A 72,089-nucleotide genomic window follows, 5' to 3' on the forward strand; every position below is an offset into this window, starting at 1 on the left:
GAAAAGTTGCATTAAAAAAACAGAATTCCCACCGTGTCCCAGATTTTCCAAATAATCCTGCCATTCGGAAGCCTGTTCATAGCCCCAAAGTACTGAAAGGCCTTGCAAAATGCTCATAGGTGGAACAGCAGGAAGCATCTAGAGCCATCTCAGAGGGAGCCTTCTGCTTCCAGAAATAAATTCACACATTCACAGGTGCTTCCTGTTTTTTCAAACACCTTGCCCACCTTCTGCACACCAAGCGTGGATTCTGCAAAACGTGAGCCCAACAGGAAGCTGCCTGCAATTTCAGGTAGCTTTTCTGACTCTTAAAGAGATCTCAAGTATACCTTCAGAGAAATGCCAGCAAAAACTGTAGTCATTTGGGAAGGAATAAGCCTGGAAGAAAAAGATACAACGAACTAGCACAACGAGGGTGAGAACATTTTTCATGAAAATGCTGTTTGTAAATTACATTTTTAAACAAATAAATGTGTTTTCTTTAGGTTTTTAGCTCCTGTGGGTGGAATTAGGAGAACCAACTGTAAGTGGGTGGTGTTTGTCATATCTCTGCTGTGAGGGAGGAAGAAGAAGGAGGAAGGCTGGGGTGGAGAGGAGGAAGGAGACCCGCATGGCTGGAATGTCTCCACTGAGCTCAGGGGGATGAATTCCTCTGAGACTTCTTCTATTTCAGGAAGCTCACAAACCCTTCCTGAGATCTCAGAATAACCTTGAAATGAACATGTAGAACATTGATTAAGTTGTGAGAGTGTTCACAGTAAGCTTTGATTGAACTATTCTAGGGAATTTCTTCTTAACATGGTCACAGGTGGATGAGTTGGGAAGAAAATGCCATGGGCGCCGTACTCAGTTTTAAAATGAATTCAGAGAAGTTGTTCAAGGTGGTGAGTGCCATGTCACATATCATAGGTCTTGGATAATTTAGGGTGATTTTTTAATTGTAATTAAAACTACTAATTGCATAATTACTGCTAACACTACTGGTTCAGTTCCAAGTATGTATTCTTACATTTGCTTTTGTTTTGTTCTGTATTTTCCCAGCCATATTGCCAAATTAAGTTAAATCACGTAAATAATTTTGCTTATTAAATTGACTTCTTAATGTTCTTTTTTTCTGAAATGAAACTAAAAACAATATCTACAAAGTCAAGCTTATTCAACTTAACTGGTAAAAGGGCTGCATGGGAGAATGTTTCTCAGCTGAAATTCAAAGAAATGTCTTTAACCTACAATGGTCAGAACTGGTCCATATAAATCCTCTCTGAGCTCACCTTTGGCAGTGAATTAAGGGAACAAAGTTAAGAGCGATTAGCTTTGTTTTGCTTGTAGTAACAAAAATAGAAACATCTGAACATCTTATATGACCAATAGAAGCTTTCTAATCCTTTTTTAAAGGAAACTTTATACACCTAAGGGTTTGAAATACATTAATACTTTTTTTTTTTTTGAGATGGAGTCTCGCACTGTCGACCGGGCTGGAGTGCAGTGGCGCGATCTCAGCTCACTGCAACCTCCGCCTCCTGACTTCAAGTGATTCTCCTGCCTCAGCCTCCCAATGGCTGGGATTACAGGTGCCTGTCACCATGCCCAGCTAATTTTTTGTATTTTTAGTAGAGATGGGGTTTCCCTATGTTGGCCAAGCTGGTCTCAAACTCCTGACCTCGTGATCCGCCCGCCTCGGCCTCTCAAAGTGCTGGGATTACAGGCATGAGCCACCGCTACATAAATAATTTTTTTTTAACTTTAAACTCTGTTCTACACAAGAAATTATTTATCTTCCACCTGCCCTATGTGGTTTGGTGAAGCACCATGTCACCATGTGCATATGGCTATTAAAGATCCAATATGAACATGCTATAGTTTCAAACAAGTTGCTGTCCAGAAAGAACCTGACATCCTCTCGGGACACACACATATCACAGTAAAATGATACCAGATAATGGCAAAGGAGGGATGGAGTCTAGACTTGGTCCTATTATTTACCAAGTATCTCTAGGTTTCCATTTTCTCATTAGCAAAAAGAGGAAATTGGATTATGTGTTCTGTAAAACTGCTCCTAGCTTTAAAGTGTATTGATTATTAGGTTTTAAGAAGATCTGAAATAAAAGACGGCACATGCTAAGTGGCAGATGAGCTGCTATAATGGTTCTGAAAAGGAAGTGACTGCATAGGGTTGGAGCATCTGGGAAAGCCCCCGTGGGGTTGAGAGGTGTGGCTGGCTCTAGAAAATGGGCAGAACCTAAGAAGGTAGAGATGAGGGGGAGCAGTTCACAGGGCACACTCAGGAGACCAGGGGATGCTCGACTGTGGCTAGATCCAGACAGACCCCCGATGCACATGTGAGTGCTAGAGAAAATCTTGTTTCTTGCCACCTTAATGAATGAGGATAATAAGATCACTTGTGGGAAAGTTTTAGTAGCTAAGACTGCTGATCCAATGGGCAAAGCATCTTCAAAGGAAAGCCCGCAAGATGGGCCATGTTAAACCCAGAACTTTTGCCAAGGCTCTTTGGCTTCTCCGCACCAGGGAGGTCTCAGTCAGTACTTCGTACTGCAACTATGCCCTCACATGACTCCTCTCTTTTAAATAGCTGGAAGTCTCTTAAACAGGTTCAAAAAACAAGACTTCCTAATACAAAACCAAACAAATTCTGCCATCTCTTAGCTCTGTGACCTTGAAAAGTTTGTTTTAAATGAAATAGCTCAAGGATAGAGAAAATTATCTAGAATGAAATAATAAGTGTCCATATGCTTGTCATCCAGCTTTGTTACATGTTATTGCTCTTAGTTATTTTCTCATAGTTATTTCAGATTTTTCACAAGGAAAGAAAGGTTAAAGTTGACTCTAATTATGTACTACCTTTCAAGCCAATTCTCTTCCTCTCTCTCTCTTTCTCTTTCTCTCTGTCTCTGTATCCAGGAGTAAACACATTTTGAATTTGATGTTTATCTTCCCGTGATGTTTCTGTATTTATGCTCCATAGACACCTACAAATAATATTGAGTATTGTTTTGTGTCCCTAGATGTTATATGAATGGTATCATACTTTGCATTTCTTTTAATATCTGGCTTTGGTAATTCACCATTAAATTGTTGAGGTTTATCCATGTTGATACACATTATTTTCACTGCTACATAGTATTCCACTGAATCATTATTCCAAAATTTATCAATCTATTTTCTTGTTAGTGGAATCTTGGGTTGTTTAAAAGATCTTTCTATCTCGAATAATGTTGCAACATAGCCCTCTCACGTGTTTCCTCCACATAGGTCAAAGCTTACCTAGGAGCCATTGGAGGACACATATACTGTTAGTTTTGGAAGGTATTATATAACTGCTCTGTCCTTTTCTAACAGTGACAGCTTCCAATTCTCTACATCCTTGCCCACGTGCAACATTTTAATCCTTTTCAATTTGATAGGTATACTATTTTAATGTATGTTTACATGCTATAAAAGCCTTTTATGCTCCATTGTACAGAATACTGAAGTAAAATCTCTATTTCTCTTGCTGCATAGCCCAGTCTAGTTCCTTTTAGGACTAATCTAATTCCTTTCAGTTTATGGTATTTTGGTTACCAAATTAGACACTGTTTTTCTTTGAGTAAATATATCTCAAAGCAAGTGTTGACTTTGCACAGTAACAATGAAAGGTAAATTGTTTGCAAAAGTAGAGATAATATCACTGTGCCAACTTTAAGGTTCAGAAAACATCCCTTGATTTCGTATCCCATTTTCTTTCCCTTTGGTCCTCCCACCAGTTGATAACCACCATGAACAGCCAAAATACTGCATGCAAAATTATATTTGTGATATTTGCAGCTTGACTTAAGAAAATGAAGTAGCCGAAAATCTGAGAAATATGTCCTCTTGTCACTTTCCTGTCCTTGTGCAGTGCTGAGGGATTTCAGACACAAACAGGTCCCCATTAGGCTCGAATCACTTTGATAAATCTCTGATAAGCATCAAGGTTCTGGGGCTTTTTACAGAAAAGAATTTCTTTTTCTTTATTTTTTAATTTCTGAATTTCATTGGGCAGATGAAAGTTCCTCTGTTTCTTTAGAAAATCACCCTCTGTTTTTTACGCAGTTCATGATGTACTTTCTTCTTTCACTCGGACAGGATTTAGAAGAGCAATCTGGCATTCATCTCAGTGAAAGCATCAAAATATCTAACTCTGTCAGATCATTAAATAGAACACTATATAGTTATAAAATACACATCTTAAACCATTTATAAAAGGTCATTGAGGAATCTTAAGTGATCTGAAAAATGTTCATGAGATAAAGCTCAGGCAGTGGAAATAAACTATATGTATATGTGCATATCAAAAACAGTTCCATCTCTATCTTTCAATCTATTTCTCATCAATCTATCTAGATAAAAGAAATATACCAAAATGCTAACAATGAATATCTTCCAGTGAAGAGATCATGAATTATTAAACACTTAAAAATATATTTCTGATTTTCCAATAGTTCTACCATGAACATATATTATTTTTATGACCTAAAATGATTAGAACAAAAGGCACTTATTAATAAAAAAGATAATGTAACAAAGTTCTAAGAAGACATAGTCTTATAGTATGGAGGCTTGATAAAGAAATTTAATATATTCAGTTACTTTTCTTTTGACTTTCCTTTTATTTTTCTTTTTGCAAACTCTTTCTGAGTTGAACATAGGTTTGGGAAAATAACAGAATTGTAACTTTCCACATATATTTCTTAAACATACGTTTAGTAAATTTAGACATGTACAAGTATGTCTAAATGGTAGCCTGCTGTGGTTTATTTGCATAAAGGGCAGAGGGTCTCAGTAATAACAAGTTATTATTTTCTTAAGGTTGATGGTTAGTACCATCATGTTCCCCCCAAAACCCCACTCATTGTGGCATGGGGAATAATTTAACCTTCCAAGCATTGGGAGGCATGTCAGTAGAGGAAGGCAGTCATCATCACAGGAGAGTTGTTGTACACAGGTTGAATTGGGGTTGTCCTTTGGCTAAAGAACTCAGTTGCACCTTCATACAGTGACAACAAGCTTCCTGCCCCTCCTTCAGAGAAGAGCCATGGCCCTCAGTAGAGGGAGCTATAACAGAGAATGAGTTAAATGAATGCTTTATTAACCAGTGTTGGTTCAAATCAATAAGTCACAGAATGCCCAGTTTCATTCATATCCGTCAACGCATCGTTACATCCATATGGAGGTACAGAAAGGAAGGACAGTAGGTGGATGATGTTGTGGGGATCTCCTACCCCTCCTGAGTTCCTATTACATCTATTATAATCACAATCCTACACTTATTTCTTGAGTAAACAAATACGGAGATTTTTTAAATATGCTGCTTTATCCTAACTTGGTAAAACCCCTATATACAATTACCTAAAACTAGGGGGAGAATTTAAATACAGCTTTCAAAGCAATTTAGCAATTGTGTATGAAATGGACACACAACATGTCTGCCGCTATTCTAAACATTGTAAGGCTGAAGAAATAAGACACTCCTCCAAAAAGAACATCTAGGGATCTTATCTGGATGATGAAATAGATGTACGTGAAGCACACAAACAACATTACATGTTCTAGGAGGTGCAGTAAGATGAAGCATCATAAGTGATGAAAGTGATCCACCGCAGATTTAAAGTATGGACCCTGGAATTGGCTTCCCTGAATTCCAATCTCAGTTCATTTTATTATTGGCTGTGTTTAAAGAAACTTAGGCAAGTTACCTAACCTCTTTATGCCTCAGTTTCCTCATCCAGAAAGTGGTGAAACTAATATGTTTCATAAATTGTATATAATATGCTTACAAGAGTGTCTTAATACACAGATGAAGCTCAATAAACAATTACTTTTATTACTATCAAATGTCAAGAAAACTAGTTTAGAGACTACATGTGATACTTAGAAAATCTTTATTGCCAGGGTTGGACCAGGCTTTTGAGAGAAAGTGCCTTTTAGAAATGGCAGGGTGGGCTGAGAGTGGTGGCTCACGTCTGTAATCCCAGCACTTTGGGAGGCCAAGGTGGGAGATCATGAGGTCAAGAGATCGAGACCATCCTGGCCAACATGGTGAAACCCTGTCTCTACAAAAAATACAAAAACTAGCTGGGCATGGTGGCGCGTGCCTATAGTCCCAGCTACTCAGGAGGCTGAGGCAGGAGAATCGCTTGAACCCAGGAAGCGGAGGCTGCAGTGAGCTGAGATTGTGCCACTGCACTCCAGCCTGGTGACAGAGTGAGACTCCATTTCAAAAAAAAAAAAAAAAAAAAGGGCCGCGCACTGTGGCTCACGCCTGTAATCTTAGAACTTTGGGAGGCCGAGGCGGGCAGATTACGAGGTCAGGAGATCGAGACCATCCTGAATAACATGGTGAAACCCTGTCTCTCCTAAAAATACAAAAAATTAGCCAGGCATGGTGTCATGTGCCTGTATTCCCAGCTATTCGGAAGGCTGAGTCAGGAGAATCACTTGAACCTGGGAGGCAGAGGTTGCAGTGAGCCAAGATTGCGCCACTGCACTCCAGCCTGGGTGACAGAGTGAGACTCGGTCTCCAAAAAAAAAAAAAAAGAAAAGAAAAGAAATGGCAGGGTGAGATATTCAAATAAAACTTTCAGTTTGCCTTTTACAAAAGACTGAGGATTATTTATCCCAACAAATGCAAAATCATTTCCATAAAGAGTAGAAAATATAAGTGGTAGGAAGAAATATATCAGCTGATTATTTTCTTTAAAACAAGAATCTCAGATCACTCATTTGACATTTCTCTTCAGAGTTTGAAAAGTTCATGACAGCTCACAGCTGATGATGGTGGCAATCTTAAGGATACAGAAAGCTCATTCCTCATGCAGGGAAGAAGAAAATATTCTAAAGAAGAGATAAGCATATTCCATGAAATCAAAAAAGGTAGGAAAACAATATTTATTCATTAACTCCTTCACTCACTCAACGAACATATATTTAGTGCCTACTATGTGTTAGGCATGGTACCAGAATCTGGAATCCAAAATTTAAAAAGTCTCTGTCCTGAAGAGTTTACAAGACAGGGCAGTAAGTAAGTGATCAAAATACCGTATGATAGCAATTAGTACAAGGCATGGAGCTGAGCCTGGATAGTAAAGCAGAGGCCATGTGAATGAGTTTTGTCTTTATTCTGATACAAATGTGAATCCATTGAAAGATTTAAACAAAGAGAATGCCATCTAACTAGTTTCATTCTTAAAAGATCATACTTGTTGTATAGTGAGAACAAATTGAATGGTGAATCAGAGCTGAGATTTTGTTATTTTTATAACTACAAAATCTTGTATAGTTTTCTACACCTATAAAGTACAATGAGTTCACACCCTCTTAAATCTATGTAGCTGTGTGTCCCTCCATGCTATTATTCATCTAGCAGTCTGCCTTCTGCTCCCACTCATTTCCCTACAATGAGTAACAGAACTGCAAGTAGACAAAGAAGGATGGAGAATGAACTTGGCTTCTCTCTTTCAAATGGAAGCTAGCAGAAAAGCTCAGGAACTCACACCTTGAGGAGAGGGTAATATGCAGTGGTTAATAACATAGGATATTGATTTAAAAACCAGTGTTGTCCATTGCTCATTCTATGACCTTAGGCAAACTTGTCAATATTTCTGCTCTTAATATCTTTACTTTATGATGGTAATAAAGTTATTTCTATCTTTTATTTGTCAGACTCAGCTAACTACTATAAGAAATAAATCAAATCTCAGAGGCTTAACACAATAAAAATGTATTTCTGGTTCAAGTTAAGAAAAGGCATTAACTAAAACAATAAGATAAGTTATTATAATATAAAATAGCAGGATAAAAACATTACATAGATAACTTACTATTTTATATACATAAACAATGATTATTTAGGAGATGTAATAACAGAAAAACCCTCATTTATAATAACAACAAAGAACATGAAACACTTAAATAAACTTAAAAGGAAATGTGCAAAAACTGTATGAGGAAAGCATTTCTGAAAGACATAAAACACTGAAGAAGAGCCAAGAAAACACTTAAAAAGAAAAACTAGAAGGAAGAACTAGCCCTATCACACATTAAAACATACTATAAAGTCTTCATAATTAAGAGTGTAGGATGCAGGTGCATGACTAGGCAAACGAACTGATAGAATAAATTAGAAAGCCCAGAAATTGACTCAAGTACATATGGAAATTTAGTATATGATAAGTGACATCACAAAATTGCTGGGGCAAGAAAATTTTAATAGATGGTTCTGGGACAACTGGATAGGTATTGGGAATGAAATAAGTTTAGATCCATATCTCACACCATATACAAGCATAAAGACCCAATGAAAAAGAGATATAATATAAATGTAAAAAAAAATTTTTTTTTAAATAGCAGAAGAAAACATGGGTGAATTTCTATTTAACGTTGGTATAGGGAAAGATTTTCTAACCATGACTCAAAATCCAGAGGCAATTAAAAAAAAAAGATTGACGAGTGGCCACATAAAAATAAAAATTTTAATGCATGGCAAAAACACCATAAACAAAGTCAAACAACAAACAAACTTTAAAAAAATGCTTGCAACATTAATCTTTCTATAATAAAGTATATATTCTGCTAATATATTAAAAACTCCTAAAATTGAAAGAGAAGGGATTTTAAAAAAATATTGAACTAGATAAAGAAACAAGAGTAGATAATTCACAAAAAGATATATAAAAAACCTTGTAAGATAGCAAAAAATGTTTAATATCATTCATAACTAGTGAAATACAAATTAAAACTTTATAGGAATATTATTTTTCACTTATCAGATTGGCAAAAAAATTAAAAATATGGCAGTCATCTGTAGGGAAAGAGATACCCTCACACATTGCTGGTGACAATGTCAAGTGGTACAAGCTTTATAGAGGGAAATTTGGTAATGCCTAAGAAACTACACATACACTTATTTTTTAATTCAGCAATTCCACTTCTAGGAATTTACCCAGAAGATACACCTCCGATAAGGCAAAAATATATTTGCACAGGGTTATTAATTGTGACATTGTTGTTATTGCAAAATATTGGAAACAATGTAAATATCTGAACACAAGAGAGTAGTTAAACAAATTGTGTACCTCTACAGGCTCTAAGAGAAAATAAAATAGAAAAGGATTCCTGTGAACCTATTTGGATTGTTTTTCAGAACACAATCCAAATAGGTTTTTCTTAAGTGAAAAAGAAAAAAGACAAAGTGCAAAAGAATATCTATTATGTGTCAACTTCTATGAAAGAGAGACCAAAAAAAAAAGAAAAAGAAAAAGAAAGAAAACCACAAAAAGGTTAACCCAGGAACTAAGATTGCTTATATACAGGGATAACAGGAAGGAGTTGGGGTGCAGGGGATGATGGGGGTGGGAAAGGAACACTTCTCTGAGTATAACTCTTTCTACAGTTCTGACTTTTAGAAACCATGGTAATGTTTCATTACCAAAAATATAAATAAATGACTAAAATCAAGCAGGGTGAAGGGAGAACCCAAAATTCAATACAAACAATAACAAATGAGCCTAACTCAATTACAAACCACACTGAAGGGGATGAGGAAGAAAAGAATGAACTGAAGACAACTTTGAAATCCAATGTATTATTATATACATGTATTATTAATACAATGTACATATTATATACTCTAAGACCAAAGACCAACAGGAATGTACACAAACATTTTACATTAGTTTGCAAGCTCCCCAGCCCCAAAGAGGCATTGGTTAGTAATTATAAACCCAGTTAATGTTTATTTTAGGATTGTGCAAATAAGTAAATAATATTTGGATAACAAGAGGGAGATTTCTTACTTTTAGAGAAATGAGTTACTAGTAAGGAAAGGAGGAAGGCTAGAATTAACACTGTAATACTGGACTGAAATCAAATGTATTGGTATGAACTGATGGTGATAGATAGATGATAGATAATAGATAATAGATAAGATAGATAGATAGATATAAATAGGAATCAAATGTATGAACTCGTGGTGATAGATAAATGATAGATAGATAATAGATGATACAGAGATAGAGACTTAGATTATGTGTATGTACACATGTTTATTATAAACAGATTTTTATCTAGCTTTGTCTGATGAGAGGGCCTAAAAGTAATGACACCAGTAGCAATGAACACAAAGAGCACCTAGATCTTGCTTTCTAGATGACATTATTTAATAAAAGAAACCAAGGATCCTTGAGAAATGACTGAGCTCATGGCTGGGGCAGGGAAAGTACTGTGTAAGATTATCCTGGAACATCTTGTGCCAGAAAGAAAAGAAGCAGTAAGAACAAAATGGTGGACACATGTTGAAAGGACACAGAAGCCAACTTGAAGGGGCCCCCAGTGGTCAATTGTGAGCCAATTTGAAGAACAAAGTAAATTATGGTAATAATGGAGTATAGCATATAGAATAAAATAAGTATTCATGACTGCATACTGATATACTTCAATAATGAAATAACTAGCAAATGGGAGAGAAGGGAAAGCTCTTCTTTACAGTAGAATTATAATTAACGAGTGTCAAATAAATTATTAAAGTAAAAAAAATCACTAGTTGGCGATGAGTGGGGCAATATATAAGAAACAGGATATTTACATAGTCCTAAAGTCTCTCTCTACGAAGTCCTTATTAAATACAAAAGTAAAAACAGTTCCTTTACAGTGGAGCAGTCTGGCAGACACTACCTTAACCAAGTGTTGAAGGCTAACATCACCAATAATAAGAAGTATTCAACAAAAAGGACCCATGATATATGTACTGAGAAGCCCACAATATCGCTTCTGTGGTAGTCTTACTAAATATGTATAAGCTGAATTTAATCATTATTACCTTAATCATAATCTGGATCTTGGCTATAAAATAGGCATTAATGTGATAATTGGCAAATGTTGAATAAGGTCTGGGGTTAGTTAATAGCATAATATCAATGTTAGTTTCTTGATTTTGAAAATTATACTGTGGTAAAGTAAAATATTAACACTGGGAGAAGTTTGGTAAAAGGTATATGGGAGTTCTGTGTACTGGCAACTTTTTTTAGTCTGAAATTATTTCAAAATAAAAAGGTAATAAAAATATTAAAAAGAAAGAAAAGGTATTTAAAAACATTTCTACCTATGATTACAAAACTTCATTTTAAAAGAGATGACTTAACACCCTCTCAAAATATATTTTCTTCTCAAAATAAAAATGTTGGCCACATGCAGTGACTCATGCCTGTAATCTCAGCATTTTGGGAGGCTAAGGTCAGAGGATGGAGAATAGCTTGAGGCCAGGAGTTCAAGACCAGCCTGGACAACATAGTGAGACCCTATCTCTATAGAAATAAAAATAAAAAACTAACCAGGCATCGTGGTGCACACCTGTAAGTCCCAGATTTGAGAAGGCTGAGATGGGTGGATTGCTTGAGCCCAGGAGTTTCAGACTGCAGTGAGCTGTGATTGCACTAACGCACTCCAGACTAGGCCACGGAACAAGGCCTTGTCTCTTAAAAAAAAAAGTTAAATACTTTCTTAAAAAATACACATGGAAAAACATATTTATTCCATAAATTCTCCCCCAGATCAATATGTTCCTTTGCTCTGACCCATTGTTTTATTTTTTTCTGCTATTGTTCATATTTTCAGAGGATATGACCTGGGTAATGAAGTAATTTTTTTATAAATTAATCCTAGTTATAATTTTACCTCAGTGAATTTGAGCATCTTAGAGTCGAATTTTATGTACAGATATATGTTTTTCTAGGCAACAGATTTAGAGAACTTCATTTCTATTCAAAAAGCCTAGGTATAAAGGCCTGGCATCCTTACTCTATAAAGGATAGGCCTATTTTATAGACCACAAGACTCATCACTACTCAATAGTTACCTCACACTCCTAGTGTCAAACCAGAGCACACACATACACACACATATATACTTGCACATACATACAAACACACATATAATGTATACATATGTGTGTGTATATATACATTTTCAATAACTTGCTAATCATGATGAATGCTGTCTTAACTTTTTTTTCAAACAAAAGTCCTCACATACTTGTTACTGAACCAACCTAGTGCAGGGCACAGAAACAAAGATAAAACATTTTTTCATTAAAACATGTCCCACAGTACAGATAGTGGCAACGTTTCCAAGTTGATATGGTAAGATGCCAGTGACCCCAGTACAGCATGAATCTGAGTGCCATCTCATGTGCAAGTCCTTACAGACCCAGCTGAGTCTTCTCCAATGTCTCCTCTTGGAGTCGTAGGTGCTCTTATTACCAGTTTTCATCTGATTCCACTAGGGAATGGGATGATTTTGCTTTTGTTTCTTGGCCAGAAATCGCTTGATACTGAAAACCTTGCGAGCAGACATAGTGAGGAATGGAGTCAACCGCATACACCACAATGGCAGAGAAAGGGAGAGACCCGTCTTGTTTTATTTTAATGAAATATTTTGCTTTGGAGAATTCAAAGAAAAATATAGGAGGTCACCTGATTTTACCACCAGAGGGCATAAGACATTAAGAAGTAGGGCAAACAATGTCCACTTGCTCGTGAGATTCTCTGATTTCATGGTTTGAAATCTCTAGGTGGCTATTTCAAAAAATGAACTCAAACCCTAACCTGAACCAGAACACAGACCTAAAAACAAAGGTTTAATATTCTGCTACTGAAACATACCAGGAGGGAAAGCAGTTCACAGCATGCACTGAGGGCCACAGACAAATAAGCTACCTGCAAATGAGGATAGGAAAAGGTTAGGATGGAAAAGCTATCTTTTAAAAATCCTCAACCATGTTCTCAAAAATGTAATTTATTTACATGTGTTAATTATATTATTGATTTAGGTTAAACATTGAAATAAGTTGGCAGTGTTAAATTTGATGTTTCCTCTCCCGGTAATGTTTGAGAAAAATATTACCTGGTTAATGCAATCTTTATCTAGCAAAACAGGGGTGAGCTGGTCTAGAATCAATGAGACCAAGGTCTTGAGTTCAAATTGTGCGTGAGTCAGTGAACCTCTCTCTAAAACAGGGCCAAGCCCTCCTCCTAAACCGGCAAATGCACATGGTAGGTCATGGGGGGAGTGGCGAGAGAGCACACACGTGCATAGCACACACCCAGCACTGCCCTGGAGAACTCGAAATCAAACTGCACATTCTGTTGATGTTGTGTCAATGGACTCTCCCCATAAATAGTATTTGGCTCTCAGAGTCAGATAATTTAAATTTCTCCTATTCCTCTCACCACCCTCCCCTCAACTCCCACCTTTTACATTTCTATGTTCTTCCCCACGTAAGCCCCTTACCCTTTTAAAAATCTTTGATAGGGTGCATACATGGAAAAGGGGGTGGATTACTTATTTTAATGATTTAAAAATTATTTTAATTCTGCCAACAGTTTTCCAAAGTAGAAGCAACTTGGATGGGCAGGAGATTTTAATCTTAGACATAGACCCAACTGGTCTATCTCTATTCTCTGCATGAGATGGCACCTTACCCATTACAAGGATATCATTTCCCGCCTGCTCCCTTGCTTAAAAGTCTCTGGAGCTCATTTCATAGATGAGGACTTTTGAGGGAAACTGCATCTTTTTTGGAATTAACATGATATTACTATATCCAAAGGAGCCTTCCTGGGTTTGAGGATAATCAGGACTGATGCTGCATTTGTGCAGCAGAAAGTATCAGTGAGCCACATGCTGTCATGTGCTGCGTTCAAGTCTCTCTAAGTAGGTAAAAGTAAACTGGAGAACTGAGATAATCATCTTGACAATTTAGTCAAAATACTCTATATTTATTCTAGATATAAGGACTAAGAGCGTGTGTTATTTAGTATGTTGCTTTACACTTCTAAAATACTTGAGATAATTGCAATGTTTCTTTTACTTTTTAATAATAGTACTAGATATAATTGCATTACATAAATGTTCTGTTATCTTAAAATTGCTAGAGTCCATTTCTGACTAAAATATCTCATTATTTCATTTCTACTTCCTCACCTCTAGCTTTTTAATCAGTCTTTTATTGTCAGATTTCATTTTCCTCTTTAGAAATGGGTGAGGTGGAGCCCCAGTTGTGTTTAACGGGTATATGAAAACCATCTTTTGAATCTTCCTATCCAGGCTGTTCTTATTGTTGTGATACCTTTGGGAACACAAATGGAGTTGAGTGAGTCCCAGAGGAAAAGCCTACCTAGAACCTACTCAACCTGAGTTCATAGTTCATAGAAGCTAATCATATTCCCCCCTTTTTTTTTTTTTTTGCATTGAGCACCTGATTAACCTCCATGAGTCCACACTAGAAGTGACACTGAGAAAGAGCACATCTTCTCATCTCCCATGTGTCCCTCAAGGGTCCCTCATCACCTTCCCTTCCTGAACTCAGGTCAGATGGATTTCCTCCTTTCCCAAGCTTCAATGCCTCCCTTGCGCTAAAGCTTACAGAATCCGTATTAGGCCGGGCGTGGTGGCTCACGCCTGTAATCCCAGCACTTTGGGAGGCCAAGGCGGGTGGATCACGAGGTCAGGAGATCGAGACCATCTTGGCTAACACGGCAAAACCCCGTCTCTACTAAAAAAATTAGCCGGGCATGGTAGCGGGTGTCTGTAGTCCTAGCTACCCGGGAGGCTGAGGCAGGAGAATGACGTGAACCTGGGAGGCGGAGCTTGCAGTGAACCGAGATCGCCCCACTGCACTCCAGCCTGGGTGAGAGTGAGACTCCGTCTCCAAAAAAAAAAAAAAAAGAATCCGTATTAATTTGGCCACTATCCGAGGCTATGTTGGTTTGTATGTGGCAACAGTTTGTAAGCTTTGCTGACATTCAAAAACAGGACACTTGGGTATACTGGATAAAGCCCTGCCCTAGGGATCTGGATTGCAGTTGAAGCCATGCCCCCTCACACCTGAGTGGGCTTGGGTATGCACCTGGGGTAGTAGGGATAAAAACTTCAAATACTACTTCAAATATTTGAAGAAAATGCAGCTTCTCTGTTTTCTGTCATAGATCTACTCTTCCTCATAAACATCTACCTCACTGGGTACCAATGCATGGACAGCACTCTTTTATACTTGTCAATATTCAGTACTAAAGTCTCTTGTCTTTTAAATGGGCTCCCCCATGATGCATTTACTTTTGCATCTTCCCAGCTTCCTCTCTCTCCCCAGAGGATCTTCCAAGCTTCCTCAGGATCTTCCAAGCTTCCTCTGGATCTTCCCAGATTCCTCTCTTCCCAATGCTGGATCTTCCCAGCTTGCTCTCTCTCCCCAGAGGCTGGGGCTGATATAATCGTGTGGTAGCAAGGGAAAGGCATGTCAGAGCCCTCTGGATCCTCCGTGCATGGCCTGGTCCCCTCCCAGCTGATGTGTCACTCAGTCCACATGGGTCTTTGGAACATTTTTCTGGCACACCCTCTGGTTCTGACCATTTGCCCCTGGTTGTGCCTTCCTTCTCTACAGCCTCTGTGCATCTTCAGGCCTCTGCCAATTCCCTGGGCTTCTTAACACCAATACGTCTGCTTGTCAAGGCTCAAAGAACTTTTCAGAACCCATAGGATCAAGACTGTCACTACTATCTCACCTCACACATTAACAAAGAGTCTTCCAATACGGTCTTTTTTCCCCAAGTGCTCCAAACAGTGATGGGGAAAAATTGGACTCTTCTCTGGACTTTTCTTAGCGGGATGCATATACTAAAAACCTGCCTCTCCAATTCTCTTTTCTGTCTCCTTTTTTGCAGTCCACTGGCACAGAAGGATAAACATCCCACTTCTTTCTAACACCTGTAAGGGACCTCTTTTTTATATCCTCTACATATCCTCTTTTCATATCCTTTCTGAGGTGACATTTATAGTCTCCTAAAGCAATCATGGTGGACAAGGTGCAAAGACAGAAATCTAGTTCACCCACAAAGCAAGATGTATCTGGAGAAATTCCAAAAATATTATCCCTCTTGCACCTAATTTTTCTAATTCTCAGTTTCCTCAGAAAAATTAAAGGGGGAGCGGGTAATAATGCCTGCACCTACTCTCCAGAGGGAAGATCTCTGTGTCCCTCTTGAAACCAATTTGAGTTAAAACTGCAGGAAGTAGAATTTCTCCAGATGCATTTATTCCTTAGAGGGTTTACACCCTCAGAAGGCCTATACTGACAGACAATCCTGTCTGCTGACTTAGCCACGATACAGCATGTAGAAATGCGCACACACATGCATGCACACGTGCATACACATGCACACACACAGAGCCATTCTCCCCTTACACCCACCTCTTTGGAAATGTCCTCCAATCTGTGTTAGGCTCAAACAGCAAAAAAACCCAAAAACGAAACCAAATCAAAACAATGATCCTTAAAGTCTCAATATAATTACAAATCCAATATGTTAACTTTTCTTAAATGATTCAAAAATCCTAAGAACAGACCACAATTATTTATGTATTTATTCAATAACTTGTCCTGGATGCTTGAATACCTCAGTAATCAAAATAGATCATGACCCTTGCCCTTATACTTGACAGGATGGGAAAGAGTGGGAAGAAGGGAGGCAGATACTAAGCAATATGCTAAATAAATAAGTAAATAATAATGTACATTAGAAGCAGAGGATGGAATAACAGAAATAGTAGAATACACAGGTTGAAAGCATTTATTATTATACCTTTGTTTCTCATATTTAAAGTAATTCATTTATTCATGTTTCTCTAGTTATTATACCTTCCCAGGGTTAAAATAACCTTTAACCTCCAAGAAATGGAATATTATCTCAGACCAGCTAAGACTGCAGATTACGGGTTACTGATCAATGAATTCTTAGGGCCTGGGGCCTGCTTGAAACTTCCGGAGGGATTCAAACTTAATCCAGTAACCATCTCTCTGCCTTTTTCCCTTCCTTCCCTTCTTCCTTTCCACTTTTTAGCGTAAAACGCTGGAGGAGAAGTCAGTAGCAAGCAGCTAAGACAACATGGTACATGTGGTGAGTACATAAGAGATTTGGTTTGTCACACACTAAGGAATTTGATTTTTACCCAACAGGTGATCAAAGGACAAAAGTGACAAGGTGGTTTTAAGAAATGTCTCAGGAAACTAATCAGCAGAGTAAATTTACAAGATAATTTTCAAAAAAATTCCGAATTTATTTATGCTATCAACCTTGTATAAAGAATTCTAGAAAAAAGTTAAAGAAGGAAATTTTTATGTATAAAACATTGAAAAACAAATTCCAGATTTTTTTATAAGCTGAGATTAATGAGTCAAATTCTAATGAAACCATCAGTATTTAGCCATCTCCCTCACTCATGAAGGAAGGGATCAGACATACCCATTGCGCTATTGTCTGGGAAGAATTCTAAGACAGCCCCATGATCTCTGCCCGGGTGTTTCATCCATAATTAGGTTACATTATAGGTGAAAGTGAAGGGATTTGGCAAATATAATTAAGGCCTCAAATCAGTTGAAAAGTTCATCAAAAAGGAAGATTATACTTGCTGGATCTGACTTAATTAGCTGGAAGCCTTTTTAAAGAGGGTTTGGATTTCACTGAGTCAGAAAGAGATTCTCCTGCTGGCACTGAAAGAACAGGCTGCCATTGGTTCTGCAGCTGCAAGGAAATGAATTTTGCCATTAAGCATGTGTGCTTGGAAGAAGACTTTGAAACTCACATGAGACCCTAGTCCCAGCTGATCCCTTGACGGCAGCTTTGTGAGACCATGACCTGAGGACCCAGTTAGGCCAAGCCTAGACTCCTGACCCATGGAAACTGTGAAATAATAAAAGCATGTTGTTTCAAGATTCTAAAATAGTGATAACTTGTTACAAAGCAATAGAAAAGGAATATACCCTTAGAATGATTTTTTAAAATCACATGGAAGAGTGCTTATCTATAAAAACAGTCAGTGTGTGTAGTAAAGGCACAGAGCCTAAAGCCAGACTACATGGGTTCATGTCCCAACACCACCCCTCCTTGTTGTGTGACCTTGGGCATGTTCCCCTGTGCTTCCATGCCTCCATTTCCACATTATGAAACGAAGATAAACACAGGACTCCATTCATAGGATTATTTTGAGAATTAAAGGACTTCAGTTATGCAAAGTCCCTAGAAGGGCAACTGGCACACAGTAAGCACTCTATGAATCATTAACTATCCTTATATGATGCAGCTCTACTAATTGTCAGTGGAGCTAGATATATCAAAGACTTTCTTCATATACCCCCTTGACAATTAAGAATGTCATCCTAATATAAACACTCAAGGCATTTGAAGAGATCAAATTTATCACTGTGTTGAGTTTCAATAATCTATTTTAGTCAGAAAAAATAAATAATGGATGAAATGATGCAAGAAATACAATCTCAATTTTAAACTGAAAAAATAGCTGGTGGAGACCTAATCATTCCTGAGAGTTTCTTAATGCCCTCTCTCCCCTAAGATTCAAATATCAGTCACAGTTTCAAAGTAATCACTATAATACATGAACAGCTGATGAAATCTCATGTTGTAATTGCCACATGTTATTTTCAAGGAATTGCACAATGCAAAACCTCTATATTTACACAATAAAATAGAAGGAAAATACTTTTGGGAAGGCTACTTAGCCATGACAGATAGATAGAAAGACAGAAGAATAGGAGGCAGAGATAGAGAAAGACAGAGGAAGGGAGAGATGGAAGAAAGAAGGAAATAGATGACTTGGTGCCCTCACGATGAGATGATACATCTTGAATCCCCTGGGTCAAATGGAATCTTAAATAAATAAGTGAAGCTTCTTCTGAAGCAATATAAATTGTTGAGCTATAGCTTCTTTAAAAAATCAGGCAAACTAAAAATGGAAAACCATTGTCTTAAGATATCCAACTAGAATTTAGCTAGGAAAAGGAAAAAGTCAATTGTGATATGAAGTTCAATACTGCTAAAGACTAGCTACCTCAGAATTGCAAGGGGGATCTTTTAAAAATTAGAGATACAGCCAGGCGCAGTGGCTCATGCCTGTAATCCCAGCACTTTGAGAGGCCGAGGCAGGCGGATCATGAGGTCAGGAGATCGAGACCATCCTGGCTAACACGGTGAAACCCCATCTCCACTAAAAATGCAAAAAATTAACCAGGCATGGTGGTGGGCGCCTGTAGTCCCAGCTACTCGGGAGGCTGAGGCAGGAGAATGGCGTGAACCCAGGAGGCAGAGGTTGCAGTGAGCCAAGACCACGCCACTGCACTCCAGCCTGGGCGACAGCACGAGACACCATCTCAAAAAAAAAAAAAATATGTAGAGATACATAGTCTTTATCCCAGAGATTCTAATCTAGGAGTTCTGGAGTTCACAGCAGGAAACTGAATTTTTAAAAAGCTCTTTATTAGTTAAGGTAAGTTTTAGAAAGAATCAAATTCCAAGGTGTCAGTAGATTAGCACAATAGAAATTAATTTCTTGTTCGTAGGATGGCTCATGGTGAGGTTGGTAGGAGGCTTCTCCACATGCAGTCATTCAGTGACCCAGACTATTTCCATCAGTGGCTCTCCCATATGCTAGGGTTTCATAGTCATCCGCATCCACCAAGTAGAAGGGGAAACAGCATGGAGGAGCACTATGGGAACTTGTAATGGACCAGACTGAAAGTAGCATGAATTTTCTTTTTTCCTCTCATTCTGTTAAGGAGATCTCAGTCACAGGGTGACAGCTACCTACAAGGGAGGAAGGGAAATACCATCCAGCTGGTGTTCCAATAAGAAGAGGCAGTAGATTTCAGTGAACAGGATGAGTGTCTGCTACAAGCACTCCATGTGATTTTATGTACAACTGGTGCATGATTGAAAGTTCACAGTTGAAAATACAACTTTTGAGTCCAAATAATCTAAATTCCAAACTTGGCCATTTGACAGCTATGTGATCTTAGGCAAAATATCTCCCCTCCTTGTGCCTTGGTTTCTTCAGTTATTCATCTTTTAAGTAAAGATTAAAAACATCCTACATTGTAAGGTTCTTGTGAGACTGAAATAAGACAATATGTTTAAAATAATTAGAACCATAACTGGCACTTAATAGTAACACATATTTTACTTAAACTGTATTGTCTAGGAATCAAGGTGTTCTGCTATTTGAGATAAGAACTCAGATGCATCAGTATCAGAATATATATTTTGTCCCAGCTGAATTATTACATTGGAACAGTTTTTTGTTTTTGTTTTGTTTTGTTTTTTGAGACAGTCTCGCTCTGTTGCCCAGGCTGGAGTGCAGTGACACAATCTTGGCTCACTGCAACTTCTGCATCCCAGTTCAAGCAATTCTCCTGCCTCAGCCTCCTGAGTAGCTGGGACTACAGGCGCCCGCCACCACGCCCAGCTAATTTTTTGTATTTTTAGTAGAGACGGGATTTCACTGTGTTAGCCAGGGTGGTCTCGATCTCTTGGCCTCGTGATCCACCCACCTCAGTCTCCCAAAGTGCTGGCATTATAGGCGTGAGTCATTGTGCCTGGCCTGGAACAGTTTTTAAAGGTAGAATTTTAACACACCAGAAGTTGGTTTCTTGCTCTCATAAAAGTTCCTGGGCAACTGGGCAGCTCTCCTCCATGCAGTCATTCCGAGATCTTGTCTTTTTCCATCTGGTGGCTCCCCAATCCCTAGGCTTTATCATCATCTCATCCAGTGTGTAGAGATACACCAGGGAAGCAGTACTCACTGTGGTCAGAGCTAAGAATTCAGTGCTGCAGTATTAAAATATTTGAAGCCCACTGAAAGAATAATTGATGAGTTTTAAAAATAAAATAAAAGCAACTTCCAAAATTAAGAAATTGAAAGTGTTGATAGTTGATATCTCAAGCTGATATTTACAATAATCTGATGATTTTAATTCAGAGTGTTTCAGATATTTTTAGATTTAACTTTTGCCACATATGAATGTTTACCACTACACCCAAGGGACTCCATGAACACTTCTGGAATAGGACCTAAGCTTTATGGTGCTAATCATTTGAAGCAAGTGAAACCATCATTGATAAGCTTGATGCTGTATCATTGAAAGGATTAATTTACAGAGTGGTTCTGAAGTCTGGACCACTATTAAGGCACTGTCCAATCAGTGAAGTTATCTATTTGAAGTAGAGATGACCTTTGTTCAGCATTTTTCAAAGCTGAGTAATGTATAGGCCTCTTTAAAGAAAAAAAATTCTCACTAAGCCACATGAATATATCCATGGTTTTCTGGTCTTCAGACGCCAGTTTGCGGAGTACATCCCTAGTCAAAATAATTCAGAGCAAAATACGTCTCTGCATGCCTCATCTTCTTGCTTTCTCCATCATTTTCCCAGTTTCAAACCTTACTTCCCCTACCCCTTGCCACAATCACACACTTTCTGTGCTGTCCTCCCCGGTAAGCATCTCATAACATGCTGCCTTCCATCTGACTTTCCTGATTCCATTCCAAGTTTACCTTTTAGGTCTTGTTCTTGTTTAATGAACTCTTGCTGACCATAAAGTTGATTAGAGCCTGGCTCCCCATGTGCTCAATTTACAAAGTGGTAGTCAATGTTCTGAACACAAGAATACAACCTCCTTCTGTGTTCTTGCCTTGGGCCGAACCACATATTAGGGAAGTGAGAGAAAAAAAATGTTTGGGATACCCTTCATGTGCCAGGCCTCATACAATCATTTCACTTTTTTACCCTCGTGCCCTTGGGAAATCACTCCAGCATTTCAGCTTCCTTTTACTCCTATGCAAAAGGAGGATGGTGACAATTTCCTAGGTTCAAATAATAGTTACTCTTTCTTTAGTTCCTTACTGTGTTCCTAGTTCTCTGTCAGGGGTTAGATGTATTATCTCGTTGAATCTTCAGACACTACTATGAGGTAGGTTTTTAGATGAGAAAACAGGCCAGAAAAGGTTTTGTAAATGGATCAGTCCATTTGGGCACAGTCCTCAGAGCTTTGGAGTTTTTCAGGTGATATTGGCTCAGCTGATAATATTTGCTTCCTAAGGCACAGTAACAACAGGAAACTGTACGACCAGAGGCATATATAAAATAAATAACCATCTCATCGTGCTCTCTGTTTAGCAGCACTTGTTTGGTGGTTCTTTGCCACATCAGCCCACTTTACAAGTAATCGAGTAAGGTAAACTTAAATTTGACCTAGTTTAATCAAACTGTGGGTTGTGGTTCAATCATTCAACAATTTATTACTAAGAATTTAAACAGTTTTAACAACCACTGTAAGTGCAGTCTTTCTTTTGTGGTCTCTCTCAGAAGCTAATGTTGCTATTTCTGACCACCCTGTATATACTGTAACTCCTCCAAAATAACCTGAAAATGCAAAAAGCGTTACATTTTCACAGACATCATACTTCAAAGAGCATGAATAGAAAGAAGGACCATGGAACTGATCTTGAGATGATGTTCCAGCAAATTCGAGCTCCCAATATCATCCTTGATTTTGCTCAATAATAACCTATATTGTTTACTTCCCACTTAATGAGAAAACTCAAATGCAGACTGAACTTGGGAGTGCTGGTGTCAACAGAACCATCAGACCGCAGCATGCTGAGACCAATTGGTCTCCACTACTAGTACCAGGCAGCCAAAGTGAGAGGATCAGCAAGGGCCAAAATCAATGGTGTTGGGGCCTCACCGAGGCAGCCCAACCTTACGGGAGCCAAAAGTCACCCCTGCTCAGCCTACAAGGCAAGAGGCACTTCTAATAGGGAAAGATTAGAGAGAATAGAGAAGCTTCTCCAGCAGATTCCAATGCTGTTGCCTTTCAGTTTCCTGTTTGGGTTTTGCAAGCCTCCTTCAGTTACCCTGGAATGTCAGAACAAGCAATCTGCTTTGAGTTGGGGAAGGTTTGATGTTTTTTTCATGTGGGGGTGTTAATTTCATCAGAAAGAAAAATGAAAAAAGCCCGCCTCCTGAGCTCAGTAGTGTGGCATGGAAATGTAGCACATCCTACTCTGATGTTTCTTTCCTGCCTCCCTTAGCCCTAGTTACTAGATTGCGGTTTACAGGTTGTTTTGTTTTTTCTTTCCTTTTAATTGGTTTTACTCTTCATGCCAAGTTGCTTTAAGGATCTAAATTTTTTTAAGTACTAGGGAAAGCTTTTATCTGCCACCGGCCAGGACTGGAGAGATGAGTTTGCAAATGTTCCACCTTCATGCTTTGCCCCATATGAGGCTCTCTTCTATCCCATTTGCATTCAGGGGAGTTACTCTGAGTTTGGTCCATGACAGCCACTGGTCAGGAAAGGAAACAAGGTCATGCAGCTGTGTTAGCCTCAACAAAGAAGGCAGGAATACACTATGCTCAACCAGGGGAATGCTGCCTTCACTTCTCCCTAAAATGAGGAGAGGAAAGGAGAGTAAAGGAATGAGAGGAGCACGTGCAACCAGCTTCCTTCTCCCAAACACTTTTCATAAGAATTCATGTCAAAGCCACAGACACAATCTGGGCCAGTGGTTTGAGGGGGTGAAGAATCTGGATTCCCTCAGTTGGTTTGACTTGTATGAACTCAATTCAATTCAACAAGCTTAAGTTTATATATCACTAATTATATCTATTACCATCACTGTATATCTATTATCATCACCTCACAGGCATACCATAGTTCCAGCCTGTGGGCATTTTAATTAAGGAAAGACGACTAGCGATGCATAGAGTTCAGGATGAGGAGGCCTTTGCTATCAAGTGCAGAAAGAGAACAGCATGCATTCTATAAAAACAACAACAGCTTTGCTCTTTCTGTGGTATACTTCCTTTTGCTTTTGTTTAGAGCTCCCTTGGGGATAGAGAGGAAGCATGAAGTGGCAAAAGAGAGAGGTTAAATAGCATGAAGCTGATAAATGAAGACAAAAGGGGAAAGAACTATCAAGAGAGCAAAGTGATAGAGCTGGAAAGACCAAGCCTTGTCCAGGGCATCTTAGCTCACTGCAATACAGAAGCTTTAACCATTTTGCCTGGGATTGATTCAAAAACCCGTGAACCACTGAATATATCATTATCCAATTTTATTGAATTAGTTTGCAGCACATATTTTTAGCACTTAGGCAAACATTTCTGTGCAATTTAGATCTGAAAGTCAGGGTTTAGGATTTGGGATTTATAGGGAAACAACCCTAGCCCCACTTCCTCTCAATGCATTGGTGGAGGTTGGGGCTGCAAGGTGAAGGACCACGTAATACAAGCTGCCCTGCCTTCCTCTGGCAGCAGTTACACAAAGCCAAGCAGTTGTCTTGACCTCAGAAATTCTCAAAGTCTTTAACAGATGAATGTGCAATATGGCACTCCAAGAGGGAGGTACAGTAGGTTACATGTCACAAATATATTTAATCTTTGAATTCCTCCCCTTTAATTTCACCTACTGATCTATTAATACCTTCTACAGGGTCCAATGTGAAAAACACTAAGTGGGATGGTTAATTGTATGTGTTCCCTTGGCTGGACCATGATGACAGATATTTGGTCAAACATTATTCTGGATGTTTCTGTAAAGGAGTTTTTGGGTAAGATTTGCATTTAAATTGGTGGACTTTGAGTAAAGTAGATAGCCCTCCATTTCATAGGTAGGCCTCATTCAATCGGTTGATGCCTTGATCAGAACCAAAGGTTGACTGTCCCCAAGTAAGAAGGAATTCTGCCAGCACATGGCTTTCTTTTTCCCATAGGATATTGGGGTACAGGTGGTGTTTGGTTACATGAGTAAGTTATTTAGTGGTGATTTGTGAGATTTTGGTGCACCCATCACCCGAGCAGTGTACACTGCACCCTATTTGTAGTCTTTTACCCCTCGCTCCCCTCCCACTCTTCCTCTCAAGTCCCCAAAGTCCATTGTATCATTCTTATGCCTTTGCACCCTCATAGCTTAGCTCCCACATATCAGGGAGAACATATGATGTTTAGTATTCCATTCCTCAGTTACCTCACTTAGAATAATAGTCTCCAGTCTCATCCAGGTCTCTGAGAATGTCATTAATTCATTCCTTTTTATGGCTAAGTAGTTTTCCATCATAATGTATACCACAGTTTCTTTATCCATTTGTTAATGGATGGGCATTTGGGTTGGTTCCATGATTTTTGCAATTGCAAGTTGTGCTGCTATAAACGTGTGTGCAAGTATGTTTTTGCATAATGACATCTTGTCCTCTGGGTAGATACCCACTAGTGGGATTGCTGGATCAAATGGTAGTTTTACTTTTAGTTCTTCAAGGAACCTCCACACTGTTTTCCACAGTGGCTGTACAAGTTTACATTCCCACCAGCAGTGTGGAAGTGTTCCCTGATCACTGCATCCATGCCAACATCTACTGGTTTTGTTTTGTTTTTTATTATTATGGCTATTCTTGCAGGGGTAAGATGGTATCATATTGTGGTTTTGATATTGCATTTCCCTGATCATTAGTGATGTTGAGCATTTTTTCATATGTTTGTTGGCCATTTGTATATCTTCTTTTGAGAATTGAGCAGACAGCTTTTGAACTTCATTTACAACATTAGCTCTTCCTGGTTTGCCAGCAGACTGCTTTTGGACTTGAACTGCGTCTCTTTCCTGAGTCTTCAGTCTGCCAACCTTCTCCATCAGATTTTGAACTGGCCAAGCCTCCACAATCACATACACCAGTTCCTTAAAAGAAATGTCTTACACACACACAGACACACACACACACACACACAGACACCCTATTGGTTCTATTTCTTTGGAGAACCCTAATACATTAAGTTAATGTAAATTTGGAAAATAGAATGGCGTCTATTTTCAGATGGTCAGATTAATTGTAATTCTTGGTGAAAAGAGCAATGCACATTTCTAATGTACTATACAAACAGATTTTGAGATAAAGGGCAACTAAAAAACCCAGGCACCAAGATCAAATATAAAACATGTCAGAACAAACACAATTTTTGAGAAAAGCATTTTCCTAGCCCAGGGCATGGCCCAGGGCAGAGAAAAAGCACCTGGAGAAGAAGGAAGAGCTCAAAACACCAATCAAAAACACCGTAAGACCTCATACTGAGGTCTTATCTAAAGCAAGCCAGATGGACACAAAGCTTTTAGCTGACAATGCAGGCAGGGGCTTCAACTCGGGGCTGGATTATGTGTTCACATTCTAAAAGTAAGGCCACAGAAGGAGGGATGTGGGGTCACATGCTTCTCCATAATAAAGACATAGCCAGAGGAAAGCTGCAAACAAGCCACCCCTAAAGGGTAGAGTCCACGTAAGGTTTGGAAGGGAAGGGCCGAGACAAGATCCCAGGACACTTGCTGATCTTTTCACCTGAGGTGAGGTAAGGTGTCAGGAGCAAGCAATCCCACCCCTCTGGCAGAGGCTTCACCTTCTCATCTCCTCATATGTGCTACTTTGAAGCCTCTAAAGTTCTTGAAGCTTCTACTAGAGATTTCCCATTTCCAAGCATCCCAAACAGTGCAATTTTTCCTTAACCGTTCTTATGATCTACCCACTACCTCACATATTGACTACATTTATTTGATTTTAGTACTATATAGTCTCCTAAAAGACTTGATGTTTATAGTAAAAATAAAAGGACATATAGTAAAGAGGAGTCAAAGACCAAAGTCAACAAATAAAGGGGGAAGGAAAGGTCATAAGAACAAAGCAATAGAAAGATCAGCCAAGTTTGAAATTCAATTCAACAAGTGTTGACTACAGATATCTTTCCAAATGTAACTTACCCACCAGTATAGCGTGGAGGTTAAGAGGGTTGCCACTTACTAGCTGTAACCTGAGGCCAAGTTACTTCACGGTTTAGTGCCTCCATTTTCCTATCTGAAAACTAGAGACGGGGGGGGGAAAAAAAACCTTTCCCAGAAATTGACACAACTTCAAATTATTGTCTATCTCTCTCATTCCTAATCTAGTAAAAGTTCTTGAAAGAGAAGTCTAGGAGAGGGGAAAGAAACCAACATTTATTATGTACCTACTGTAGATTAACTCTATAAATTATGCATTTAGTCATCATAAACTTGTGAGAAAACATTTTTATCAATTATATAGACAAAATGGAGTCATGGAGGCTCCAAGGCTTAGATCAGAAGTTACAGGTGACCTCAGATCTCCTCTCTTGCGATGCATACCGTGGAGTCATGCTCCACATAGTGGAACTCCTAGGCTCCCTGCCTCAGAATCACTCAAAACCAGTCACTTGTTAAAACCAATGATTCCCAGGCCCTCACCCAGACCTATTTAATTACAATTGCTTGATGGTAGTGGTTTTAATAAGTCACCCACCACCATGATTCCCCTGTACACTCAAGAGCCATTGACTCAGTGGTTAGGAGAATGGACTCTGAAGTTGGGCCTGGTCCTGGTGTCGCTATGTTCGAGGTGTGTGACATTGGGCACATTACTCAACTTCTCTGAGACTCTTTACTTCATTCCAAACATGGAGATTACAGAACATCCTTCATATGGTTGCTGCAGTGATGAAATAATGAATGTCAGGTGCCAGGTTCAGAGTCTGGCACTTAGTAAGTATGATCATTTCCTTCACATGAGAATAACTTAATTTCCTCTTTGCTTTCTCATTCAACTTCACAATTCACTGTATTTGCTTTTAAGTGGAATCACTTAAATGATTCCACCATTTAAGTGAAATCAGCTGAGCAAATATGACCTCCTTGCTAAATCCAATCGCTTCTTTTCTGTTCTCATGTAGTTTTCTATCCACTCTGTCTATCACTTGTTCATCAGAAATGTATTGTGGCTCTGCCCTGGGCCATGCCCTGGGCTAGGCATAAGGAATGCCATGGTGAATGCAGCAGGCATAATCCCTATCCTCATGGAACTTTCAAGCTTGTGTTGGGGACATGGATCTCTATAAGTAACCACATATAAGTGTAACAAGTTTTGATATGAAAGAAAAGAACAGAGTGCCCTACAAGCGAATGACAGAAGGGACCTTTTGTCATAGAGGATCAGGGAAGGTCTGAGACCTGAGAAAGAGCCAAGTATGGAAACAGTCTTTCACACAGAAGGAACAGCAGCAGGTAGGAAGACCCCTGAGGTGGAAAAGAGCTTGTCACATTGGAGGAAGCAAAAGAACATCCATATGGCAGGACAAGAGGAACGGTGGTATGAAATAAACCTGTAAATAAGCATGGGCTTAACCGTGCAGAGCCTCGTAAACCATGGTGAAGGTTTGGGTTGAATTCCAAGGGCAACTGGAGGCCATGGGAAGACTTTGGGCTGGAGTATGATCCCATCACTGTAGCAGTGATTTGGAGAAAAATTAGAAGGGGATTAGAAGGGAAGCTGAAAGATCATTGGGTTTGCAGAGGCTTGGATTTGAGTACTGGAAGCTGAGATGGGAACAAGTGAAAGGATTGGGGATGAATTTTTGGTGGAGAATTGAGAAAATTTGGAGATAAACTGGATGTGGAAGATAAAGAAGGAAGAGGTGCCAGGAATTACTCTCAGGGCTGTTTTGAACAATGAGCCATTTACCATTTTTGGTGGAGCCATTTACCAAGGGGAGGCACTAAATCCCTCTCTGGGGAATATAATATAATCTTTACATTTCTAAAATCTTCCAAATGACTCTGATGGCTGACCCTATTTAAGAAGGCTCAATCTAGAGAGGTGGCATAGAGAATAATGGTTACATTTAATGGCTAGTCATTATATCTTTCTTTGGAGGTAGCTTGTCTTGTTCAAACCTAGTCATGAACTGGCCATATCACTGGGAAAGTTAGTTTAATCATCTATAAAATGGAAATAACTGGTTCATATGGGTATTGTAAGATATTAATCTTATAAAACATTTGGAGTACTTCCCAGCTACTATTTTTAGATTATTCACTTGAATAAGCCAGGTGTTTTCACATCTGTAAGCTTTAGCTCATTCCCTGCCTTTTGCTTGATGTGTTCATCTCCCCTTGTGAAAATTTTCTATTTGTTATTCAGAGATAGCTTTCCTCTGACTGGTACCTCAAACCACCACCCATCCAAGCCAGTCATCTGGACCATTTCTCCTGCTTGCATGGGCTCACTGTTCTGTATGGATTCTTCCACCATAGAATTTACCACATGGGTTAGAGTTATTTATTTATTTATTTTTGGTCTTCTGAACAAGACTTAGAACTTTTGGAGGTTGCTGATCTTGTCTTATACAAATTTATATCCACAGAACCTAGTCTGTTGTTGTAGCTTGAGGCACAGAATGAATTTGATGGATTTAATTGAATTTAACTAAATTAAAAGCATAATACTCTCAGGGAACTCATCTCACAATCTAAGCCTCTTGCTTAATTAAAGTAGCCTGTGAATGCAGTCATAGCAAGCTACAGCCAATGTATAGAAAACATTCACCCTACATGGCTATTTAGGCCCAAACTTAAGCCTAAACCAGTCATGCCAGGCATAACACCTTTCTTATCTGTCTCTCACCTCTGCTTTGCTCTTCCTGAGCAATGTGGGGCCCATGCCTTTCTGAGGAACAGAGGAAGGAGGAAGGTGGGGTGGGGAGGAAGAAATACTCCTACAACTTTACAAAACCTTCCTTCACCCCTCAATGCAGGAAGGAAGGTAGAGAGAGTGGCTGTATGTGCTGTATTAACAGGCATGCTCAGGCTTGTTTGAGTCCTTACTTTTTTTTTATTTTGTTTTGTTTTGTTTTTATATATATATTTTTTTTTATTATACTTTAAGTTCTAAGTCCTTTCTAACCACCTGACTTTGTGCGGAAGGTCCAAACACCATTAGGCAAACCCCAGTAATGTTACAAGCACAGTGACCTATCCCAGAGCAACTTTTTTAAGAGGATCCGTGGTTTTTACCACGCCTTTGAGTGGAAGCAGAATTTGAACTCTCTCATACTAATTCTTGTGGAGCCTTCAACCTCCATAAAGTGTGCAGGAGGTACTCATCATACATTTTAAACTAAAATAATTTGATTAAGCGTTTGGGTCTCTGAGGGAAAAGTTAAAGAGGACTCTTCACTCTATTCTTTAATTTCGAGGCAAATGGACACAACAGGAGGTAGTCTGACATGTAAAAATAGAAACCTTTACAGCCAAGCAGATCTGGGTCTAAATCCTGACTCATTTACTCTTTAGTTCCGTGCTCATTAAAGTTAATAATGATGACAATGATGATAATCACTAGCACTTACATGTGCTTACTACATGCCAGGCTCTGTTCTAAGTGCCTCGCATGTATCAACTTATTGAAGATACCACCACCATATTTTATAGTGAAGGAATCTGAGGCACAGAAAGGTTTTGTAATGGATACAAGTTACTAAAGAGCCGAGCCAGAATTCAAACCCAGGCAGCTGGGCTGCAGATATCCATGCTAATATACACTGTGCTTCCCTGACTCCCACGTACCTCTGGAGCACAGCGTCTGGCTTTCAGAATCTGAGTTTCCTTCCCTGTAAAGTGCATATGATGAGGCCAACCTTGGTGAGGCCTGAAGGAGATAGTGTACATTGAACCCTAGACACCAGAGGGGCACCCACACTAGAGTAGGTGCCTCTAATGTCAACTTGTACACTCACAATGTCCTATCAGATTTCTAAGTAAACTCTAATAAAATTCTGAGATGTCTAGAGTGCCCAAGAACAGCAAATGTGTGGGTGGACTGAACAAATTGGGGTTTTGAAATTTACTGTTTAGAACCTTCCACTGATCCAGAAGGCAGTCATAGTCTGTGATGCCCACTATCTCAATATTTCTAAATTAACTATGTCTTTTGTTACAGGCTAGAAGCCCACCAACTGCTAACAACCAGCTGGAGGGTAAGTCAAAAGCTATGAGAGCCCAGAAGGAGAACAATTATTTAGACCTGGAGGGGCCAGTTGGGAAAGTCTTTGAAGGGTCTTCAGAAAATGGACCAAAAGAAAAGAGGAAAAGTCATTCTACTGAGAGGTGTTTGTGTAATCAAAGCAACCGAGGCCTAAGAACTCACAAAAGATTAGAAAAGGGTAAAGGATGCCTGGAAAGCCGGACTAGGAAAAGGCTGTGAAGGGCCCTGAAGGTCACATGTCACATGTTGCCTGCAGCATGCAGAATCAAAACATGATAAATCATGTCTTGAATCATGACATATGAAGCATGACACACGAATCATGACATGTGACATGTTGAATGTCACATGTCACATGCCGTAGGCAGCCATCAAGAGTATTTGAAAGGAAAGTGTATAATCAGGCCTGTGCTTTAGTAAGACAATTTGTATAGTGTTCAGTGTGGATTAAAATGGAGAACACAGGTATCAGTTTGACATCGACAGTACAGGAAACCATTTGGGTTTCTTGTACACCAAAATATTAAAACATACACGCAAACACACCAACACATTAAAATCTTGAGAGAGAGGGCCAAAAGTTCTTTGTCGCTGGACTAAAAGTGGAAATAAATGTTTACAACCTCTAAGGTGGATTAAGCTAAGAATTTGGAGTTGTTGGCAAAACTGCCACATAAAATTTCAGACATGCAAAGAAATGCAATCGTAGACTTATGCACATACTTCCACCAGAGAAGGGAATCTGGGCAGAGTGTTCAAAGCTTAAGAAATTCCTTTGCTCTTCACCAAGAAGAGCCAACAGAGTTTTCGTTGAATCAACTCTTATATTCCCTTAAAAAGAAGTTGATAGTGTTGTGGAAAACTCACCCATTGAAGTGACAACAAAAACAGCAACCCAGTATGAGTTAACTGGTATTATGTTAAAGGGACAAGTAACTGCACTTTTGACACACATCCTCTAAAAGGTAGGGTGGGAGTGTTTCAAAGAACCAAGTCTGAGTAATAGAAAAGCATATACCACTTCCCCATATACACGTTCGAGCATGGGGGAGCAGGAAGCTGGGTAATTGAATGCAGTTGTGCACACTGGCAATTTTCCCGCCACATACCATTTCTTCGGTGTCTCTCCCAAAATTCTCCTCCTAAGTGGCACATCCCTTTATTGATCATCTTTCCCCATACTGATCATCCTCAGCAATCATGTGAGTTATTAGTCTAAGTATTTGTTTTTCTCAAATATGGTCTTTTAACTACTCCCTAAATATTTTATATATACATAGTTTGTTTTCCCAATTTAACTACAAGCATTTAAAAAATGGGAATATTTGTCTATATTTCTGTAATTTTTCATCATGCCTTATATGGTATATAAAGATCAACAGCAATAAAACAACAACAGTAATAATAGCTAAGACCTTTTGAATACTAACTGTATGTTCAGCATTATTTCAACAGCTTTACAGGTATTAACTGATTTAATTATTACAACAACGGCATGAAGTAGATACTACTGTTGTCATCAGTTTATACTTGAGGAAACTGAGTTATGGGATGGTTAATTATCTTTTCCATGGTCACAGAGCCATTAAATGTATGATCTCAGACAGTCTGACACCTGAGCTGTGCTTCAATGTACCTGTTAAGATATTCTTTTTCTTGAATTCAAATTCTGAAAGGAAAACAGAGTTGAAAAATCAGAGGCCCTAGCTAATCAAGTAAAGTTTTGCTTTAAAAACAGCAAAAAACAATCTTCCTAAGGTCTCTGCAACATTTTGTGGCCCATCACAGAACAGGGTCATCTTTGACTTCTACACCAAGGAAAATGTGGCTTTTGGATTCTTGGACAGAATCTACTGCATGGCCTCTATCTTCATATGCCCTTGCTGGGATCCGAAGATAATATGAATAAAGTAGATATAGTGGAAGTGAGTAGAAGAAACATCCTGAACAAAAAACACTTGTTCCACTTGGCCAGCTACCTATATTCTCATCAAGGGAGAGTTGGCCACAGGTAATACCACATCAAAGTGCAAACTCTGGATCAACTTGCACTTTTACTTATTCCTACCTTTGACACACACATAGCATAACATGTATAATTCTTATTCTGGGCATAGTTGGTGGTAGGAAGGTTTTTATACATTTGAGATTCTATTTGGTGAGCATATGGTAACAACACAAGAAATGTGCCATCAGACTACTGTTCATCAGCTTACGAAGATGGCTACAACAATTCTTATGATTCTTGTGCACATGTTTCTTTGCCATGCAACTTTGTCACCCCTTCCCATCAAGACATAGAGTCCATTTCTTTTTCCCTTTAATTTGGCCCTGTGACTTGCCTAAAACCAACAGAAGGCTGCAGAAGGGACATCATATGACTTCAGGGTCTCAGCACCAAAAGGCCTTTCAGCTTCTGCTTTCAGGCTGTCATTGCTGTGAGATAGGAAGCCTGGGCCAGCCTCCATGAGAATGAGAGACCACACCTGGTCAACAAGGAGAGCCAACCTTCAGCCATGTGAGTGAGACCATCCAGCCTCAGTTAAGCTGCCAGATGACTGAAGCCAGATAAGTGGCCCCAGGCAAGACCAGCAAAACAGCCAACTGGCTGAGCCCAGCCCAAATTGCTAAGGCATAGCAATTTAGGACAAGATAAATTCTTGTGTTTTAAATCAGGATTTGTTATGGAGAAATGGATAACTGATAAAGCTCCAAATCCTAACTGAGACAAGAAATTCAACACCTTTTATATTACCATGATACAAACATTATTTTCTTAATAGTCATCATTAAAGCTTTGTATGTTTAACTGCCCTTCCACTACTACAACAGCTACTGTGCTGGTGCATTCACATTCATGCATACACATAAAGACACATTCTCCAGTTTCCCAACTAGTTACTCATATACTCTTTTGGGCTTTCATTTCTCAATATTGCTATATTTCCAGCTCAGTCCGTTTAACTAGCTTCATTCCCATATATCCAGCTCTTCCTGTCTATGAAGAGTAGCTTACCATTACTTACTATGTGCCAGGAACTGTTTCTCACTATCACTTTATCAGGCAGATAGTTCTCTATCAATAACTACTGAACAGATGACTTCATCTAGTCAACCATGACATTAGAATCAATCGCAAGATAGAGATAGGAATCAAAGAGAAGAGATAAATATGTTACCCTTATTACTTATTTTTAAAATATTTATATTGGAAAATACGATTGCGACACCTACTAACCCACACAAACACAAGAACATTTGGGCAACCACAGGCCTCCTCCAATGCAGATTGGTGTGTGAAAAACTTACAGCATGGAGGATTAAAAAATGTATATTCTCTGAAGGCAGATATGCCCTTCCAGATACAAGAAAATGAATGAACCATTAATGCTGAGTTCTTTCTCCCAAGCTGACCAATCAGTTGTGACGATTCCTCTCCCCTAGGAATAGTCACTCTTGAGAAGTCACAATTGTAACATCGATGGAGGTTTCCTATAGAAACATAAAGACTGGGGATTATGTGTTTCCCCTATAACAAATTTTGTCCTTATCTTGTGACTTTCCATTATGTTTCCAGCCTCAACATCTTCCCTAAGCCTCAGAATTATATGTACACCTGTCTATTCAGTCTCTGCTTGGAAGCCTAATGGGTATTTCGAACTCAATATGTCGAAGAGGATACTCCTCATTTTTTTTTTTAACTATCTCTTCACTCCTCTTTAGTTTGCTAGGGTTGCCATAACAAAATAAGGCTGGGAAACTTAAACAGCAGAATTTTATCCTCTCACAGTTCTAGAGGCTGGAAGTCCAAGATCAAGGAGCCAGCAGTGGTTTCTCCTGGTATCTCTCTCCTTGGATAACTTCTCACTATGTCCTCACATGGCCTTTTCTTTGCACACACATATCTCTGGTGTCTCTTCCTTCTTATAAGGAATCAACCATATTGAATTAGAGACCCACTCTTATGATCTCATTTAACCTTAATTACCTCCTTAAAGGCCCTATCTCCAAATATAGTCACATTAGAGGTTAGGGCTTCAGTACAGGAATTTTAGGGGTAGGGCACAATTCAGTTCCTAACAACCCCTCTCACAATCTTTCCTATTTTAGGAAATGGCACCACCACTGATTAATTGCTTAGGCTAAATTTTAGGAATCATCTAAGATTCCTCTTCCCCTCATACCCCACATCCAATCCATTAGGAAGTTATGTGTGTTTTACCAATTTCATATCCCACCACCTCCACTATGGACTCCAGGTTTTGCCATCTTGTTCTGCCTGCTCTACTGTAATAGTCTCCTAAATGGTTATACTGGTTCCTTTCCTGCCCTGCTACAGTCCATTTCTCACACATCCACCAGAGTCAATCAGATACCATTGAAAGTAAATCAGATACCATTGCTTCCCTAATTTGCAATCTCTAGTGACTTCTCATTATGCTTAGAATAAAACTCAACTCCATTTTACAACCCACATTCATCTACCCTTGCCCACCTCACCATCCTTACTACATATCACTCTTCCCCATCATTCACTCAACTCCAGTCACTTTGGCTGCCTTGACTTTCTTCAAGCATCCAAAGCTCACTTTGGTGTCACAACCATTGCATGTGTTCGTCCTTGTCCATCCACCTGGAACTCTCTGGATGTGTCTCCCCCCTTTTCATTTCACTGATATCTCTGCTCAAATGTAACTTTCTTAATAGAGCTTTCCTAACTCTATTTTAAACACACCTCATGACTTTCAACTCCTTTACCTTCCTTTATTTACTTTCAAAATATTTACAACTGCTTGAAATTACATTGCATTTTTATTTGTTTATTGTCTAGTCTTCTCCACTAGGTTGTAAACTTCCTGAGACTTTTTGTTTCTTGCTGTACCTGTAGCACTGAGAAGGGTCCTTGAAACAAAACAGACCCTCAACACATATGCATTGAATGAAAATAATTTATGCAATCTAAATCATTCTGATTTGGAAATTTGATCATGCCACTTCCCATCTTAAGCTCTCCAATGGCTTCTCATTCCTCTGTGGATAGACTTGAAGCATCCAATATGGTGTACGAGACCTTCCTAATTTTCAGTTTTACCTCTAGCAACTCCCACCATGCAGCTTGAGCTCCAGTCCTCCCTAACCTTTATGAAGACTAGAACTGTGCTGCTTCATCTTGTAATCCCTGGAGTCTAGCACAATACCTGACACAAAATGGTTACAAAGCAGCTGGCATTAAGTGGCAGGAATTATGCTATAAAACAGAGAGTGTATAGAGTCTTGATTTTACATTTCACTAGCTGGTTACTTTATTGACAAAATGGTGATAATAAAATCAGCCCTAGCTATTTCTCACAGGTGATTTAAAAATCAAATTTATATAAAAATATTTAGAGAGCACCTACTATGTGCTGGGCACTGTCCTATGTGTTGAGGGTACATTAATGAGTGAAATAGACAATGATTTCTGCCTTCATGGAATTTATGTTCTAGTAGGTAAAAGACTACACACACACACACACACACACACACACACACACACAGGTAATAAGTGCAATAGAACTAATTCAGGGAAGGAGAATGAGGAGGGCCTGGTGCAGTGCTTATGCACATTTTGTACTTGGTGGTCAGGAAAGGCCTCATAGAGATGATGACATTTGAACAGAGACCCAAAGGGGTTGAGGGAATAAACCATGTAGACATTTGGGGAAAGAATATTCCAGTCAGAGGGAACAATAAATGCAAAAACCCTGAGGCAAGAACATGTCTATAGTGTTCAAGACCATATATTCTGGGCCATAAAATAAATCTCAATAAATTTAAAAGAATTCACACAATATAAAGTGTGCCCTCAGATCACAACAGAATTAAATGAAGCTCAATTTAATAAATAAAAATAAATAACAGAAAGCATCTCTGGATAATCCTCAAATATTTGGAAACTAAATAACACACCTCTGAATACCTCATGAATCACAGAATAAATCAAAAGAGAATGAATGGAATGAAATTGAAAACAGAAATTATTGAAATTTGTAAGATACATCTAAATTTATGAAACTCAAACACCCATATCAGAAAAGAAGAAAGGTTTGAAATTAACAACCTCAGCTTCTGCTTTAAGAAATTAGAAAAAGAAGAGAAAATAAAACCCGACCTAAGGAGTAGAAGGAAAATGATAAAGATCAGAGTGGGAAACAATGAAATAGAAAATAGAAAATGATAGAGAAAATTAATAAAATTAAAAACTTGTCCTTGAGAAAATCAAAACTGATAAACCTTTCATAAAACAGATCAGAAAAAGAGAAAGAGAAAACACAAGCTACCCATATTAGGAATGTGAGAAGTGACAGTCCGGATTTGACCAATAATAAAAGGAAAATAAAGAAATATTATGAACAACTTTATGCCAATAAACTTGACAACTTTGATGAAAATGTACACATATCTTGAGTAGTATAAGCTATCGATACAGTTTTGACCCACGTTCCCATCCAAATCTCAAGTTCAACTGTAATCTCCAATGTTGGAGGGAGGGCCTGGTGGGAGGTGACTGGATCATGGAGGTGGGTCCTTCATGAGTGGTTTAGCACCATCCTTTTAGTGCTGTTCTTGTGACAGTGAGTGAGTTTTCATGAGATCTCGTTGTTTAAAAGTGTGTAGCACCTCCCATTTCATCCTTTCTTGCTGCTCTGGCCATGTGATCTGCCTGCTCCCTCTTCGCCTTCCACCGTGATTCTGTTTCCTCAGGCCTCCCCGGAAGCTGAGCAGATGCCAGCACCATAATTCCAGTACAGCCTATCAAACTGTGAGCCAATTAAAACTTTTATTTATTTTATTTATTTTAAAAAAATTTTAATTTATTTATAAATTACCCAGTCTCAGGTATTTCTTTATAGCAATGGGAGAACTGACTAATACAGCTATCATAATGCATTCAAGAAGAAACAGAAGACACTAAATAGCCCTGCATCTATTAAGGAAATTAAGTTTATTTTTAAAAATTCAATTTATAAAGAAGTATATGAATGAAAATACTTTCCACGAAGTAAATCCTAGGCCTGAATTATTTCATCTGTGAATGCTAACAAACACTTAAGCATGATATAATACTCATTCTATGTGAACTCTTCTAAGAAGTTGAAGAGGAGTGAATACTTCCCAACTCATTCCACAAGGCTAGCATTACTCTGATACCAAAATCAAAGACATAAGTAATGAAAACCATGGACCAATTTCCCTTGTGAGCACAGACGAAAAATCCTTAGCAAAATTTTAGCAAGTTGAATGTGACAATACCTAAAAGAAGACCAAGTAGAGTTTATCCCAAGAGTGCAGTGTTGGAGGAAAAATGGGGACATTGTGGCTAGGCTGGAATGAGCCAGGGAAGTGAAATGAGATTTGAGAACTAAAGAGAACTAGATCATGTGGGCCAGAGGATTTGTTCCTGATCATCATGACCGTGAACTCAAACAATTAATACTAGTAGTGTGAATTTTAGGCCTCTCTACTGGAGAACAGAGAAAATTGAGGGGTGGTGGGGACTGGTAAATACCACAGAGAGAATTGTCAGCCTCATTGCAAGGCCTTGATTTTTAATCTGAGTGAGATATAGGAAAACCATTGAAGAGTTTTGAGCAGAGGAGTGATATCATCATTTTACTGCATTTTAGTGATCTATTTTATTGAGAACATATTTTAGTGGAGTGAGACTGGAATCAGGAAGACCAAATAATAATATGTAAGTCAAAGTATTCAGTAAATTATAAATGATTCACATACCAATAATTACTCAAATATTGCAATAACTTCATCATTCTCTGTCATAGTTTAGTGCACCATTTCTGACAAGCTGCTTTATATATACTTACTTTTTTATAGATAACAGTCTTTTGATAAAATACATTTTGCTAGAGAGGACTCTCAGAAGAATGTGGGGAACTTTGCTTGGTTATAGGTTGATCATTGAAGCCCAGTGGAATTTTGCCCAACTCTTTTATTATACATCCCTCAGTTTTATTGTCAGAAATAAAATGTTATGCTGAATGGTAAGAGCCTAAAATAATACAACATTCCTTTATACAATGTACTTGGTCCCAACTTGATTGTGATGTCAGAAATAAACAATATTTAATCATTTTCCAAGGAGCTGGTCTCCCTTGAACCAGCCCCTTGCAGTCATTGTTCTCCTGACTGATGTTATCAGAGATCCTATGCAGGATCTAATTCCTACTCATGCCAGAGCAAGCCAGGAGAAGCTCTACCAACTCCTGGGAGCTACAAAGCGATAGGTTCCCAGAGTCTAAAACTATTGGAAATGATGTTTGTCTAAAATGGCCAGAGACAACTTTTATAAGCTTCCAGGAAGTGGAGAACCAGAAAAACTGAGAAAAAAAAAAAAAAAGCCAAAACACACAAGGTCAAGGGAGCTGAGAATCAAAGACTGTGATGACAGGCAAGGCTGTGGATATGGAGTGCACCCAAGAGTTCTCTTTCATAAGGGATTGATGATGTGCTTGGGGCGGGCTGGCCATTTGCACTAAGTGGTTCAAAAAACGTACAAAGTCCAACCCATGCCTAAGTGAGTGTTGTAGCTCATAGCGATTTAATTTGTTTTGCCACACTTGAAAGTGCAATACGATAGTGAGAGTATTAAGTCCCTTTGAAGGCGGGCAGGAAGATTTTTTTGAAGGAAGTAAACACCATGTAAAGAATTGTCAGCCTCATCCACATTTCAAGTCAATTCTGCTGACATGAAAATGTTTTTCACAGGTCGAGTGTGCGGTTTCCATTTAGCACACAGGCCTTCCACCCGGGAAAGTCCAGCTTGGCAGTGGCATTTCCATCCATCTCACCAAGTTACCTATCCACTGCTGTGTGCTTTCAGCGTGATGCTTCTACAGCTGAGCATTATTTAGAAAATTATGTATGTTCATCTGTACTGAAGCAATAGTGACAGATTAACTACCTGACACACGTCATCTTGAAATCTCAGGAGGAAATTACTGCCTACAACACACACACACGACCAGCTTTTAGAGTTTTGAGGTTTCAAAAAGTTCTATTAAATGGCTTCGGAATGTTTGAAATGTACAAAACATTTCCTAGGAATTTTTATATCAATGTTTTTCCTACAGAAATGTCTGTGAACTAGAATCGTTTTCTTCTATTCTCTATATATTCATTTGGTAAACATGAAACATGTATTCAAGTCTATACTTGATACTCAGCATTCAGATATTTATAACAATGAAAAACTGAAGTCCCTGTGCTCAAGGACTTCGATTTAGTGAGGGATAGAAGTATATGCAAGTAGTTACAATTCAAAAAGGCAAGCTGATCAGAGAAATACAAATAAAGCACTAGGAGTTAAAGAGAAGGAGGTCACTAACTGCCAGGGTCATTAGAGACCAACAGAGAAAATTATATATGATCTGGATCTTGATGGACTAAAAGGAATTTATGATGGGGGGAAGCAGAAAGAGTAACATTTTAGGCAGAAAGAATAAACCTGGAAGTATATAATCATGCTAAGACTTATATGCTGTATTAGTCCGTTTTCATGCTGCTGATAAAGACATACCAGAGACTGGGAAGAAAAGGAGGTTTAATTGGACTTACAGTTCCACATGGCTGGGAAGACTTCAGAATCATGGCAGGAAGTGAAAGGCACTTCTTACATGGTGGCAGCAAGAGAAAATGAGGAGGCAGCAAAAGCGGAAACCCCTGATAAACTCATCAGATCTCATGAGACTTATTCACTATCACGAGAATAGCACAAGAAAGACCAGCTCCCATGATTCAGTTACCTCCCCCTAGGTCCACAACACATGAGAATTCTGGGAGATACGATTCAAGTTGAGATTTGGGTGGGGACACAGCCAAATCATATCACAGGCCAGATTGAGGAAGTCTGCTTTTGATAGTCTCAATATCAAGCACCTAGCTAGTGATTAATTTTGGCCTGTTCTTTGTGGGTAAAAATGATGAGATAAGTTTATGTTCATGAAATTGATGGTGATAATAATGATTAAAAATAGGATCTTTCTGTGGAACTTGGCCAACATGTCCATGTGGCTGTGCTAACCAATTATTTACTATTTTATCAACCTGCTTCCATTTTCCTATTTCTAAACCCCTTCAGTATACTTTGAGAAAGTACTATCATACATCATGACTGTTAGTAGAGCCTAGAAGATCAAAGATTTTCTCCTTTGACTATTCTAAATATAACAGTTCTTCTGAAATCAATTCATATATTCAACTTAATTCCTGCCAAAATTTCAGTGATACACACACACACACACACACACACACACACGGCAAAATTGTTCTAAAGTAAATTCAGAAAATAATAGAGATGAGAAAATTACAAAAACTAGTGCAAATACTAAAATTTGCAGATATACTAACAGATCTAACATATTACAACATGTTATATAGCCTCTGAAATAAAAACGATTTGTTACTAGGCTAAAAATAAAATCTGCAGCCCAGAAGTAGAACATATTACATATAGCACTATAGTTTCATAAAGGAGATGGCATTGGTCAATCAGAAACCTGAAGGTTTAGTCAGTAAGTGCTCTATGAGGGATCAGTTAGCAATTTACAAAGAAAAATTAATTTAGAGCCTCATCTCATTTCATAGGCCAAAATATATTTTAGATAAAGAAGTAAACATTAAAAATTAAACAACAGAAACCAGTAAAAAAAGTGAAATAAATATTTATCAAATGTCTAGATTCAAAAGCACTTAGCTTAGAAATGATAAAAGGCTTAAGAGATAAAAATAAGATTGAGCCATATACAAATTTAAAACTTTAATATCTAAACTCTAAAAATCATAAGACAAGTATCAAATTGTGAAAATGGCTACAGAAAATACTAAAAGCATTAATAACTTTATTGTATTATGAGCTTGTATTAATGGACAAAAAAATAAGAAAAAAGGCGGAAATACAAATAAATACAAAATTAACTACAAAGGGAAATTAAAAATAATTATGGTTTTTGATTATATAACTAATCAACAAACATACAAAACCTATATTCATTCTCAGTTGTAATGGAAATCCAAAATAAAACAACATTAAGACACATTTTTTTTACTGGTATAAATAGTATTTTTCTAATTGATAATATTCAATGTAAATGCAAAGATGGTACAGTGTAGAGTTTCTGTTTGGATAATTGGGTGGTCATTACTTTTATCTTCTTGATTTTATTTTTTTAAATGTCTTTAATGGTGATTTTTTTTACTTTTATAATTAAAAAAATTAAAAGTGACAACATATATGTATAGTAATTAAGAAAAATATCTTCTCGAATTGGGGCGAATTTGTAATCCTATACACTGGGCCAACTGGCATCAGAACTTCCACGGACTGTTGTTAAAGAATCTGCTCAAAAACAGTGAGATTTTTCAGTGAAGAAGGCTTATTTCCATCTATCAGGATCTGCTGAGGCAGCAGAACAGAGAACTATCTGTTGTCAATCAGTTCAAAATACTTAATAACAAAATAGGTGTTATACAGCTATCATGAGTCAAAGGCAGAATTTTTTATAGAAAAGAACACACTATAATGATTGAAACATGCATATTCAGCAGAGATTTACTCCACAGAATTCTAGGCAGCAGGATTAAAAAAAAAAACAGCATTGCTAAATTACTAAAAGCCTAGAGGTGAGTCGTGTGTGTGATAAGTGCTTCAGAAAACGTTATCATCTATTTTTCTTGTCTTTACAAAGAAACTCTCTGACTTATGATGGTTTGACTTATGATTTTTCAACTTTGCCATGAGTTTAACGGGACATAACCCCGTTGTAGATTGAGGAGCATCTGTACTTATAAAACACCTCCACCTCTACACAATTTGTTGTTGGTGGTAGTAGGGGCGGGGGCATGTTATGGGGGTGATTCTTGACAGCTCACTAATATCTATATGAAGGGGTGGATAGAATGATAAATGGTAGGTATGATGTGCTGATCGGACAAAGGGCCAAAAAGTTCAGTAGAGGAGTTGGGAAGAGAAGTGTCATGAAAGGTGACAGAAAGACCCACATGCTTATTCCTTGGGCTAAAAACCATTAATGACTTTCCCTCTGTCCTCTCAGCTTACGTAAAACACATAAGATAAAATCAAGGTCCCTCTTTTAAAATTATTTCGCTGAACTGTTGAGTCAGCAACACTGCGTGAATTTGCATCTCTACTTTTGCAAGAGCTATTTATTTACAGAGCACTGTCTTGTGAAGATGTTTTGTGGGATGTATGACCATCAAATCACTGTAATCCTGATAATAACTAGAGTCAGGAGTATGAAAGTGGGAAGGTTGGCCCCTGGTTGTATTCTGACTGCTCAAATCAGTCCTGTAAAATTGAAATAAACCTACCTGAGCCAGCTCCTATCCACCTGATAGGATACAAAGAAGACTCACTGGCCTGTGGGTTCTTACGTACAAGCTGCTGTTTTTCCCCTCTACCGATCATGGGAATTTCCAGTTCAGGAGTTTTGTTGGCATGCCGTCCTGGACAGAGTGAGAGCAGGAGGACCTGGCCACACACGTGCTTATATATCGCTTTCCTTTCTCCAGTTAGAGGTTGGAAAGGTGCTTATAGAATCACAAAAATAAAGAATAAGAATGAAACTAATTTGAACTTGGTTGTAAGAGGGTTTGTCATTTACTATATCCTTCCTGTGTCTAACTCAGAGTTAAAAGAAACCACAACATTTCCCCCCAAAACTGATGAAGACTAAATAAAACACTAAACATGAAAAATAATCAGAAAAAATAAGAGTTCATTAAGTGGCTTGATACAAAATAAATAAAAATTGATAGTTTTCCTCTATACTAGCAATAACCAGTTAGAAAACAAATACAGAAATATTTGTTTCTATTCACCCACTCCTATTCACCCCAAAATAGGAGTGGGAGTATTGAAAACCTGTAAGAAAATTATACTGAAAGTAAGTAGAAAGACATTTTTATAAAATGATCACTCCTCCCCCAAATTAATCAATATTTAATTCAACTTAAGTCTGATACGAATGTTTCTGGTTTTTTCAAACAGACTGAAGTTGTAACATTAATGTAAAAATTGGTATGGGAGATTGCCTGGAAACTTTTACAAAAAATAAAATTGAGAAAGGTAGAATTGGGTACTTGCTATGCAGCTCTTAAAACTGTCTGTAAAGGTACTGTGTTCAGTTAATCATGATGTCACTAAAAGAAGAGTCAAATCAATAGCATTCAGAAAAAGATTCATTTAACTATGGAAACTGGATATATAGCAAAATTAACATGTTCAATTTAGTGGAGTAAATTCAGACTATTTCATAAATGATGTTAAGATTGTTGATCCATCTAGAAGAAAGCAAAATTTAATTTCTACCTCACAACTAAATAAAAAGTTTCAACTGGGCTTGTGTGTGTGTGTGTGTGTGTGTGTGTGTGTGTGTGTTAAAATTTGTTTTTTTCTTGTATCTTGGCTTTTTAAGTAAGTCTATATATATCTAACTCCTTGTTTAATGGAATTTGTATGTAACAATAAATTTTGAATGCAACAATTTAACTATTTTTTTGATGGACATCTGGCATGGTTCTAGTTTTTTAAGGACGCTTTCATAAAAGTACAATTACTGAAATAAAAAAAACTGAGCATTTAAAATTTACTAGTTGTTGCTATATTCCTGGCACAAAATTCTGGAAGAAATTTCTCATTTATTTATTAAGGGGTTATTCTCAGTTGATTCATGGATGTCTTAACTTGCTCACTACTGCGCTTGATCAGGATAACAAGCATTAACTGGGCACTTTCTTTGCTCCTGACAGTAAGCAAAGATCAGGAGCAGGAGGCATAGGAATGGTGGAGGGGTACAGTAGAAACTCCTTACCCTTATGCTATTTCAAAAAAAAGTAGGGAAAAGTGCAGATTTATAAGTACCAAATTGGGTGATAGTACCTATTACATGTGCTTTAAAAGAACCAGAGATAAAAAAAGATAAAAGATTTTTACAAGATAAAATTTGGCTATTTTCTACAACTGTATTCCCCCAAAATGATTATGACTCCAAATCCACTTTGAATATAATATTTAGGGTGATTATTATGAATATTAATGTCCCTAATAATTAACTGGATAAAATAAATTCTTCTGCACCATAAGAAAATTCAAAATACATGAATGGTCCCAGGACAAAGCTAATGAAAGGGAAGGAAGAAATGTAACCAACACTTATTTATTATGTACTTGTACTGTGTCCTAGGTGCTTTGATTACATTCTCTTCTATTTTGTCCACCTCTGGCATGACATGGAAGGACAATGTATTGCCAGGAATTCTCCAAAATGAAGGACAGTTTTAGGGGCAGGAGATTTTTTTTAAAAGAGCCAGCATCTATAGAGTTCCTGCTATATGCCAAATACTGTGCCAGAACCTTGAATCACACTGCTTCTGTTTCATACATGCTCAATCCTCTAAAGTGAGCTCAAAGATGCCTTCTAACCACATGCCAAAGTAGGGAGTTCTAAGAAGAGGACGAAGTCCTCAGGCACACAGTCTTAAGGGTTGAAAGTTTTTAAGTGAGGAGTAGAAGTTAAAAGAATGTGAAAATGAACCTTGGCTGACAGAAGCCACCTCACCCAGATATGCCAAGGAGATTACCCTCCCACCGGCACAACCACCACCTGCCCCGCCACTTCCCAACAGCCAATGGCTGACTCATGAACACGGAAGTCCAGTCTGCTTCAAATCATGATAAGTCTGCTGTACTACTTATGCTCCAGAGTCCCCTATTGATCAGGCCAAGGCTAGACTTCATTAGAGGATATCCTCGTTTGGTAATTTGCACTTTCCTATGTCACTTCCCTTTTTCTGATATAGGTTTGGCCTGAAGAACACTTCCTCAATAAGTCCCTTGTCCTCAGTTTCTGACTTAGGCTCTGCTTCTGGATAACCCAACATAAAATGAAGAAAATTTGAGTTCCTGGCCATACTTCTGGTTATCACACCTAATGATTTCTGATCTTCACAATGACTCTTCGAGGTAGGGATTACTAATCCCATTTTATGAATTATTACCTTAATAATAATTCAGGTACACTGAGCCAGATTCAGCGAAAAAGGTAGGGTGCAGAAAGATAGTTCAGATAGATACTGAACTGCTTCAGTGGTTCCTATGGAGGAACTGATCAAGGCTGCCTTCAGCAGGAAGGTACTTGGCGACCCAACTCCAGGGCCCTAGGCTCTAACTTCTCACAAACCAGTTCCTTCAGAGGGAAGGCAGAGGTGAGAGGACAGAAGCTGTATCTTTTCTCAATCCATGTTACATGGTCACTCTTCTAAACCTTTGAAAATTAATCTTAGTCATTTCCGATGTCTGGCAGGTGGAATATGTTAAATATGTTTTCAAATTAACATATACCTAAGGAGTCCAGGTTCTAGATCGCAGTGCAGTTTCTCTCGGTTTGGAGTCTTCATTATTTGTCTGTTTCCCTGGAGCTAGGATTCATCCCTGTAGTGAGCCTTCTGACTGCAGCTGATAGCATTCCTCTACCACACCTTCCGATGGGGTGGTTCAGGACCAAGAGTAGATTCATAAATACACAAGCCTGGACATCTGAATGAGTTGGGACTTTCTGGATCAATCATCCAGCCTTGAGGTAAGCTTTCAAGTGACTAACAAACATGGCAAGCATGTGCTGCATAGGAACCTACTGACCAGATGGAAGAAAACTTAATTGAATACAGAGTCCATTTTCAAAGTTTAGAATATGGTGTGTTGAGATACGTTTGTTAGTTTTCTCCTTTCTGCTAGGGGACGCTGTTGAGGAAGCATTGTTAAAGTCTCTCTTCCCACTGCTGTCGTGTCTAAGTTGGAGTCTCCTAAAGAGCCTAAATGGTTGTGGAAGCTCCTCATTGGAGGGTTGAGCTTTGAAACAACCGCTGAGAGCCTGAGGAGCCATTTTGAGTAATGGGGAAATGCTCACAAACTGTGTAGCAATGAGATCCAAACACCAAGTGCTCCAGAGCTTTTGGGATTGTCACAAATGCCACTGTGGAGGAGGCAGATGCATGCATGGCCACACAAGGGGATGGAAGAGTTGTACAACCAAAGAGCTATCTCAGGAGAAGATTCTCAGAGACCAAGTGCCCACTTAGCCGTGAAAAAGATATTTGTTGGCGGCATTAAAGAAGACACTGAAGAACATCACCAAAGAGATTATTTTGAACAGCATGGGAAAATTGAAGTGATTGAAACCATGACTGACCAAGGCAGTGGCAAGAAAAAGCGCTTTGCTTTTGTCACCTTTGATGGCCATGACTTCGTGGATAAGACTGTCATTCAGAAATACCACATTGGGAATGGCCACAACTGTGAAGTTAGGAAAGCCCTGTCAAAGCAAGAGGTGGCTAGTGCTTCATCCAGGCAAAGAAGCCAAAATTGTTCTGGAAACTTTGGTGGTGGTCATGGAGGCAGTTTTGGTGGGATAGACAACTTTGGTCATGGAGAAAACTTCAGTGGTCATGGTGGCTTTGGCGGCAGCTGTGATAGTAGTGGATATGGTGGCAGTGAGGATGACTATAATGGATTTGGTAATGACACTGGTTATGGAGGAGGTGGCCCTGGTTACTCTGAAGAAAGCCAAGGCTATGGAAGTGGTGGAGAGGGTTGTAGAAACAAGGGCAGTGGCTTCTGTGACAGCTATAACGACGGAAGCAGAAGGGGCTTTGGCAGTGGTAGTGGAAGCAATTGCAGAAGTGGTAGAAGATACAATGATTTTGGCAAGTACAACAATCAGTCTTCAGATTTTGAACCCATGAAGGCAGGAAACTTTGAAGGCAGAAGCTCTGACCCCTATGGTGGTGGAGGCCAATACTTTGCCAAACCACGAAACCAAGGTGGCTATGGTGGTTCCAGTAGCAACAGTAGCTACAGCAGTAGCTACTGTTTTTTGTTTTTGTTTTTTTTTTTTTTTGTCGTTGTTGTTTGGAGACGGAGTCTCGCACTGTTGCCCCCGGGCTGGAGTGCAATGGCGTGATCTCGGCTCACTGCAACCTCTGCCTCCTGGGTTCACACAATTCTCCTGCCTCAGCCTCCCTAGTAGCTGGTGCCCACCACCACACCCAGCTAATTTTTTGTATTTTTAGTAGGGATGGGGTTTCACTATGTTGGCCAGACTGATCTCAAACTCCTGACCTCGTGATCCACCCGCCTTGGCCTCCCAAAGTGCTAGGATTATAGGCATGAGCCACTGTGCCCAGCCAGATTTTAATTACTGTCACGAGACAAAGCTTAGCAGGAGAGGACAGCTGGAAACATGACAAGGAAACTACAGGTTACAACAGATTTTTTAACTCAGCCAAGCACAGTCGTGGTAGGACCTAGCTGCTACAAAGAAGACATGTTTTTGACAATATTCATGTGTATGGGCAAAAATCTCAAGGACTGTAGTTGTGACCAATTGTACAACAGTTTATTTTAGTTTCTGTTCTGTAGAAAGTGTAAACCATGCCTATAAAGGGTTTTAATGTCAATTTTTCTTTGCACCCATGCTGTTGACTGCTCAATGTAATAGTCTGATCATGATGCTAATTAGATGTGTCCTTTAAAAAACAATATGATGTGTTGTAGTACATTGGTTGGCTGACATTAATGAAAAGACCTACCTATTAACATTGATAACTAAATCTGGACTTCTCTCTATAAAGCTACCCAATTGGGTCCCACTGGCTGAACTTTATATGCTTCAGTGGTGTCTTAACAAAAGACTGCCTCTAAATTAGACTAAGTGTCTTAGAACCCTGTGGTCTAGAGAAATGAAGTGAAATGTAATAGCTGGGAGAAACAGGGCATTATACATCTTGAAAGAACTATCTTTCAAGATAAACTAGCACCCCACTCTAGCCCAGCTTCATGGCTGACTCTCAGAGCATCATATTTTCCACTGATGGGCTGAAGATTCATAAATGTAGTAAACCACTGAAAACAATTGCTTCATAAGACTTCTTTAGAAAATTCCTTATGGTACTACATCTACAATGTAGAGGGCTTGTCTTCAGCTCCCTCAACATCTCAAATTTTTTGACACATTCAGTACATGCCTGTTATGTCTTTAATCCCAGAACACATGTATTTTCCCCTTCCAGATGATTTCTTTGCAGATTTCACAATGGAGAAGAGCTGTCACAGGTGGAAGTAATCATGCTGTCACAAAGATATTACTTTTTTCTTCCAGTGCTGGAAGGCAGTCAGGAACAAGCCATGCATTAGTTTAAGAGCCATGAGATGTATAACTCCAGTTTTTTAAAGCTCATAGTAGAAAATGAAGAGGGGGCAATGGCATAGCAGGTGAATGCATTTGGGGTGTGTTACAGACCAAGCAAGAATCAATCACTTATGTCTGTCAGACCAGATGGATCTGGAAACAGTTTAATCCTCAGGGCCAATGTGATATGTTGTGATATGTGATATGTCACAATAATATGTTTTCCCCGCAGGTTTCAAGCCTGTTTAAAAAAATGTTTTTAAACTTGAAAGGAAGACAAGTGACCAATATTATAAGGTTAATGCAGAAAATAATGGTCATAGTATTTAATAAACTTCAATTTATCAAATAAACCTGTATGTCAGTCTTTCTGGCTTTAGGCCTGTTTGCATCAGAATTATCCTGGAGGATTCTTAAAACAACAAAAATAAGCACACAAACATCTATTTAATCATAAGGGAATTTTCACCTAAAATAATCTCCCCCTGTGATGTAGATTCACACTGGAGTTGAGTATAATAATTTTGCTCTCATCAAAAATAATCGGAAAGAGAGGAGCTTTGGGATATGTCATTTTGATCTAAGAAAACGTATTGGCTTTCTTGCTGCTTCTTTGGATTCTTTTTTGCATATCATCTGGCAAGTGAGCAGGTGCACAGCTCTGATAAGCAGGAAGGAACCCCCGACCCCACCACCACTGCCTCAGAGCAAATACTCAATAAATGGTCACCTCATTTCCACCCCCCTCCCTACTCCCACCCACCAGGCAAGAAAGCTTAAACCTAGTAAAATCTCTGAGTGCTCAACATGGAATGGAAAACCCAGAAGAGCAAGGTTGGAAATTGTAGCTGGGAAGTCTCAAGTTCTCTGGTTCCTCCTGGAAGAGGGCATGAAGGTGGCTTTGTGTAAATATGGGCATATTGATTTTTATTTGATGAGCCATAGAAAACTAGATAGTCCAGAAATAAATAAAGGAACTGGGAATGTTGGAATCCACAAATATTGACCATCAGTTTGGGATTGGCAGCTTCTCTCCTTCCCATCTTTATTACAAGTTATAGCGCCGTTACCTTAGATGCACACATGCTTTACAATAATGTTTTTGAAGCCAAGCCCTAGAGATTTCTCAAATATGCTTCCTATGTCTTTCTAGAGGCCCAAGCACACACCTCCCTCATTTATTGCCTCCTATTCAACTTGCGCAGCTTTTATGTGGTTTACATATAAAGCTTCTGTTTAAGATTGTGTTGTCTGGGCGCGGTGGCTCCTGCCTGTAATCCCAGCACTTTGGAAGGCCGAGGCGGGCAGATCACGAGGTCAGGAGATCGAGACCATCCTGGCTAACACAGTGAAACCCCGTATCAACTAAAAACATAAAAAATTAGCCGGGCGCGGTGGCGGGCGCCTGTAGTCCCAGCTACTCCGGAGGCTAAGGCAGGAGAATGGCGTGAACCCGGGAGGCGGAGCTTGCAGTGAGCCGAGATAGCGCCACTGCACTCCGGCCTGGGCGAAAGAGCGAGACTCCGTCTCAAAAAAAAGATTGTGTTTACAGGGTTCCACTGCACATCTCATCCAGGTTTTGAAAAATATTTAGATTTTAGGAGTTGCATTCTACTCTAAGTAACAACTCCAAACCTGCACCATATTTATTGGGTGACTTTAGGCCACAGTACCATTTTGTACAGTAAGGTATCTTCTTATGAAACAGAGAAGATATGCTTACTTCCTTACAGGATAAATAATGTGATGCTGAATAAGATAAACCTAAAGTTACTAAGAGACAAACACTGTATATTAAGTGTTATAACCACACATCAGAAGACCATTTTAGACTGTGGTTTCAGGGTGCTAGAATATTCGAACCCTGTTTGCTTAGCTGACTAATCTAACTTTTTGGTAAGACTGGTTATATTTTTTTCTGTATAGAGAAGAGGTGATGAGAGAAAGTATTCTTTAGTTTATTCATTCACAATTTTTTAAAAAGGTCACTCTGGTTACCGCATGGAGAGCAGAACTGGTGGGGAATCTGTTCATGCCTGGGGAGGCCATTTAGGCACCTGCTGCCGTCATCAAGGCAAAAGATAAATACCTAAGTTTAAAAGCAAATTTATTTTTACAAGGTATAGATGTAAACAAGTCTCATATGCATGCCCAATAGATCTACTTTGTCCTACCAAAGGAGAAGGAGGATAATGCAGATATAAACTCTAGAACAAGACTGCCTTGGTTCAAATTCCAGCTTTGTCATTGTAGGACCTTGCCTAGACAAATTACTTAATTTTTTAATCTCTGTTGTCTCATCTTTAAAAGGAGGCTAATAGTAGTATCTGCCTTATAGGATTGTCAAGAATAAAGGAGTAAGTATATATGAAGTGTTTAGAATAGTTCCTTCCAGTCAATCAATGGTAACTTTTTTTTTTTCCCCCAAGCATAAAGGATCTAAATGGGGCAATGTGGCTAATGGCCCCTAGAGGGCAGCAGAGGAATAAGAACAGAGTGGACGACAGGTTCAGAGAAAGATGTCCTGTCTGATGGAAAAACGGGGAGAAGGGCACTGTGAATCATACAAAATGGAGACTGAGCTCAGGGCCATTTATAGCCTGCTTTGGGGACGTTTTCTAATAGTTCAAATCACTTTGTAGACAAAAATCAAGGACTGGAATAAGTGTAGTAATGAGAAGGATCCAGTCATGCATCTGAGAGCATACGTCCAATAAACCTCACTCAAAAGCTAGCAAGAAAATCTTGACTGTTGGCAGGAAGCATAGCTGATACTGAGGGCTGGGGCCTGGGTGCCTTTCCACTTGGCCCTTTCCATGCGACCTGGGCTTCCTCACAGCATGGTAGCTGGGTTACAGCATGAGTGTCCCAGTGAAATCAGGCAGCAGTGGGATCACGTTTTAATGACTCAGAAAAGACATGTATCACTTCTGCCATATTTTAATAGTTAAAAGTCTAACAAAAGCCCTCTTAGTTCCAAGGGGATAGGACACAGACTCCAACTCTTGATGAGGGAGTAGCAAGTTTCTGGAAAACTATATTAACAGGAAATACTGTAGTCATTTCCATAAAATACAATCGGTCACAAAGTGCTTTCCTAGAAGTTCATACTGGATTCTTTCTGCCTCATTTTCACATACAAAGCATCAGCAAATCCTGACAGACTGGGCTGCAAAATACATCCCAAACCTGATCTGATCTCACCATCTCCACTGCTCCCACCCTCGTCCAACCCAACATGTTTCTCTACCTGGATCACAGCAAAGTCTACTGAGAGGTTCCTCATCTCCAATTTAAAACCCCATAATCTACTATTTATAGGGCAGCCAGTGAGAACTTTGAAAAAATGTAAGTCTAAGCCTATCATCACTGCTCATCTTAGAACTATCCAATGGCTTTCAATTATGCTTAGAATAAAAGCTAAACTCCTAATGGTGGCCCACAAGAACCTCCATATTTTGGCCCTATTTATCTGTCTCATTTCATCTTCAGGCTTCTTTCCACCACACTCTGACCTTCTTCCTCTCACTTTAGCTCCTGGGTATGTTTTCAACTCAGGCACCTCTGATCCCAAATCTCTTCATATTACACTGTTCCATGATTCAAATCTGCTTGAACCTTCCCAGACCACTCAATATAAATGAGCATCAGTCCCATCACCGTCTATTCCTTAACCCTCCTTTATTTTCCTTAATGTACTTATCACTGTCTGAACTTACACTGTGTATGCATTTGAGTCCTTGTTCATAGTCTGCGTCTCCCTCTAGAATATTAACACTTTATGGGCAGGGCTTTGTTTACTGCTTTATTAACAGTGCTTAGGTCCACTCAATAGTTAAGTTGAATATTGAATAAAGAATAAAAGAAGAAACAAAACAAACAGTATAGCCTTTCAAATCAGTGGTGGTGTAAACGAAGATCTATTATCACTGTCATGAAAACATGTTTGTGTTCTTTACTAGATCTGGGCTATCCTTTCTTAGTGTCCTGTGGTTTCATGGACTAGTTTAGGAATGGTTGGTTGTTTCTAATGTGTAGCACTTAAGAAACTTTCAGCTTGAGCCTAAGTGTTTCCAGTGCTGAGGTTCAGTCATGTCTGGGCATGTTTGGTGAGGTGGTGGTGACAGGCCTCAAATAATTCAATTCTAATGAAATATTTGGCTTTAAGTGGATGAGGAGGAAAGGTACTGTGGCTTTGGCGTGGGTGTAGTTGGGGGTAGGTATAGAGGAGAGGAAGAGAACCCGAGGACAGCGATGTTCAAGTGAACATGTTATCACTCGTCTGGGCTTCTCAACACAATTGAACACACTTCCTATATTTGGAGAATTCCCCACCTCCTCTGCAGCCAGTACACTGGTCTGTGACACAGACCCAGACAATCACGTGCACCTCAGCAAGTTTTCTAATCACAAGCATGTATTGCAAAGAAACAAGTGCCACCTAGAGCCCACTCTGGTGAGAATGGCAGCTGGTGAATTCAGTTACTAGAGGGAGGGATGGCTAAGGTCACACCACGAGCTAGTACCAGCAGGAGTCTGTGCCTGGTGGAGTCAGCAGTTATTCCCACCTGGTCTGTTCTTTACTGTGACTCTGAGAATTGGTGCTGGCTGGGAAGCCTCCCAGCCTGCTTTCCGGCCTCCTGGGAAATCTTATATTCTTTAATAAATTCCTTTTCTGCTACTACTAGATTTTAATTGGTGACAACTGAGAACTCTGACAGAAAAAGATGGGGTGTTTAATTCCAGTCTACTTCACTGATTAGGCCTGACACCTAGGGAGAAAAGATGTAGAAGCCAAAATGTCAGGAATTATTTTAATAAGCAATTTTGTAAGACTTGGAGTTTGAACAGCGGTACTTTGCTCCCCAGGCAACAAAGTTCTGCATCAAGCTGGAAAATGAACACTTGCCCACTTTTCCCTGAAATACAGCAGGGTCCTGGCTCCATGGAAGCTCTGGTGAAATCGTCTTCAAACATCTTTTAGAAGGCTGAATACTTTTCCATTGAGATACACAGGACCCTTTATAAAACAGATGAAAATGGACTGCTTTGGTCAACGTGACACTTGGAGCCCCTAAAGCCAGGATGGCCTCATAAACCCCTCAGTGGTGAGGCTCAGTGGCAGTGCCTGGCTGCAGGCTCCCCAAGTCTGTGACACCCAGCAGGAGAGGGACAATCTCCTGAGACGACACCTGAGAGATGCATGCCAGGAAGGTAGCAGGTGCCATATGAGCAGATTTATCTCTGAGCATATGCCCTGATGGCTCCAAAAAGGCTGGTGGGGAGGCAACTTTGCAAGGACTTTGGGCTTTGTTTCAGGAATGAAGACAATTAACCACAGGATTTGAATATTCTGTAATTAATGTATTTTCTAACATAATCTAGTGAAGCCTGGGGAATTTTTAGTTGCATACCTCTTTACTCAACTATGTCTTAGCAGTGGTACATTATGCATATTCAAGTCATTGAAGTTGCCTAAACTTTAGTAAACTTGCTTATTCATTCTGTTGCTCATTAATTTCTCCCAGCCTTGTGGGAGAGCAACTAAAGTTAATCATCACTACCTCTCCACCTGGCTCTCCAAGGGTTGTCAGTGCCTATCCCCCACCCTTCATTCATCTCTCAACACCTCCCAGAGAGCTCCGGACATCTCTGGCATAATGTTCTGATCCAATATTTGCCTATTGGACTTCATGTCCTCACATCATTTTAGCTGCCTTTGTTAACCAAATTCCCGTAGGTATTTTATATATAAAAGGCATGAGCTTCAGGAGATGAGTGAGAATCTAATGCTTGATGATCTGTCATTGTCTCCCATCACCCCCAGATGGGACCATCTAGTTGCAGGAAAACAAGCTCAGGAGGCTGGGCGAAGTGGCTCACGCCTGTAATCCCAGCACTTTGGGAGGCCGAGGCTGGCGGATCACTTGAGGTCAGGAGCTCGAGACCAGCCTGGCCAACATGGTGAAACCCCGTCTCTACCAAAAATACAAAAATTAGCCAAGTGTGGTGGCAGGCATCTGTAATCCCAGCTACTTGGGAGGCTGAGGCAGGAGAATTGCTTGAATCTGGGAGGCAGGGGTTGCAGTGAGCCGAGATCGTGCCGCTGCACTCTGGCCTGAGTGACGGAGCGAGACTCCATCAAAAACAGAAAACAAACAAAAAAAAAACCAAGCTCAGGGCTGCCACTGATTCTACATTATAAGTTGCATAATTATTTCATTATATATTACAATGTAGTACTAGAATAAAGTACACAATTAATGTAATGCACTTGAATCATCCTAAAACCATCCCTACTGCACAGTCCATGGAAAAATTGTCTTCCAGAAAACCAGTCCCTGGCGCCAAAAAGGTTGGGGACCACTGAGTTAAAGAAGGCTGTAACCTAGACAAAGGCTGGAAATTAGACAAAGATGTGAGATCAGGCCAGGGTATACTATACTCTAAATGCAGACATTAAAAATGAAGCAGTTTGTACCTCGGCCAGGAAGACTTTTATATGATTCCTTCAGTAGTTGAAAGTGGTAAGCTGATGAGCCACATTTCAAAAGCAAATGGTCTGGGAGACACTTAAAGAAGTGAGTGTGAGGACAGCACTAGAACTCTTACGGCTCCCCACTGCCTTATCACCAAGTCCAAACTCTATATCAAGGCATGATCCAGCTCCTGCCTACTGCTTCAACATTCCTTTAAAAATAAAATATCCCAATTATCCTGATTTGATCATTATGCATGATATGAATGTATCAAAATAGCAAATGTACCCTTCCAAATATGTACATCTATTATGTATCAATAATAAAATGTTTCTTACACATAACCAGGCACTAGCCACAAAAAATAATAATAATAATAATAATGCGGTTTCTCGACTGCAGCAGGCTCATTACTCATTCTTGTGTTTCCATAATTTGTATTCTTAATTCGTAAAGACCTTTTCTACTATTTCTTCTCCTGGAGAACTCCTGCTTTTCAAAATTGGGATGCTCAAACATCCCAATGTCTCTCCTCCCTAAGGTCTCCGTCTGACTGGATTAGGTGCTGCTGGTCTGCACCTCTAAGCACCCTTCCTGTGATTTCCCCATCATCATGTTGGTGAGACAGCACGGTAGCTATCAGTAGCTTGATTGTTTCTCCTTTAATTGTAAGATTCTTTTATTATTATTATTATTATTATTATTATACTTTAAGTTCCAGGGTACATGTGCACAAAGTGCAGGTTTGTTACATAGGTATACATGTGCCATGTTGGTTTGCTGCACCCATCAACTCATCATTTATATTAGGTGTTTCTCCTAATGCTATCCCTTCCCCAGCCCCCCACCCACCAATAGGCCTGGTGTGTAATGTTCCCTGCCCTGTGTCCAAGTGATCTCATTGTTCAATTTCCACCTATGAGTGAGAACATGTGGCGTTTGGTTTTCTGTCCTTGTGATAGTTTGCTTAGAATAATGGTTTCCAACTTCATCCATGTCCCTGCAAAGGACACGAACTCATCCTTTTTTATGGTTGCATAGTATTCCGTGGTATATTTGTGCCACATTTTCTTAATCCAGTCTATCATTGATGGACATTTGGGTTGGTTCCAAGTCTTTGCTATTGTGAATAGTGCCACAATAAACACGTGTGCATGTGTCTTTATAGCAGCATGATTTATAATCCTTAGGGTATATACCCAATAATGGGATGGCTGGGTCAAATGGTATTTCTAGTTCTAGATCCCTGAGGAATCACCACACTGTCTTCCACAATGGTTGAGCTAGTTTACAGTCCCACCAAAAGTGTAAAAGTGTTCCTATTTCTCCACATCCTCTCCAGCATCTGTTGTTTCCTGACTTTTTAATGATCGCCATTCTAACTGGTGTGAGATGGCATCTCACTGGGGTTTTGATTTGCATTTCTCTGATGACCAGTGATGATGAGCATTTTTTCATGTGTCTGTTGGCTGCATAAACGTCTTCTTTGAGAAGTGTCTGTTCATATTCTTCGCCCACTTTTTGTTGGGGTTGTTTGTTTTTTTCTTGTAAATTTGTTTAAATTATTTGTAGATTCTGGATATTAGCCCTTTGTCAGATGGGTAGATTGCAAAGATTTTCTCCCATTCTGTTGCCTGTTCACTCTGATGATAGTTTTTTTGTTTGTTTGTTTGTTTTTTCTGTGCAGAAGTTCTTTAGTTTAATTACATCCCATTTGTCTATTTTGGCTTTTGTTGCCATTGCTTTTGGTGTTTTAGTCATGAAGGCTTTGCCCATGCCTATGTCCTGAATGGCATTGCCTAATTTTTCTTCTAGAATTTTTATGGTGTTAGGTCTAACATTTAAGCCTTTAATCCATCTTGAATTAATTTTTTTATAAGGTGTAAGGAATATGGCTAGCCAGTTTTCCCAGCACCATTTATTAAATAGGGAATTGTTTCCCCATTGCTTCTTTTTGTCAGGTTTGTCAAAGATCAGATGGTTGTAGATGCGTGGTATTATTTCTGAGGGCTCTGTTCTGTTCCATTGATCTATATCTCCGTTTTGGTACCAGTACCATGCTATTTTGGTTACTGTAGCCTTGTAGTAGAGTTTGAAGTCAGGTAGCATGATGCCTCCAGCTTTGTTCTTTTTGCTTAGGATTGTCTTGGCTATGCAGGCTCTTTTTTGTTTCCACATGTACTTTAAAGTAGTTTTTTCCAATTCCGTGAAGAAAGTCAATGATAGCTTGATGGGGATAGCATTGAATCTATAAATTACCTTGGGCAATCATGATATTGATTATTCCTATTCATGAGAATGGAATGTTCTTCCATTTGTTTGTGTCCTCTTTTATTTTGTTGAGCAGTGGTTTGTAGTTCTCCTTGAAGAGGTCCTTCACATCCCTTGTAAGTTGGACTCCTAGGTATTTTATTCTCTTTGTAGTAATTGTGAGTGGGAGTTCACTCATGATTTGGCTCTCTGTTTGTCTATTATTGGTGTATAGGAATGCTTGTGATTTTTGTACATAGATTTTGTATCCTGAGACTTTGCTGAAATTGCTTATCAGGTTAAGGAGATTTTGGGCTGAGACGATGGGGTTTTCTAAATATACAATCATGTCATCTGCAAACAAAGACAATTTGACTTCCTCTTTTCCTAGTTGGATACCCTTTATTTCTTTCTCTTGCCTGATTGCCCTGGCCAGAACTTCCAACACTATGTCGAATAGGAGTGGTGAGAGAAGGCATCCTTGTCTTGTGCTGGTTTTCAAAGGGAATGCTTCCAGTAGTTGCTCATTCAGCATGATATTGGCTGTGGGTTTGTCATAAATAGCTCTCATTATTTTGAGATACATTTCATCAATACCTAGTTTATTGAGAGTTTTTAGCATGAAGAGCTGTTGAATTTTGTCAAAGGCCTTTTCTGCATCTATTGAGATAATCAGGTGGTTTTTGTCATTGGTTCTGTTTGTGTGTTGGATTACTTCCGTTGATTTGCATATATTGAACCAGCCTTGCATCCCATGGATAAAGCTGACTTGATCGTGGTGGATACGTTTTTTTGATGTGTTGCTGGATTTGGTTTGCCAGTATTTTATTGAGGATTTTTGCATAAATGTTCATCAGGGATATTGGCCTAAAATTCTCTTTTTTTGTTGTGTCTCTGCCAGGGTTTGGTATCAGGATGATGCTAAATTCATAAAATGAGTTAGGGAGGATTCCCTCTTTTTCTATTGATTGAAATAGTTTCAGAAGGAATGGTAGTACCAGCTCCTCTTTGTACCTCTGGTAGAATTCAACTGTGAATCCATCTGGTCCTGGACATTTTTGGTTTGTAGGCTATTAATTATTGCCTCAATTTCAGAACCTGTTATTGGTCTGTTCAGAGATTCAACTTCTTCCTGGTTTAGTCTTGGGAGGGTGTATGTCTCTTGAAGAAACTTCAGGTCACTCTGTGTTTCATCTTTATACTCTCATTGTTTAACATATGCTATGCTTGACATGTAGTCAGTTCTCAATATATTTTTATTATTTGAATACATGATTTTGGCTCAGGCTAAAGATTCTGGAGTGATTTCTAACTTTCCAGCCCACTTAATAACCAAATACAATGACCAAAATAATTGATCAACCAAGCTCACTCCTTATTCTCCAAATTAGGATTTTAATTCAAATCTGAACTACTCTAACAGCCTCCTTAATGGCTTTCACAATGTAACTCTCTACTCCTTCAAATCTATCATGCATATAAATATCATATTTCTATTCCCCAAATGCCATTTTTTTCTCAGCCATTTCTCTGTTCACAACCCTTAAAGAAGACTCAAAGTCTTAAAAACTGTAGTGGGATAATAAAATTGTAACATTCACTTTGGAAAACTATCTTGCATTATTTCATAAAGGTGAATAGCCACATACCCTATGACCTAGCAATCCCACTCCTAGATGTATAACTTAGAGAAACCCTTACATAGGGCATGAAGAGGGAAACACAAGAAGGCATATAGGAACATTTTTGCAATGTGAAGAATCTCAACAAATTTGAACGTGCTTCAATAGAGCAGAAAATAAAAAGTGGTATAGTCACAAAAGGATATATCATACAATGGTGAAAATATACTTCAGTGACACAGACATAAATATATCTTAGAAAAGTAATACAAAACAAACAAGTTCCAAAAGCCTACAAACAGTATGACATCATTTTAGTAAAGCTCAAGACAAACAAAATTTTATGGTTATATATGCATGTGTGCTAAAGTTATCAAGTAAAAGATGGAGGGGAATAATAACCCCAACTTCCAGAATAATAGTTGCCTCTTAGAGAGAGGCAGAATTAGAAAAACACATGATACAAGCAATGCATAGCTAATATGTCATTTCCCATCATTCATCATTCATTGATCATGGTGCTTTTTTCCAAGGATTGTCTCATGATCCTTCTCAAAGCACTCCACACAGCCATTGTCCATTGGGTTGGCACAGGAACTAAAAGCTATTGTTTGTAATTCTGGACTAACAGGATTACAGTCCTGTCATAAAGGCCTTCTAAAATCTGACCAAAAATTACCCTAACTCTCTCAGCTCCATTTGGAGTAGTCTCCTCACTGCTCCTGAAATTTTCCATACTATTCCCACATGCTCATCTCTCTGAGCTCATTAAAGCAGCCTCTACCCATGCACACACACTCACCTACACACACCAACCTGAAATGTCCTTTATTTGTTTCTCTCTCCTGCTTGGATCCAACCATTTTCATAAAGCTTCCCTGACTCTCCCTGCCAGAACTGCTACCTCCCTCTTCTGAAGGCCTGATATTGACATGTCCTTTGGCATTCACAGTCTTGCGTGAGTAGATCTATTTTTAAGTATTTCTGTGTTATAATCTATGTGTTTTTTAAAGCTTCTTGAGGACAGGGCTACACTTCTTTGGAGTCTCTACAAAATTAGCATGGTTTCTCACACTGTAGATGTCCACTGATTTTTCCTGTACTTAACACTCAGCCTAAAACATAAAAAAACTCTTTAATTATAAGAAAGTCTCATGTAGTTGTCTGCTATAAAAAGAACAGACAGGAGTAAGTGAATAAAGTAGAACAGTTCAGAGTATATATGTTCTAATCACATTTTTAATTGAATTATTCATTAGTAAATTAGTGTTGGTTTTGGGAGAGAGCATGGGGGGTACCAAGTTTATTAAAGCAAGCAAGAGGATTAATGGGTGAAGTCCCAAAAAATTTTTGCATAATTTCCCCATTTTCTCTCCTACCTATATTTTGAGTGAAAACATCAGGATAAATCATATAAGAGGAATTAATGCTTATTCTTTTGTATTTACAAAGATTTATTATCTTTATAGTGCTCATTATAGAAAATTAAAAAAAAAACAGAAAAAAATAAAGGGAAAATAAACAGGAGTCCTTGAAAATCTTATTACGCAAACATAACCACCGTTTGGCATATATCCTTCCATTCTTTTCTAAATGCATGTATGTATCCACAATACATGCTATTGATATTTTATATAACAGGGTCATGTTTATTTACAGCTTGCTTTTCTACCCAGGAAATCTATCATAGGGATTTTTCTATGTCGATAAATATTACTATGCAACATCCTCTCTGATATCTAGATTGTACTCTGTTGTATGTGCATTTGGTTTCCAGTGATAGAACACCAATATGAGTGGACTTTAACAAAAAAGGAGGCAAATCAGATTGTGAAATCCAAAAAAAAGTTTGAATAATTGAGGAAAAGATAAGAATGCAGTGGAATTTCAGGAAAAACTAGAACCAGGGACTCAGACAACATTAAGACTGTTCTCCTCATCTATGTTTTTCCTTGGATCCATCTCAAGTTCTGTCACTATGGTGTGGCTCTCTCCACACAGCAGGAAAAGTTTCTCTGACTGCAATCACTGTAATTTTGGGGATACAATGTTCATAATTTCAGGACACAGGCTCATTAGTTAATTCCCACACTGTGCCAATTAGCTGTTAAAGTATGGCAACTATTATAGTACATGTGACTGGGCAAACGCAGTTCCTATGAGAACATAGCTACTGGGCAGATAAAACTGTAGATGTTCACCATGATTTGCTTAATTAATATCCTATTAATAGACATAAAGGAGGTTTAAAATTTTTATTACTGAGGAGGTTTTTTTTCTACTATTAATGCTTAATAAATATTTTAAGGATGCTATGAACTTTTTATACATCTAATTGTTAGCACGTATCTGACAATATTCTTATTATATATTCCTAAAAGTTGGATTCATTTAATTAATGTATTCATTTAATCAATTTTTTAAGTATCTACTATATACCAGGCTCTAATCTAGGCCCTAGGAATACAGCCACGAATAAAATAGAGAAACCTCTACCTTTTCAGAGTTTACATGCTAGTATGTGAAAACAGACAATAAACTAAAATACATTGGGGAGGGGCAAGGATTGCTGCTTTAAATAGATTCTAAGGGAGGGCAGCATTAAAAAGAGGCATCTAACCTGTGCACTGAGGGATGTAAGGGTGAGCCATGTGACTTTCTGAGGATAATGCATCCCAAGCAGAGGAAACTGCAAGTTCAAAGCTGTGGGGTGAGGAGATACTTGGCCTGTTCAGGGAAGGGGAGAAGCCAGAGAAGAGCTCAACAAGGTGAGGGGAGACCAGGCCATGGAGAGCATTTGCGGCCCCTGCAAGGCCTTTGACTGCTACCATGCAGGGTGGAAAAGCCACTGGGAAGTTTGAGAATGGAACTGACAAGATCAGATCCAACCTAGCACTACCCAAAATATGATATGTAAGTCTACGCCACTCCATGAGCAGTTTGTTACAGGTTCCAGACAAAACAAGTAGAGAAACTATGAACAAGCATTTAGAACATAAGAAACTTAGGTTTCTTTTCATCATTTAAATGTAATTTTCTACCTGTTGAACCTGATAATAAAATGTCTTGTATTTTGCATGTCTTTCAAACTTTAATTTTTCTAGTAATTTGTTTTGTACCATATCTTTAAAAAGCTTCAATCCATGAAGGAATGGAAATTATTAAAATTGTTCTTTATCACAGATAAGTTTGAGAAGTACTGCTTTAACTTGCATTTTAAAATCATTCTGGCTTGCCCTATTGAGAACAAGCAGGGATGGAAGAAAGAAGAATAAGAAGAAGTTGTTGTAAGTTTGGGTGGATGGTGAGGGAAGATGTTGTGTAAAAAAAAAAGAAGAAGAAGAAGTTGGCAGATGCTGTGTATATTTTGAAGGTAGAGCTTTCAGGATTTGTTAAGAAGTTGGACATTGTGTATGAGAACGAGAAGAGAGTCAGAGTAACTCAAGGGTATTTGGCTTGAGTAACGGGGAAGACCAGGAGAGGAGCAAGTTAGAGGAGTTCTGTTTTGGAGATGTTAAATTTGAGATACGTGTTAGACTGTCAAGTGGATCTTGAATTCAGGGGAGGATTCAAATACATGGAGGCTTGGAGATCAGAGCAACACAGACAATCCAGCCACAGAGTCTGAGATGGCCACAGAGGTAAGGAGAAAACCAGGTGAGTGATGCCTTGCAGGAAAGTTAAAAAAAATCAAGAAGCAAAGATAGATCAATTATGTTCAATGCTGATGATAAACAGAATGAGTATGGAGAGATGACTGCTGGATTTAGAGAAACTGGCAGTTCTTGGTGAACTTGGGAAGAGCAACTTCTGTGGCATTGGATGGGAGGAAAACCCCATTAGAATAGGTTCAAGAAGGAATGGAAAGAAAAGAATTGGGACAATGAGCATAAACAATTCCACTAGGTTTTGCTTTCAAGGTGAACAAAGAATTGGGGCCAGTGGTAAAGGGAGAAAGGTGGTTAAGAATTGTTTTAAGACGGTAAAAATGAAATGCTTGCATGCTAGTGAGACTAATCCATTATTAAGGAAAAATTGATAATGAAGGAGGATGAAACAATTGCTGGAGCATATCCTCGAGCAGGCAAGAGGGGAAAGGGTTCAGAGCACAAGGTGGGTATATAGGCACAGAGGTAGATGAGTGGGGGGATAGGTGTGGGAGCAAGCAGAAGTTCACTTCTGATTCTTCAGCTTCCGCAGTGAAGTAGCAAGCAAGTTTGTGGTTGAGCGTGGTGTTTGAGGACAAGGTGTTGGAGACAGGTGAAGGTGTACACTGGTCATCTAAGACAGTAGGAGAATTAATGGATTAGACAAGCGTAGTATGACTGCCAGACAGTACTAAGATCCTTTTGAGATTCGTGATCATGGACTTCAAGTGAGCCCAGCCAGCCGAGTTGTTTTTCTCCAGCAATGTTCAGCTGTGCTGGTGAAGAAGTGAAGTACAAGAGAGTAGGATTTTACCAGGGCTTTGGTTTTCTCAGGCGACAATGGTGACAGGAGAGAGAGACAAGAGAGCTGACTGTGGATACTAGAAAGAGATTCTAGTAATGGCTCATGAACTGCTATCTCAAAGACCACGCATTTTTTTTTATCTGTTTTGCAACTTATAAATATTTTGAAGTTATTGATGTATAATTTACACCAAACAAAATGCACCAATCTAGGCTTTCAGTTCGATGAATTTTGACACCGGTATACACCTATGTAAGCACCACCTCAGACAAGATGCAGAACATCTCCATCATTACTAGACATCCCCTCAGGTCTCTTTCTAGTCAAGCCCTGACTTCTGTCCCAGGGGCACCACTGTCTGACTCTATAGCCAGAGAATAGCTTTGCATGTTCTTAGATTTCAAATAAAAAGAATCACACAGAATGTATTTTCTTTGTGTCTAGCATCTGTAGCTCAACCCTATTTTTGAGATTCATCCATGTTATTGAGGGCACTAATAGTTCATTCCCCTTATTGCTGAGTAGTATTCCATTGTACGGCCATACAGCAATTTTTTGCCCATTTTTCCTGTTGATTTATATCAACATTCAGGTTGTTTCCAGGCTTTGGCAAATCTGAATAAGGTTATTGTGAACATTCTTGTATAAATCCTTTTGCGGACATGCACTTTCACTTTTCTTGGATAAATACCTAGAAGTAGAATTGATTGGTTGCTGATGGGGTAAATGTAAGTTTAACTTCCCAGAAATCTTTTCAAGAGTTCTCCAAAGTAGTGTTACTATTTTATAGTTCCACCAGCATAACATGAGAGTTCTGGCTATTCAATGTCCCCCTAATATTTGGTTTTGTCAGTGTTATATTTTAACCATTCTCATGAGTGTGAAATAGCGTCTATTAAAGGAATTGAAATTGTGAAAACTTCAAAACTATGAGTTCAGATGATTTCACTGATTCTATCAGAGATGTAAAGAACTCTTAAATGTTAGAAAAATGGAGGGTGAGTGAACACATCTGAGCGCATGCTGAGATCTAAGAATCAGTTACTCAACAGATTTCAAGCATTCTGCCCTCACACTGAGTCAAGAGATTCCTAGTGCCACTAATTCCCAAGACTTTGGCCAATTATGAGTTATTCATTAGTTGCAATTAGATTCTCCACTGCTGGCTTAGTATTCAGCGTTCTTGGGTCAGCTACTTAATCCCTACTCATCCATCAGTTTTCCAACTTCCTAAATTTTGTCACTGCAATCTCATCTCTCATTTTCTCCTCTTTCTGAATTTGTATTTTTTTATTTTTTTATTTTTTTATTATTATTATATTTTAAGTTTTAGGGTACATGTGCACAATGTGCAGGTTAGTTACATACATATACATGTGCCATGCTGGTGTGCTGCACCCATTAACTCGTCGTTTAGCATTAGGTATATCTCCTAATGCTATCCCTCCCCCCTCCCCCCACCCCATAACAGTCCCCAGAGTGTGATGTTCCCCTTCCTGTGTCCATGTGTTCTCATTGTTCAATTCCCACCTATGAGTGAGAACATGTGGTGTTTGGTTTTTTGTCCTTGCGATAGTTTACTGAGAATGATGACTTCCAATTTCATCCATGTCCCTACAAGGGACATGAACTCATCATTTTTTATGGCTGCATAGTATTCCATGGTGTATAAGTGCCACATTTTCTAAATCCAGTCTATCATTGTTGGACATTTGGGTTGGTTCCAAGTCTTTGCTATTGTGAATAGTGCCGCAATAAACATACGTGTGCATGTGTCTTGGCCATCAGAGAAATGCAAATCAAAACCACAATGAGATACCATCTCACACCAGTTAGAATGGCAATCGTTAAAAAGTCAGGAAACAACAGGTGCTGGAGAGGATGTGGAGAAATAGGAACACTTTTACACTGTTGGTGGGACTGTAAACTAGTTCAACCATTGTGGAAGACAGTGTGGCGATTCCTCAGGGATCTAGAACTAGAAATACCATTTGACCCAGCCATCCCATTACTGGGTGTATACCCAAAAGACTGCGCATTTTTAAAGACTTTTAAAAGCTGAAATTTATCAGTTTCCCATCACTGCTGTAACAAATTATGACAAACTGAGTGGCTTAAAATGCATTAATTTATTACCTTAGAGTTTTGTAGGTTAGAAGCTGGAAACAGGTCTCACTGGGATAAAAATACTGTGTCAGCAATGCTGTGTCTTTCTCAAGAAGCTCTAGGGGAGAATCTCTTTCCATATCCTTTCCAGTTTTTGGAAACCACCTGCACTCCTTGACCCATGATCTCTTTCCCCCATCTTCAAAGCCAGCAACAACAGATCAAGTCTTTCTCATATGTAATCACTCTGGCCTCTCCTGCCTCGCTCTTCGACTTTTGAAAACTGCTGTGATTACATGGGCCCACCTGAGTATTCCAAAATAATTCCCCTATCTTTTAATTTTTTAAATTAATTAATTGAAAAAAATTTGGATTCAGGAAGTTTGTTACATGGATATATTGCATGATGCTGAGGTTTGGGTTTATTTTATTTTATTTTATTTTATTTTTTGTTAATTGAGACAGAGTCTTGTTCTGTCACCCAGGCAGGAGTGCAGTAGCACAATCTCGGCTCACTGCAACCTCCGCCACCTGGGTTCAAGCAATTCTCATGCCTCAGCCTCCGGAGTAGCTGGGACTACAGGCGTGCGCCACTACCCTGGCTAATTTTTTTGTATTTTTGGTAGAGACAGGGTTTTGCCATGTTGGCCAGGCTGGTCTTGAACTCCTGACCTTAGGTGATCCACCTGCCTCTGCCTCCCAAAGTGCTGGGATTACAGACATGAGCCACCCATGCCCGGCCCAGGTTTGGGTTTCTAATGATCCCGTCACCCCAGTAGTGAATATTGTATGCAACAGGTAGTTTTTCAACCCTTGCCTATTCCCTTCCCCTCTTTTGTATTCCTTAGTGTTTATTGCCTCCATCTTCATGCCCATGTGTACTCAATGACTAATAATTAGCTCCCACTTATAAGTGAGAATATGCAGTATTTGGTTTTCTGTTTCTGTGTTAATTTGCTTAGAATAATGGTCTCCAGCTGCATACATGTTGCTGCAAAGGACATGATTTCGTTCTTCTTTATGGCTAGTATATACACAATAGATAGTATTTCATGGTGTATATATACCACATTTTCTTTATCCGTCCACCACTGATGGGCACCTGTGTTGATTCCATGTCTTTACAATTGTGAATAGTGCTGCAATAAACATACGAGTGCAGGTGTCTGTTTTGTAGAAAGATTTGTTTTCCTTTGGGTAGATACTCAGTAATAAGATTGCTGGATCAAATGATAAATCTATTTTTAGTTCTTTGAGAAATCTCCTAACTGCCTATCACAGGGGCTGAACTAATTTGCATTTCCACCAACAGTGTATAGGCATTCCCTTTTCTCTGCAACCTTACCAACATCTGTTCTTTTTTGACTTTCTAATAATAGCCATTCTGACTGGTGTGAAATGGTATCACATTGTGGTTTTGATTTGCATCTCTCTGATGATGCGTGATGTTGAGCATTTTTTCATACGTTTGTTGGCTGTCTGTATGTCTTCTTTTGAGAAGTGTCTGTTCATGCCCTTTGCCCACTTTTTAATGAGATTGTCTTTTTTCTGGTTGATTTGTTTAAGCTCCTTATAGATTCTATATATTAGTCCTTTGCCAGATGCATAGTTTGCAAATATTGTCTCCCATTCTGAAGGCTGTCTGTTTACTCCACTGATAGTTTCTTTCATTGTGCAGAAGCTCTTTAGTTTAATTAGGTCCCAATTGTCCATTTTTGCTTTTGTTGCATTTGCTTTTAAGGACTTAGTCATAAATTCTTTGCCTAGATCAATGTATAGAAGACTATTTCCTAGGTTTTCTTTTTGGGGTTTTATACTTTCAGATCTTACATTTAAGTCTTTAATTCATCTTGACTTAATTTTTGCATATGGTGAGAGGTAGGGGTCCAGTTTCATTCTCCTGTGTAGGGTCAGCCAATTTTCTCAGAATCATCTATTGAATAGGGCATCCTTCCCCATTATTTATTTTTGTTGACATTGTTAAAGGCCAGTTGGTTGTAGGTGTGTAGCTTTATTTATGGGTTCTCTATTCTGTTCCATTGGTCTATGTGTTTCTTTTTGTCTGAGTACCATGCTGTTCTGGTTACCGTAGCATTATAGTATAGTTTGAAGTTGGGTAATGTGATGCATCTGAGTTTACTCTTTTTGCTTAGGATTGCTTTGGCTATGTAGGCTCTTCTTTTGATTCCACAAGCATTTTAGAACAGTTTTTTCTTATTCTATGAAAAATGACATAGGTAATTTGATAGGAATAGCCTTGATCTATAGATTGCTTTGGGCAGCATAGACATTTTAACAATATTAATTCTTCCAATCCATAAGCATAGAATGCTTTTCCATTTGTTTGTGTCATCTGTGATTTCTTTCAGCATTGTTTTGTAGTTCTCCTTGTAGAAATCTTTCACCTCCTTGGTTATATGTATTCTTAGATATCATATTTTTTGTGTGGCTATTGCAAATGGAATTGTGTTCTTGATGGGGTTCTCTGCATGCATGTTATTGGTGTATAGAACTGTTACTGATTATTTTTATACATGAATTTTGTATCCTGAAACTTTACTGAAGTCATTGATTAGGTCTAGAAGTCTTTTGGAGGAATTTTAGGGGTTTCTAGGTACAGGATTATATCATCAGTAAACAGAGATAATCTGATATCCTCTTTTCCTATTTGGATGCCTTTTATCTCTTTCTCTTGCCTAATTGCTCTGGCTAGGATTTCCATTACTATATTGTATTAGTCCATTTTCACCCTGCTGATAATGACATACCTGAGACTGGGCAACTTACAAAAGAAAGAGATTTATTGGACTTACAATTCCACATGGCTGGGGAGGCCTCACAATCATGGAGGAAGGCAAGGAGGAGCAAGTCATATCTTACATGGGTGGCTGCAGGCAAAGAGAGAGCTTGTGCAGAGAAACTTCCATTCTTAAAACCATCAGATCTCCTGACACCATTCACTATCATGAGAACAGCCCAGGAAAGACCTGCCCCCATGATTCAGTCATCTCCCACTGGGTCCTCCCACAACACGTGGGAATTATGGGTGCTACTAGATGAGTTTTGGGTTGGGACACAGAGCCAAACCATACCATATGTTGAATAGGAGTGGTGAGAGTGGACATCCTTGTCTTTTTCTAGTTCTCAGGGAGAATGCTTCCAACTATTGCCTATTCAGTGTGATGTTGGCTGTGGGTTTGTCATAGAATGGCAGTATATTCCTTTGATTCCTAATTTGCTGAAGGTTTTTAGCATGAAGGGATGTTGGATTTTATCAACTGCATTTTCTGCATCTATTCAGATAATCATGTGATTTTTGTTTTGAAATTCTGGTTATGCGGTGAATCATATTTATTGGTTTGAATATGTTGAGCCATCTTTGCATCCCAGTAATAAAATTCACTTGATTGTGGTGAATTAACTTTTTTATTTTAATTTTTTATTTTATTTTAAGTTCCTGGATGCATGTTCAGGACATGGAGGTTTGTTACATAGGTAAACATATGCCATGGTGGTTTGCTGCACCCATCAACCCATCAACTAGGTATTAAGGCCTGCATGGATTAGCTATTTATCCTGATGCTCTCCCTCTCCCCAGCCCTCCAGCAGGCCCTGCTATGTATTTTTCCCCTCCCTGGATCCATGTGTTCTCATTTTTCAGCTCCCACTTATGAGTGAGAACATGTGATGTTTGGTTTTGTGTTCCTGTGTTAGTTTGCTGAGGATGATGGCTTCCAGCTTTATCCACGTCCCTGCAAAGGACATGATCTTGTTCCTTTTTATGGCTGCATAGTATTCCATGGTGTATATGTATCACATTTTCTTTATCCAGTCTATCATTGATGGGCATTTGAGTTGATTCCATGTCTTTGGTATTGTGAATAGTGCTGCAATAAACATACACGTGTGTGTATCTTTATAATAGAATGACTTATATTCCTTTGGTTATGTATCCAATAATGGGATTGCTGGGTAAAATGGTATTTCTGGTTCTAGATCCTTAAGGAATCACAACTCCGGTTTCCACAATGATTGAACAAATTTACATTCCCACCAACAGTGTAAAAGTGTTCCTATTTCTCCATGGCCTTGCCAGCATCTGTTGTTTCTTCACCTTTTAATAATCACCATTCTGACTGGTATGAGATGGTATCTCATTGTGGTTTTGATTTGCATTTCTCTAATTATCAGTGGTGTTGAGCTTTTTTTCATATGTTTGCTGGCTGCATAAATGTCTTCTTTTGAGAAGTGTCTGTTCATGTCCTTTGCCCACTTTTTGATGACGTTATCTCTTTTTTTCTTGTAAATTATTTTAAGTTCCTTGAAGATTCTGGATATTAGACCTTTATCAGATGAGTAGATTACAGAATTTTCTCCCATTCTATAGGTTTCCTATTTATTCTGATGATAGTTTCTTTTGCTGTGCAGAAGCTGTTTAGTTTAATTAGATTCCATTTGTCAATGTTTGCTTTTGTTGCAATTGCTTTTGGCGATTACATCATAAAATCTTTGCCTATGATGTCCTGAATGATATTGCCTAGATTTTTTTCTAGGGTTTTTATGGTTTGGGGTTTTACATTTAAGTATTTAATCCATCTTGAGTTAATTTTTGTAGAAGGTGTAAGGAAGGGATCCAGTTTCAGCTTTCTGCATATGGCTAGCCAGTTTTCCCAGCACCGTTTATTAAATAGGGAATCCTTTTCCCAGTGCTTGTTTTTGTCAGGTTTTTCAAAGATCAGATGGTTATATATCTGAGATCTTTATTCTGTTCCATTGATCTATGTGTCTGTTTTGGTACCAGTACCATGCTGTTTTGGTTACTTTAGCCTTGTAGTATAGTTTGAAGTTGGGTAGTATGATGGCTCCAGCTTTGTTCTTTTTGCTTAGGATTGTCTTGCATATATGAGCTCTTTTTTGGTTCCACATGAATTTTAAAGTAGTTTTTTCTAATTCTGTGAAGAATGTCAATGATAGTTTAATGGGAATAGCATTGAATCTATAAATTACTTGGGGCAGTATGGCCGTTTTCACGATATTGATTACTCCTATTCATGAGCATGGAATGTTTTTCCATTTGTTTGTGTCCTCTCTTATTTCTTTGAGCAGTGATTTGTAGTTCTCCATGAAGAGGTCCTTCACATCCCTTGTTAGCTGTATTCCTAGGTATTTTATTCTCTTTGTAGCAATTGAGAATGGGAGTTCATTCATGATTTGACTGTCTGTTTTTGGTGTATAGGAATGCTTGCGATTTTTGCACGTTGATTTTGTATCCTGAAACTTTGCTGAAGTTGCTTATCAGCTTAAGGAGCTTTTGGGCCAAGACAATGGGGTTTTCCAGATATAGGATCATGTCATTTGCAGAGATGATTTGACTTCCTCTCTTCCTATTTGAATACCCTTTATTTCTTTCTCTTGCCTAATTGCCCTGGCCAGAACTTCCAATACTATGTCAAATAGGAGTGGTGAGAGAGGGCATCCTTGTCTTGTGCCAGTTTTCAAAGGAAATGCTTCCAGCTTTTGCCCATTCAGTATGATATTGGCTGTGGGTTTGTCATAAATGGCCCTCATTATTTTGAGATATGTTCCATCAATACCTAGTTTATTGAGAGTTTTTAACCTGAAGGGATGTTGAATTTTATCGAAGGCCTTTTCTGCATCTATTGAGATAATCATGTAGTTTTTGTCACTAGTTCTGTTTATGTGATGAATTCTGTTTATTGATTTGCATATGTTGAACCAGCCTTGCATCCCAGGGATGAAGCCAACTTGATCATAGTGGATAAGCTTTTTGATGTACTGCTGGATTTAGTTTGCCAGTATTTTATTGAGGACTTTCACATCGAAGTCCATCAGGGATATTGGACTGAAGTTTTCTTTTCTGGTAGTGTCTCTGCCAGATTTTGGTATCAGGATGATGTGAACCTCATAAAATGAGTTAGGGAGAAGGCCTTCATTTTCAATTGTTTGAAATAATTTTAGAAGGAAAGGTAACAGGTCCTCTTTGTACCTCTGGAATAATCCAACTGTAAATCTGTCTGGGCTTTTTTTTGGTTGGTTAGCTATTAATTACTGCCTCAATTTCAGAACTTGTTATTGGTCTATTCAAGGGTTCCATTTATTCCTGGTTTAGTCTTGGGAGGGTATATGTGTCCAGGAATTTATCCATTTCTTCTAG

The 72,089-nt window shown here is 38.8% G+C and overlaps 1 long non-coding RNA gene and 2 pseudogenes across 7 annotated transcripts, besides 1 other annotated feature; 2 read left to right on the forward strand and 1 right to left on the reverse strand.

Moving 5' to 3' along the window:
* The first annotated feature begins 282 nt into the window (after positions 1-282).
* On the forward strand, positions 283-32,149 carry IFNG-AS1 (IFNG regulatory antisense RNA 1). 7 transcript variants are annotated; one of them, NR_186228.2, is made up of 5 exons: positions 283-415; positions 783-884; positions 6,777-6,909; positions 16,926-16,982; positions 30,698-32,149. It is a non-coding gene; the product is annotated as an IFNG regulatory antisense RNA 1 (long non-coding RNA). The 7 variants fall into 7 exon arrangements; NR_104124.3 differs by lacking the exon at positions 783-884 and adding an exon at positions 24,367-24,484; NR_186227.2 differs by lacking the exon at positions 783-884 and adding an exon at positions 28,901-29,027.
* RPL39P28 (ribosomal protein L39 pseudogene 28) lies at positions 12,230-12,384 on the reverse strand (annotated as a pseudogene).
* Positions 46,521-47,682, forward strand: HNRNPA1P70 (heterogeneous nuclear ribonucleoprotein A1 pseudogene 70; annotated as a pseudogene).
* Positions 53,043-53,292: an enhancer, noted in NCBI's record as "active region_6631". NCBI's record gives its function as "activates an Ori minimal core promoter by ATAC-STARR-seq in GM12878 lymphoblastoid cells {active_cell/tissue: GM12878}" and the evidence as "EXISTENCE:reporter gene assay evidence [ECO:0000049][PMID:35858748]".

This window comes from Homo sapiens, chromosome 12, assembly GCF_000001405.40.
Source record: "Homo sapiens chromosome 12, GRCh38.p14 Primary Assembly".
In the NCBI taxonomy this organism is placed as follows: Eukaryota; Metazoa; Chordata; class Mammalia; order Primates; family Hominidae; genus Homo; species Homo sapiens.